Source organism: Bubalus kerabau, chromosome 7, assembly GCF_029407905.1.
Source record: "Bubalus kerabau isolate K-KA32 ecotype Philippines breed swamp buffalo chromosome 7, PCC_UOA_SB_1v2, whole genome shotgun sequence".
NCBI classification, from domain to species: domain Eukaryota; kingdom Metazoa; phylum Chordata; class Mammalia; order Artiodactyla; family Bovidae; genus Bubalus; species Bubalus kerabau.
The window spans coordinates 61,842,083-61,914,171 of record NC_073630.1 but is presented as its reverse complement, the minus strand read 5'-3'; the positions used below and the strand labels follow the sequence as shown (position 1 = coordinate 61,914,171).

Here is a 72,089-nt window from a genome sequence, read left to right as displayed (position 1 = left end):
TAGGCAGTCTCTCAGTCTCTTAACTTCTATAGATAGTGCCCAGGGATGGGGAAGCTACATCATGAAAATTTCTGACTGTCAACATCAGGGTGTTAACTGGTTGCTTTCCCTTTAACACCAATTAAGTGTTCACTTGGATGTTTTAACTTAGGAACCTCTGAAACTTTACTGTTTTAGTGTCATCAAGGTAGTATTTAGCAATTTTGATGCTTTAAGAACCTGGCTCTATTTATGTCTAAAAAGCTTTACAGTGCCTTTTAAAATGTTCTCAATGAAACACTTGAGATTATATCAGCACTACGTATGTCATCCCCATGAATATCCTTGGAGTCTCACCGTGAATAATGTGATTAACAAGCATAATGTGTGGCCACCTGGCGCATCAGGTGCTTCATCAGCCTGACTCCTCAGCTAACTTCCTGGGAGGCACTGCTGTAAACATCCTCCAAGATGGCCCCCCTCTTGCCTAAGAATTTTCACTGGCAAAGGAGATGAGACTGAGAGGTCCTTCCGACTTTCAAGCCCTATGATGAAGGAACACTAAGGATTTAACATTTTTATTTCGCATAGATCTTTTTGTTTGTAATGCACAGAGGTAAATGTACCCTTTGAGAGAAGACCTTGGGAGGCAACCGAATCAGTCTTTCTGGCTAGTCAATCCCTCTCCTTCTCCAGCCACACAGGAAGAGGTGGTGGTTGCTGGGGGGGTGGGATGGGGTGGGGGGAGGAAGAGCATCACAATAACCACCACCATTTTCTCTAACCTCTGGGCTCACTCTGACCTCCCAGCGTCCTGATGCAGGAGAAGGCAAACCTGAATCCCTAGTCAAAATCTGTCAAAAGAGGTTTTGCTTAGCAAATGAAGATAGATACTCCAACCTCTCCCTAACTCCTTAGAACCTAAGGATAATGTAAACTATGAAGCTGGTCACATTTATAGGGGGCCAGATCCTGGTAGAAAGCAAAGAGGAACTGAAGAGCCTCTTGATGAGGGTGGAAGATGAGAGTGAAAAAGCTGGCTTGGAGCTCAACATTCAAAAAACTAAGATTATGGCATGCAGTCCCATCACTTCATGGCAAATAGAAGAGGAAAAAGTGGAAGCAGTGACAGGTTTTATTTTCTTGGGCACCAAAATCACTGTGGACAGTAACTGCGGCCATGAAATTAAAAGACACTTTCTGCTTGGAAGGAAAGCGATGACAAACCTAGACAGAGTATTAAAAAGCAGAGACTTTGCCAACAAAGGTCCATCTAGTCAAAGCTATGGTTTTTCCAGTAGTCAGGTATGGATGTGAGAGTTGGACCATAAAGAAGACTGAGTGCCCAAGAATTGGTGCTTTCCAATTGTGGTACTGGAGAAGACTCTTGGGAGTTCCTTGGATTGTACAGAGATCAAACCAGTCAGTACTAAAGGAAATCAACCCTGAATATTCCTTGGACGGACTGATGATGAAGCTCCAATAATTGGGCCACCTAATGTAAAGAGCCAACTCGTTGAAAAAGACCTTGATGCTGGGAAAGATTGAGGGAAGGAGGAAAAGGGGGAGACAGAGGATGAGATGGTTGGATGTCATCACTGACTCAATGGACATTTTGGGACATAGTGAAAGTGAAAGTCACTTAGTCATGTTCGACTCTTTGTGACCCCATGGACTATACTATACAGTTCATGGAATTCTCCAGGCCAGAATACTGGAGTGGGTAGCCTTTCCCTTCTTCAGGGGATCTTCCCAACTCAGGAATTGAACCCAGGTCTCCTGCATCACAGGCGGATTCTTTACCCGCTGGGCCACAATGAAAAGGTCAGTTTTCATTCCAATCCCAAAGAAAAGCAATGCCTAAGAATGTTCTATCTACTATGCAATTGCACACATCTCACACGCTAGCAAAGTAATGCTCAAAATTCTCCAAGCAAGGCTTTAACAGTACATGAATCATGAACTTCCAGATGTTTAAGCTGGATTTAGAAAAGGCAGAGGAACCAGAGATCAAACTGCCAACATCCATTGGATCATAGAAAAGGTAAGAGAACCAGAAAAACATCTACTTCTGCTTTATTGATTATAACAAAGCCTTTGACTGTATAGATCACAACAAACTGTGGAAAATTCTTCAAGAGATGGGAATACCAGACCACCTTTCCTGCCTCCTGAGAAATCTATATGCAGGTCAAGAAGCAACATTTAGAACTGGACATGGAACAATGGACTGGTTCCAAATTGGGAAAGGACTCTGTCATATAAATAAGCTCTATATTATCACTCTGCTTATTTAACTTATATGCAGAGTCAGTCATGCAAAATGCTGGGTTGGATGAAGCACAAACTGGAATCAAGATTGCTGGGAGAAATATAAAAAACCTCAGATAAGCAGATGACACCACCCTTTTGACAGAAAGCAAAGAAGAACTAAAGAGCCTCTTAATGAAAGTAAAAGAGGGAGTGAAAAAGCTGGCTTAAAACTCAACATTCAAAACACTAAGATCATGGCATTTGGTCCCATCACTTCATGGCAAACAGATGGGGAAACAATGGAAACAGTGACAGACTTTATTTTGGGGGGCTCCAAAATTGCTGCAGATGGTGACTGCAGCCATGAAATTAAAAGACTCCTTGGAAGAAAAGATATGACCAACCTAGAAAGCATATTAAAAAGTGGAGACATAACTTGCCAACAAAGGTCCATCTAGTCAAAGTTAATGGTTTTTCCAGTAATCATATGAATGTTAGAGTTGGACTATAAAGAAAGCTGAGCACTGAAGAACTGATGCTTTTGACCTGTGGTGTCAGAGAAGACTCTTGAGAAGCCCTTGAAATGCAAGATCAAACCAGTCCATCCTAAAAGAAATCAGTCCTGAATATTCCTTGGAAGGACTGATGCTGACACTAAAACTCCAATACTTTGCTACCTGATGTGAAGAGCTGACTCGTTGGAAAAGACTCTGATGCTGGGCAAGTTTGAAGGCAGGAGGAGAAGGGGATGACAGAGGATGACATGGTTGGATGGCATCACTGACTCAATAGACATGAATTTAAGCAAGCTCTTGGAGTTGATGATGGACAGGGAAGCCTGGTGTGCTGCAGTCCATGGGGTCACAAAGAGTCAGACACAACTCAGCAACTGAACACCAACAACAAATCCTATATGCTGCCATGACAATGTCTGGTTAGAGTTTGGTTCACCAACCTCCTTTATGGAACATTTCCCCATAGTTCCACCTACTCCCATTCCTATCTTCTACAAAATTCTTCTCACTTTGAATTTAAGGTCAAAAGCTTAGGCTCCCATTATGATATATTTCATCAAAATGAAAGCAACAACAGCAGCAAAATGTTCAAACGAGCAGCAATAGGTAGTAAGAGTAAGATCACTTCTGGAACAGAGAAGTCAAAGTCACGAAGTTCGCCTTTTTTGCATCATCTGACACAAATTTTCTACTCTTACCCTACCAAAGAACTCTAGTGAGAGTATAACCTTCCATATTTAAAGTTAGTGTTCACTAAGCACTCACTATGTGTCCAGTGTCTACTGGGTTCTCTACCCTCTTTTCCTCTATCGAGTCTCACAGTATCCCTCTGGAGCCTATAAAAAGCATGTTTTATTGGGTTTGCTACTGTATAGATGAGAAAACAGAGGTGTAAGGTGATTGGGGATCTTGCTAAGAGTCGCCATGGCTGATCCTGGCTCCCCAGATCTGTGAGACTCCAGGTCTATCCAAGTTCACACCCTTCATTTCTACCAGGTGGCACTGAAGTCTCATGAAGTGATACTTTCCATTGAGGGTCATGGAGGTTAAAGTCAGCAAACTGAGAGAAGAAGCTGATGAAGAGTTTGATTTGCAATTCCGATTTTTGTTTCTTGGTTCTTTCTTTCCCCCTTCAACCCAGATGTCTTAACAAAACCAGCTGTGTAATTTTGCCCAGTGCAAAATGAAAATGTGGGCTTCTTCAAAAGTTATGAAAAATTTCAAAATGGTGCCCATGAAGCTGGCTCTTCGTCTAGCCCTGATTAAAGTTGGCTATTTCTAGTATTCTGTCTCTAGGACTCTCAAAACCCCATTTGGGAGTACTTTCAGAAGAGTGGCTCCAGGAAGTAGACATCTAGATGGAGATGGAGATATTGCTGAGTGAGCGTTGGTAGTATTTTTTTCTTATGTCCCAGGTCAGTGAAGCTTATTCATGTTGCCACCATTACTTTGGCAGCAAAGTGATGTTATACACCTTTTAAATCTAAACACTTAAATGTAGTTTTTATTTGTTAATGTGTATATCACCTTGCTGACAAAGATCCATATAGTCATATCTATGGTTTTTCCAGTAGTCCTGTATGGATGTGAGAGTTGGATCATAAAGAAGGCTGTGCACTGAAGAGTTGATGCTTTTGAATTGTGGTGCTAGAAAAAATTCCCGAGAGTCCCTTGTAGAGCAAGGAGATCAAATCAGTCAATCCTAAAGGAAATCAACACTGAATATTCATTGGAAGAACTGATGCTGAAGCTAAAACTCCAATACTTTGGCCACTTGATACCAAAAGCCAACTCACTGAAAAACACTGTTGCTGGGGAAGATTGAGGGCAGGAGGAGAAGTGGACAGCAGAGGATGAGATGGTTGGATGGCATCATCAACTCAATGGACCTGAGTCTGACCAAACTCCAGGAGATACTGAAGGACAGGGAAACTAGCATGCTGCAGTTATGGGGTGAACAAAATAGTTGACAATAGCTAGGTCAATGGATTCTATAGATGAAATGGTCCAAACTGATGTCTCCCCATTTAGTAAAAACAAACAAACAAAAACCACATCCATTTATTTTATTTAGTTCATGCAAAACAGCTTTGCTTGAGTGAAGAAGGAACATATCTGAGGCACCACCCTAGCTCTGAGTCCTCCTGCATGGCCCAGAAGGTGGCTTAAGTCATGGAGAGGCATTTTCACAAGCAAAGCCCTAAGCAAGAGCCAGGTTCACCTAAGGAAAGACCTTTTTTGCCAAGACTGGACCTGGAAAGGGTGTGGCTCCACCAGGTAAGTTGAGCTTCAGGACAGCCTCTAGGCCCAGAAAGCAGCTGGGCCAGCATCTCCCTGGGCTGGGCAAACTGGTCAGGGGAGGTTACGGAAGGCCTGAAGAAACACGCAGGAAGACGGATGCCACACATCATCAGGGTGGAGACCCCTAAGGGACTCAGGAAACCAGGGCAGGACCTGGGTGGGGTCAAAGCCGCAGGTGATGATCTGTGGGCCTGCAGCTATTAATACTGTTTCATACTGAGGAAGCATTAGAGTGCCAAGCACAGTTCTCTAAGCACTTGAAATGCATTAACAAACTTGGCGGTTCTCAAACTTGAGCATATAGCTGTTAAGACAGATTGCTGAGTTCACTTTCAGGGTTTCTGATTCGGCAGCTCTCTTTGTCTCTTTTTTCTTCCTAAAGCCTCTCCTTTATCCATATCCTATTTTGGGTCCCTCCCTCTCTGCAATCTCTTCCCTGTCCATGCCAACTCTGAGTTATTTCTCCTCTGAGCCCTTCTATCTCCAAGCATATTGGTTAAGGGAACATCCCAGATCTGGGTTTGAATCCTGGATCTACCACTTTACCAGCTCCTTGGCTGTGCCTGTGCGTGCTCAGTCATGTCTGACTCTTTGTGACCCTATGGACTGTAAACCGCCGGGTTCCTCTGTCCATGGAATTTTCCAGGCAAGAATACTTGAGTGACTTGCCATTTCCTTCTCTGGGGGATCTTCCTGACCCAGGGATCAAACCTGAGTCTCTTGCATCTCCTGCATTGGCAGGCTGATTCTTTACCAGCTGAGCCACTGGAGAAGCCCTTGAGAACAAGTTATTTTATGGCTTCACTTCCAAAATATAAACTCAAAGATAAAATTATTAAGAATTTCAAGACAGCAACTGGTGAGCATTAAACACCAGGCAAGAGGCCCTTCTGAGCAAGGGGCCCTGAGCAATTGTATGGGTCAAACACCCCTGAAACTGACCCTGGTTGCAAAGGAGAGAACTTACCGCAGCTCAGAGCCAGTGAAGACAGTCTGGGTGTGAGTGGGAGGATCAGGGAGCAGGTTCTGATAGAGATTTGGGCTCCCACTAGATTGGAAAGACTTGTCAACAATCTAATTATCATAGGAGAGAAATGCTCTGAATATTTAATTTTAGCATTCAGCCCAGGTAGGTAGGATAAAGGAACAAAAGCTGAAAGTTGGCCCTGTGAGTTGTGCTACCGCTCTGAGCTTAGGTACGCATGATTTAGCAAAATATACTCGGTAAGCTCATCCAATTTTAGTCTTCTGGGAAACTATTTTTCTCTTTCCTTTTTTAGTTTCATTAGTAAAAATTTCTTGAGCGAACTGCCCATCTTGATTTGGCTGAGCAAAGAGAGCAAGGAATTTTTCCACATTGAGCTGGACAGACAGGGCTTCAGTGCCTCTCTGGAGGCCAAATGCCGGGGGAGGCTGGGACTGACTCAGCCTAGAAGAGGGGACCAGCATGACTGGACAGGTGGTGTGGCATCCCAGAGACTGGGGACATATTCCACTGTGGGTGTTGCTCCCGCTGACCTGGTGACCATCACAGAATGACAATGATTTGCAGCCTTCTCAAGCAGGCTACACATGGGAGAGTATTTTCCCTCCCAGGAGTCATTCTGAGTCTATGCACACACTCACTGATGATCCTGAAGGGCAGTGTGGTAGAGCAGAAAGAACGTGGACTATCAAAGGAGTCAGACCTAGACCAGAATCACGGCTTTGCTGCTTTTCAATTTCTCCCTCCTTTCTTTCCATCCTTCCTCTCTTTTTGCTTCTTCCCTTTGCTTGCTTTCCCTCTCCTTCCTCCCCTCATTCCATCAATTCACTCACCAAACATTGATTGAGTTGTTATGCTGGTCTGTGCCAAGTGCTGAGGATACAGTGGTGAGTGACCAAGGCAGACACACAATCCCTTCTCTGATGGGACCTGTAGTGGAGAGGCTGTTGAACAGTTATTATAAGGGATGTGTGTGTGTAATTGACAGGCCACCAACCCAGGGTGGTGCGAGGATTTAGCAATGGGGTTTGACCAGGGCAAGGATCATGGGCAAGGTACTCAATGCTTCATTGTCCTCTGCTCTAAATAGTGATAATTAATGGGTGTAAAGTGTCCAGCACCAGGCTTGGTCCACAAAGACATTATGACAACTCAAGCCAGCTTTGGGATTCTTCTTGGAGAACTGTTACCACAAGGAGTTTCAAGCCCCATTCATGGTCATTTCTTAGGGCATTGTCCTACTTATCTTTCCACCCTGGTGCTGCCTCTCTGGGTCCAGGGTTCCCCAGAAGGCAGAGACAGCAATTACCCTCTTTCAATCTATGGAGCATCTACAACAACGCCCAGTACATGGTAATGGCTCAGTAAATGTTGCTGGATGAAAAGGAGCTGAAAAATGAAAATGAGTCCCAGAGAAAATACACCAGGCAATCTACAGAATGAGAACATTTTACAGAAAGAAATTAGAACCCATACAGCTGTTCTGATACTATCTTTATGACCTCTAGGGAGAATAAAAACCAACACATATCACACACTTTCTCTCATCGTTTCCTCTGCTATCAGGCAGGGAGCATTAATAAAAGAAAGAATATTTAGTTGGGATTTTACTCCAAGGGATCCTTCTTAATTAAGTGGTAAGGCATTAATTAAAAATCTAATTAATCATCATAAGCTGTCACTGCCATGCTTGACAGTCAGGTGCAGGCTTTCTGACAGACATAAAGTTATAGTAGCTCTGAGCTGTATGTAAAAGAAATATTCACTCACCCTCCAAATGGTGGAGAGTCACCGAGCAGGCCATCCTTCTGTAAGCCTCTTACAGGCTAATATACAGAGATGGACTTAACATGGAGACAGTGAGGCTTAATCTTTGGGCCCCTCATTTTCATAGATCTTATCCAGGTCATGGTATGGGACCTCAGTGTATGTTTCGTTATATATTAACACACACACACACACACACATATATATGTATATCAGATCAGATCAGATCAGATCAGTCGCTCAGTCGTGTCCGACTCTTAACAACCCCATGAATCGCAGCATGCCAGGCCTCCCTGTCCATCACCAACTCCCAGAATTCACTGACACTCACGTCCATCGAGTCAGTGAAGCCATCCAGCCATCTCATCCTCTGTTGTCCCCTTCTCCTCTTGCCCTCAATCCCTCCCAGCATCAGAGTCTTTTCCAATGAGTCAACTCTTGGCATGAGGTGGCCAAAGTACTGGAGTTTCAGCTTTAGCATCATTCCTTCCAAAGAAATCCCAGGGCTAATCTCCTTCAGAATGGACTGGTTGGATCTCCTTGCAGTCCAAGGGACTCTCAAGAGTCTTCTCCAACACCACAGTTCAAAAGCATCAATTCTTCAGCACTCAGCCTTCTTCGCAGTCCAACTCTCACATCCATACATGACCACTGGAAAAACCATAGCCTTGATACATACATACATACATAGATTTTGGGGGCGGGGGGACAAAATTTGCAATGGTAAGATATTTTTATACTCTCTTTCTTAAAGAGGGTGCCTTTAAGGTTCAAGTCAATAGATTTAGATTTCTGCTACTAATAACATGTCTCCTAGAAAAGGTCTAGGGGGTAAGATGAAGCCCAGGTGGAATGACATTAATAATGAAGATGGTGTTGATGATGATAATGTAGGTTGTGACTGTACAGAGAGGAACTGGAAAGAAGGGCAGTGCAGAGCCCAGAGAACTTGTGGAAAATTGTTTTGGATCAAAATGAACAGCAAAGGCCTCATCAAAGTATCTAAAAGTCAACTGACCAAGGTTAGAAGGCATAACTTAACCTGATCTAAACCCAGGGTTCATGGAGGGGCTCCTAGGGCTCCATGGGCACCTTGAGTCTGAAAGTCATTCAGTCATGTCTGACTTTTTGCAACCCCATGAAGTATACAGTCCATGGAATTCTCCAGGCCAGAATACTGAGTGGGTAGCCATTCCTTTCTCCAGGGGATCTTTCCAACCCAGGGATAGAACCTAGGTCTCCCTCATTGCAGGTAGATTCTTTACCAGCTGACCCACCAGGGAAGCCCCCGAACTGTGTGCAAATTATCTCTATATGTGCATTTTTTCCTAGTAACAGCAATTCTATTCACAAAGATGGGAAAGTCTGAAATGGACATAATTGACAATGGATTTTGTAAGATTATACTATTCTACAGAATAGTACATATAATGGTTGGAGGAAATAAAATTTATAATAAAAATAGTGTGTTGAATAATCTTGGTTCTGTCTTCTCTGTATCATGTTTGAGTCCATGTTCTGAGGCAGGTGCAGGAAGACAGGCTGGATGGAGGCTACCTCCAGCTTTGTGGGTAAGGGGTTGAGATGGGGAGCTGCAGTCCTAGAACCAACCTAGGGGTCAGTCTCCCAGGCTACCTCCATATGAGGGTCAAAAGGCTCATGGCCCACCAGAGAGGAGGCCAGAGAAGGGTGGGGGGACAAAGAGAAAGCTGTCTCCCAGGGGTCTTGTGGTATGAGCTGATTGAGAGTTCTAAGATTCGGGATGCTGACCAAGTCTTCTTTATGTCATGATCTCTTCCTATGCATAAAGGTTAGAGCCAAGGGTTCAAATAGTAAACTGAGAGAAAGATTTAAAAAAAAATAATTCTTGATAACAAGATGGTACCTACCACCTAGAGATTCATCTTTACTAGAGGTTGAAACCAGAGTCTGGGGTCCAATGAGGAAAGAACTCAGGAAGGGTCCTTATAAGCCTGATCAGGAACAGGAGTAGGCTTGATCTTAGGCACAGAGGATGAAATTAGGAACAAGCTAGGAGAAGACTCTTGAGAGTCCCTTGGGCTGCAAGGAGACCAAACCAGTCAATCCTAAAGGAAACCAACCCTGAGCATTCACTGGAAGGACTGATGCTGAAGCTGAAGCTCCAATACTTTGGCCGCCTGATGTGAAGAACTGACTCATTGGAAAAGACCCTGTTGCTGGGAATGATTGAAGGAAAAAGGAGAAGAGGGCAGCAGAGGAGGAGATGGTTGGATGGCATCACCAGTTCAATGGACGTGAATTTGGGCAAACTCCAGGAAATGGTGAGGGACAGGGAGGCCTGACGTGCTACAGTCCATGGGGTTGCAAAGAGTGAGACACAACTGAGCAAATGAACTGAACAATAGCAATCAGGAGCTATGGCAAAGCCAAAATCACAAGATAAAACCCAGACTGAGAAACGGGCTAGGAAGAGGACTCCTTGGACTCCAAGGCAAGAGCCAGAGAGTTCATGGTTTATGGGGTCAGGGAGTGGCACTGGATCAGAGCCAAGTGTGTAGCCAGAAACCAGGTGCCTATCTGTAGTTCCCACCTACACACCCATTCGAGCCAGGTGCAGCTGTGTCCCTGCCAGCACCTGCAAGGCTGAGGCTGGCTGAGCCCAGGGTCTGGTCCCACTCCAGCTGGAAGGATGTGAGGGACTTCCTGCCTAGGGCAAACATTTGGCTCTCAACCAATTTCTCCTGGCTATTCTTCCCTTGTCTCTGTCTGCCCAGTCCTGCCAGCTCTCTGACCCTTCATTGCCCCCGACGCCTGGTCCTAGAATTCTCCCAACTCAAGCCAACCCAAGCCCCAATGTTTTGTCCCAGCTTTTTTGGTTCCAGCCTTTTGCACTCTTTCTGGGATCCTTCAATCCCATCCTTGCACATACAGCAGGAAATAAGGCTAGTCTCCAATGCTTTCACTCAGGATAAGGGGTGGGGATACCTGAGGAGAAAGAGAATAAGGTAAAGGCTGTGGCTTAGGTAATGCTGGTAAGAGAAATTGTCCCTTTATCCCCCAAGAGTGTCATTAACATGTTAATTAAAAATCCGAGAAGCCAAAGGGGTGGAGGAACCTATCAGGTGGATGCATTTTGTCACTCCTGGCCCCCAGGGAAAGAATAAGGGACGGTCAGAAATTCTTTATAATGTTCTGAGAGCACCTATCACAAAAGTCATTCACTCAGGATCTATGTTATATGTCTCTGAGGAAAGAGTTACTGCTTATAGAAGCAGAGTCTATCCTCTTTCTGCAGCACGGGGACTATGTGCTCAATCTGGGCAAGGGTTAACCATTGCAGGAGATTATATCGAGCTTGGGTTTAACTTTTAAACAAGATGCTAGGGGACATGTCTTAACTTCATGCTGCATTGTAAATTTAGAGTTTGGGTGTGGAAGCTCTGCTCCCTGCTGTATAATCTACACAGGTGTGCAGAGGACTTCAAAGCCAGTTCTAGAAGGAGGCTGTTGAGAATTACCTTTGGGGGAAAAAAAGAAAGAAATCTCACAGAGCAGATGACAAGAGAAGTGAACTAAACCCTCCTGTAGTAATTGCCTTTGCATTAATTTACAAATTTCAAAATCTTTTGTGCTTTTGCTCAAGAATGGGGACTTCCCCATTCCAAAGAATGATTTCAGATTTGATAACCTCTATTCTTTTCTGAAAGTGACTCAAATTGAAAGTTTGCCCAGGGAAATTTTGCCAATGAGGACACATACTCTCAGTCCAGCCTAGTACATGCTACCTTCTCAGACATTGTTTCTTGCCATTATACTAACCATGAGCTATAATATTACAGTGGAGAACATATGTTATATGTGGTCACTTAGCCTTTGCTGCTCTCCTTTAAAATCAATTAAATTAATGAGTCAGTCAGTCAGTTCAGTCACTCAGTCATGTCCGACTCTTTGCGACCCTATGAATCGCAGCACACCAGGCCTCCCTGTCCATCACCAACTCCCAGAGTTCACTCAGACTCATGTCCATCGAGTCGGTGATCCAGCATCAGAGTCTTTTGAAATGAGTCAACTCTTCACATGAGGTGGATGGATGGACACATGAGGTGGATGGATGGACATGAGTCCAGCCATCTCACCCTCTGTCCTCCCCTTATCCTCCTGCCCCCAGTCCTTCCCAGCATCAGAGTCTTTTCCAATGAGTCAACTCTTCACATGAGGTGGCCAAAGAACTGGAGTTTCAGCTTATCATCATTCCTTCCAAAGAAATCCCAGGGCTGATCTCCCTTAGAATGGATTGGTTGGATCTCCTTGCAGTCCAAGGGACTCTCAAGAGTCTTCTCCAACACCACAGTTCAAAAGCATCAATTCTTCAGCGCTCAGCTTTCTTCACAGTCCAACTCTCACATCCATACATGACCACAGGAAAAACCATAGACCTTCGTTGGCAAAGTAATGTCTCTGCTTTTCAATATGCTATCTAGATTGGTCATAACTTTCCTTCCAAGGAGTAAGCATCTTTTAATTTCATGGCTGCAGTCACCATCTGCAGTGATTTTGGAGCCCCCCAAAATAAAATCTGACACTGTTTCCACTGTTTCCCCATCTATTTCCCATGAAATGATGGGACTGGATGCCATGATCTTTGTCTTCTGAACGTTGAGCTTTAAGCCCACTTTTTCACTCTCCACTTTCACTTTCATCAAGAGGCTTTTAGTTCCTCTTCACTTTCTGCCATAAGGGTGGTGTCATCTGCATATCTGAGCTTATTGATATTTCTCCTGGAAATCTTGATTCCAGCTTGTGCTTCTTTCAGCCCAGCGTTTCTCATGATGTACTCTGCATATAAGTTAAAAAAACAGGGTGACAATATACAGCCTTGACATACTCCTTTTCCTATTTGGAACCAGTCTGTTGTTCCATGTCCAGTTCTAACTGTTGTTTCCTGACCTGCATACAGGTTTCTCAAGAGGCAGGTCAGGTGGTCTGGTATTCCCATCTCTTTCAGAATTTTCCACAGTTTTATTGTGATCCACACAGTCAAAGGCTTTGGTATAGTCAATAAAGCAGATATACATGTTTTTCTGGAACTCTCTTGCTTTTTCCATGATCTAGCAGATGTTGGCAATTTGATCTCTGGTTCCTTTGCCTTTTCTAAAACCAGCTTGAACATCAGGAAGTTCACGGTTCACATATTGCTGAAGCCTGGCTTGGAGAATTTTGAGCATTACTTTACTAGCGTGTGAGATGAGTGCAATTGTGTGGTAGTTTGAGCATTCTTTGGCATTGCCTTTCTTTGGGATTGGAATGAAAACTGACCTTTTCCAGACCTGTGGCCACTGCTGAGTTTTCCAAATTTGCTGGCATATTGAGTGCAGCACTTTCACAGCATCATCTTTCAGAATCTGAAATAGCTCAACTGGAATTCCTTCACCTCCACTAGCTTTGTTCGTAGTGATGCTTTCTAAGGCCCACTTAACTTCACATTCCAGGATGTCTGGCCCTAGGTGAGTGATCACACCATCGTCATTATCTTGGTTGTGAAGATCTTTTTTGTACAGTTCTTCTGTGTATTCCTGCCACCTCTTCTTAATATCTACTGCTTCTGTTAGGTCCATACCATTTCTGTCCTTTATCGAGCCCATCTTTGCACGAAATGTTCCCTTGGTATCTCTAATTTTCTTGAAGAGATCTCTAGTTTTTCCCATTCTGTTGTTTTCCTCTATTTCTTTGCATTGGTCGCTGAGGAAGGCTTTCTTATCTCTTCTTGCTATTCTTTGGAACTCTGCATTCAGATGCTTATATGTTTCCTTTTCTCCTTTGCTTTTCGCTTCTCTTCTTTTCACAGCTATTTGTAAAGCCTCTTCAGGCAGCCATTTTGCTTTTTTGCATTTCTTTTCCATAGGGATTGTCTTGAAAAGGCAAAATGATAGGATACTGAAAGAGGAATTCCCCAGGTCAGTAGGGGCCCAATATGCTACTGGAGATCAGTGGAGAAATAACTCCAGGAAGAATGAAGGGATGGAGCCAAAGCAAAAACAATACCCAGTTGTGGATGTGACTGGTGATAGAAGCAAGGTCTGATGCTGTAAAGAGCAATATTGCATAGGAACCTGGAATGTCAGGTCCATGAATCAAGGCAAATTGGAAGTGGTCAAACAGGAGATGGCAAGAGTGAACATCGACATTCTAGGAATCAGCGAACTAAAATGGACTGGAATGGGTGAATTTAACTCAGATGACCATTATATCTACTACTGTGGGCAGGAATCCCTTAGAAGAAATGGAGTAGCCATCATGGTCAACCAAAGAGTCCGAAATGCAGTACTTGGATGCAATCTCAAAAATGACAGAATGATCTCTGTTCATTTCCAAGGAAAACCATTCAATATCACAGTAATCCAAGTCTATGCCCCAACCAGTAATGCTGAAGAAGCTGAAGTAGAATGGTTCTATGAAGACCTACAAGACCTTTTAGAACTAACATCCAAAAAAGATGTCCTTTTCATTATAGGGGACTGGCATGCAAAAGTAGGAAGTCAAGAAACACCTGGAGTAACAGGCAAATTTGGCCTTGGAATATGGAATGAAGCAGAGCAAAGACTAATAGAGTTTTGCCAAGAAAATGCACTGGTCATAGCAAACACCCTCTTCCAACAACACAAGAGAAGACTCTACACATGGACATCACCAGATGATCAACACCAAAATCAGATTGATTATATTCTTTGCAGCCAAAGATGGAGAAGGTCTATACAGTCAGCAAAAACAAGACCAGGAGCTGACTGTGGCTCAGATCATGAACTCCTTATTGCCAAATTCAGACTTAAATTGAAGAAAGTAGGGAAAGCCACTAGACCATTCAGGTATACCTAAATCAAATCCCTTATGATTATACAGTGGAAGTGAGAAATAGATTTAAGGGACTAGATCTGATAGACAGAGTGCCTGATGAACTATGGAATGAGGTTCGTGACACTGTACAGGAGACAGGGATCAAGACCATCCCCAGGGAAAAGAAATTAATGAGTAGAGCATCCTTTTTTAAAAAATGAGATGATTTTGCTGAATACTGTTCAATAGGGTATGTACACTTGGAGGTGTATTTTTCAGTAATAATGTTAAGGCTTGATTGCAGTTATTGTATAAAAAGAATTCCTCCTTCTAAATGTCAATACTTGAGTCCTACTAAAAGCTAAGGGGGAATTTATGCATTCAGCCTAAAGCATATTTTACTTCTTGGTATTTTTGATGATTTGTGGCCAATGAATCATGAAAATGAAATCTTAAAACCTCAAGAAACCACCAGAAACCAAGCTAGGCAATTAGCATATTTCACAGTAATTATTCCCATCCCACTCCAAAATGAAAATGTTTTGTTTTCCCCAATTTGTCTGCTTTTTTCAATTATTGACACTTGGGGCATTTTCAGATGAAATTGCCCATTCTACCGAGGGCAGGATCACTGACACTGGAGTTTGGAAAATTCTGTTTTGATCAGTTAATCTCTTTCTTTCTCCGAGAACAGGAAAGATAGTCATTTTTCTCATTTCATAGAGGTTTCTTACCATTTTTTTCTTGGAAAGATGACTTCTACTAGATTGTTTCATAACTATAACATATAGGACTTAAAAAAACATTTAACGTCTAACAACTTTCCGGTGGAAGGCTCCACCAAGTTTAGTCATTCACTTTCTAGGCAAAGACTATTCAATGCATATAGCTATTTGTCGTCATTACGTTCTAGCTCACCCCATAGCTGGACTACCAACACCCTATTTAATATTTTCCACCACTTATTCTTAGCAATTTTACTTATTCTTGCTAATTATTCCTAATTTCTTTTAATTGGAGGGCCTTTTAATTTTTCAGTTTCTTATGGCAGACTCTTAGTTTTCTTTCTGTGTCAATTCTCCCCTTCTTCCTGATAATAGCACCTACTTCCATTAGAGCAAAATAGTGTTCCACCCTCTTTTCCTTTCCCCAAAGAAGAATTACATTTCCCAATCTCCCTTGCAGCTAGTTGCAACCATGTGACTAAGTTCTCACTAATGGATATAGCATTCGTGTTGAGCGTGCGTTGTATTTGCTTCCGTATAAGAACACTTGTTCACCTACCACTTCTTCTTCAACATAGGCTGGGACCTGGATGTGGCACTGATGAGCCAACTGTAACCATACATAAAGACAACATCCTAGCTGACAGGAAGACCTTGAAAGTGAAAGAAACCTTAGTGCTTGAATAAGCCACACACCTCTCCTGGACCATCTGCCTGTGGTCTTACCTGCCTCGACTCTTACACGAGAGAAAAATAGATATCTCTTATTTGAATGTGCGTATCTCGAAGTCTCTGTTACAGTAGCATAGCTGATACCCTAACCCTGACTAATATATTTTTTAAACAAAAGAGAAGGTGCTCCCACTGTGCTCTGTGCTACTCAGATCTTACTTGGAGTGTAAGTGAATCACATTATAAGAGCATAAATACAAAGCCTAGGTTTTTCAGATAAAATCAACAGGAATGGTGAGGGAGTCATAGAAGAAGAAACTGGAAGAGAAGTCTCAGAGTACAAGTGCTATTTTTAGTCAGCCAAAGGGCTAGCATGCAGAATGATTCCCCTCATTCTGTATGGTTTCAGTGGGTAGAAGGAGGACTCAAGGTGAAAACAGATTTTGCTTGAGACAAAGAGCATTCCTGGCTGTCAGCTCTGCATAGAAATGAAAAGGGCTACCCTGGAAGCATTGAGCTCCCTGCCCGTGGAGACATCTTAATGGAGCATGGCCAGCCATTTGGCTGGATTTCATAATGACTGTGTGTCATTATGACGTAATGACGTAAGTCATCTCAAATTCTCAGAATAACACTAAAAAATATACATATTTTACCTCCATAGGTTAGAAAGCGAGTCTAAGTCTCAGGCAGGTTAAAACTTACCAAAGGTCACAGAGCTAGTTAGTAGCACAGTGCATTTTCTTTCCACCAATCACTATTAAAGTTGACTTACAAAATGGCTTAAAGGATTTTTTCCCAAACCTGACATTCTATAAGTTCTCTGGAAAACTGTCTTTCCAGAATTTGTGCTTAAATTCTGAGGACTCGGAGCCAGACATCTCCTAAAGGTCAATGTGCCTAATCTCCTATGTTTTAACCCAGTTGACAACTTACTTCAAGTCTTCCATTTTTAGGCAGAGATTGCCAGTCAGTCACCAACCTTTTTTTCCTTCTTTTTTGGCACACAATGAAAAGGCATTTTTCAGTTTCCCTTGCAGTGGAATGTGAGCAAAAATGAGGTGGGCCACTCCCAGAGCTGGCCCGCAAAAACCTCTCATATACTTTTTTCTGCTGCTGCTGGATATGGGCACGTGGAGTGACCTTGAAAGCTGAATGCTGAAGTTGGAGAACTTCTGCCTTAGTGTTAAACAGAGCCTCCTGGCAAGCTGAAGCTGCTTTGGACTGTGTGATGAGGGAGGCATAAGCTTACTGTGTTTGGGCCATCTTGGTCTTTAGAGTCTATTGGTAATAGCAGTTAGCCTATGTCTGTACTGCAGGCTTCCCTGATAGCTCAGTTGGTAAAGAATCCACCTGCAATGCAGGAGATCCTGGTTCAATTACTGGTTCGGGAAGATCCCCTGGAGAAGGGATAGGCTACCCACTCCAGTATTCTTGGGCTTCCCTGGTGGCTCAGGTAATAAAGAATCAACCTGCAATGCAGGAGACCTGGGTTCATTCCCTAGGTTGGGAAGATCCCCTGGAGAAAGGAAAGGCTACTCACTCCATGGAGAATTCCATGGACTGTATAGTATAGTCCATGGGGTCACAAAGAGTCGGACATGCCTGAGCAACTTTCTCCTCTGTAATACTCTTCATTTTCAGCCACTAAATTTCAAGAATTGTTAACTCAGTCATAGGACTATGCCCAAGGTCATGGTGTTTATCAGCAACTCTACTAGGCTAATCCTTTTGACACTGCAGATATTCCACACTTTCTGACTTAAAAAAAAAGTAGAACTTTCATATAGACTGAGTCACTTCAGTCATGTCCAAATCTTTGCAACCTCATGGACTGTAGCCTGCCAGGCTCTGCTGTCCAGGGTATTATCCCAGCAAGAACACTGGAGTGGATTGCCATTTCCTTCTCCAGAAGATCTTCCTGACCCAGGGATTGAACCTGTATCCCGTACTCTTGGCAGTCAGATTCTTTTACCGCTTGGACCACCTGGGAAGCCCAAACTTTAATACGCTGCTGCTGCTGCTGCTGCTGCTAAGTCTATTCAGTCGTGTCCGACTCTGTGCGACCCCATGGACTGCAGCCTACCAGGCTCCTCCGCCCATGGGATTTTCCAGGCAAGAGTACTGGAGTGGGGTGCCATCGCCTTCTCTGAAACTTTAATATAGTTCAACCTAAAATAAGAGAAGATAATCTGATGCCTTCTACCTCTCACTGTTTTGATCCCCCACACAACCCAGCTCAGCTGATAAAGAGGGATCACCTTCTTTATAGAACAGTGCCAAGGAAGCTTCAAATACAGACTACCCTTGATAAAGGTTTGCCGCATGTTTGCTAAATGGAGTCCTATGGTCCAGTCCACTGGTTTATGCTACTAGATTCTTTCCTTTTCCTTTCTTTCTCTCCCTTCCTTCCTTCACAATCAATTTGAAAACCAATTGGACAGTTTCTTAGAAAGTTAAATATCCACCTACTCAATGATTCAGCCATCTTATTGCTGCATATACAACAGAAATAAAAGCATATATCCATACAGAGACTGGTACAAACATGTTTCTGGTACCTCTGTGTATAATAGTCAAATAGATAAGAGAACTCAAAGATTCATCAATAGGTGAATGGATAAACAAGTTGCAGTATGCTCGTACAATGGCAAATTTCTCAGTCATAAAAAGAAATGCATTAGTGATACACACATCATGGGTGAATTTCAATACAATTGAGTTAATGAAGCCAGACAAAAAGAATGTACCTACAGAATGATTCTATTTGCATAAAATTCCAGAAAGTGTGAACGAATCTGTAGTGATTGAAAGCAGATCTTTCTATCTGACAGAGGTCAGAGAGGGGTGGGAGTGAGAGATTACAACGTTGCACCAAAAAACCCTTGGGGGTGATTAATACATTCAGCATCTCAATTGTGGTGATGAGTTCATAAGTATATATACTTTAAATATAGGCAGTCAATTGTATGTCAATTATACCTTAGTGAAGTTAAAAAAATTTAACTAGAGCTGGATATGGCAAAAAATGGATATTGAGTGATGAAATTTTGGAAACACAGCCCAAGATTATTATTTGTTGCTTTTTTTTTTTTTTGCCCATCCTTCCTATCTTGTTCTTTTGTTCAGGCCCTTCCTTCTCTTCTCTCCATGGAACAGTTTGTGTAAGATCACCATGTATAAGTTGTCTATGGCGTCAATATAATAAAGGACTTTCTGACATTTTCTGTTCTCAAAATATGCAAGGGAATGAGTATTTCATAAAATAGGGAAATATCTATCTCTGGGATTCCCCAGCATAGACTAAATGAATACTTGACAGGGACATAGTAGCATCAGACATGATGCTGGGCCAAACAGTGGCTTCAATCTGGTTTTTTTTTTTTTTTTTTTTTAATATATGTAAGTCATAAAACTTTTCCTACAAATGAATAAAATCTTAGGTGGAAGACAAATATTAGAGAAGATGAAGAAGCATTTCTTAAAAACAAATTTGAGTTCTCAGAGCCCTGCCTGCTTGGCCCCGTTTTTTACCTACCGTTGTAGCATCTTCTTGAGTGGATGACTCTTGTTTGTTCCATCTCTTAAGTCCTATGAACATTTAGTTTCAGTGAGAGTAACTGAGGGCCGTGAATGAAAAGTTTTTAGCCAAACTACCCTAATTAGAGCAAAGGGTTGAAGTGAGGGTCTAACCACATCTTAGTCATCTGAGAAAGTGTCACCACTTGTAATAGAGGAGGTACATTCTTTTCAAATGAATTATAACACTGATAAATTTTTTTTTCCCAGAGGGAGTGTCATATAGCTACTATTTATCCAGATGTACCAGTCCTTTTTCCTCTTTGCTTTCTGAGAAAAAAACAGTGGTTCAAATAATGGTTTAGGTTAATAACAGTTTGGTCATTTTTGCTACTCTTTATTTAGACCATGCAATTTTTTCCCCCTTTAACTCTGAACATGCCAATTGTGTTTGAATACATTTGAGCCAATAAGAGAAAGAAAGCTCTTTTTTCATACTCATAAGAATGATACAAAGTAATCATAGTATTCCCTGGTTTGCTGTGCTCAGTTTCTCAGTCGTGTCTGACTCTTTGCCACCCCATGGACTGTAGCTCACCAGGCTCCTCTGTCCATGGAATTTTTCAGGCAAGAATACTGGAGAGGGTTGCCACTTCCTATTCCAGGGTCAAACCTGCATCTCTTGCGTGTCCTGCGTTGGCAGGTGGATTCTTTACCACTGTACCACCCGAGAAGCACTTACTAAGTGCCAAGCACTGCACAATAGTTAATTTTTATGTGTCACCTTGGCTACGTACCTAGATATTTGGTTATACATGATTCTGGATGTTTCTGTGAGTTTGTTTTTAACATTTCAATTATCAATATTTCCTTGAAACAGTCTACTCCTCATACAGCTAAGTCAAAGTCTATTAGTTTAGGAAATTGGATTGTCCCAAACAATTATACGTTGATTACAAACTTAATATTAATCTTTTCCAAGTATATCCATTTAAATGTTTTATACACCTTAAAAAGCAGAAACATAATAATATTGTTATAATGATTATAAGAACACCATGGACACAAATTTATTTCTATACTATCTATGTCATCATTCTGTCCCCATTTCTGCTCTTTTTTTCTAATACTTATTGTGGTTCTTTTTAAAAAATGGATATATAGTCAATGTATGACATTATGTTAGTATCAAAATATGCTACATAATGATCTGACATTTGCATACATTGTGAAATGATCATCACAATGTATCTAGTAACCATCTGTCCCCATATAAAGCAATGCAATATTATCAACCATATTTCTTATGTTATATATTATATCCCTACGACTCATTTATCATATAAATAAAAGTTTGTACCTCTAAATTCCCTTAACCTATTTTGCCAGTCTCCCACACCCCTTCCTTCTGGTAACCACTCACTTATTCTTTGTATCTGTGAATGAGTTTTCATTTTGTATTGTTTGTTTATTTATTTGTTTTGTATTTTAGATTCCACAGGTAAGTATTATCATATAGTATTTGTCTTTCTCTGTTGGACTTATTTCACTTAGTGTAATACCCTCTAGATCCAACCGTGTTGTCACAAATAACATAATTTCATTTATTATGGCTAAGTGACATTCCACTGTACATATATATGTATATACACAAACACACATCTATGTACATATGCCATACACCACCATTATGAAGGCTCACATACACCACATATTCTTCCATTCATCTATCAATGGACACTTAGGTTGTTTTCATATTTAGGCTATTGCAAATAATGCTGCAATGAACATGGGAATTCATATATCTTTTAAAATTACTGTTTTCATTTTCTTCAAGTAAATATTAAGAAGTGAAATTGCTCAATCATATGACAGTCTTATTTTTAATTTTTTGAGGAATCTCCATACTGTTTTCCACAGTGGCTGCACTACTTCACATTCCTGTCAACAATACATAAGGATTCCCTTTATTCCACATTCTCACCAACACTTGTATTTTTATTGTCTTTTTGATGATCAGATCAGATCAGTCGCTCAGTTGTGTCTGACTCTTTGCGACCCAATGAATCGCAGCACGCCAGGCCTCCCTGTCCATCACCAACTCCCAGAGTTCACTCAGACTCACGTCCATCGAGTCAGTGATGCCATCCAGCCATCTCATCCTCTGTCGTCCCCTTCTCCTCCTGCCCCCAATCCCTCCTAGCATCAGAGTCTTTTCCAATGAGTCAACTCTTTGTGTGAGGTGGCCAAAGTACTGGAGTTTCAGCTTTAGCATCATTCCTTCCAAAGAAATCCCAGGGCTGATCTCCTTCAGAATGGACTGGTTGGATCTCCTTGCAGTCCAAGGGACTCTCAAGAGTCTTCTCCAACACCACAGTTCAAAAGCATCAATTCTTCGGCGCTCAGCCTTCTTCACAGTCCAACTCTCACATCCATACATGACCACAGGAAAAACCATAGCCTTGACTAGACGAACCTTTGTTGGCAAAGTAATGTCTCTGCTTTTGAATATGCTTTTTGATGATAGCCATTCTGATAGGTGTTAGATGGTGTCACACTGTGGTTTTAATTTACATTTCACTAATGGTTAGTGACATTGAGTATCTTTTCATGCATCTGTTGGCCATCTATATGTCTTCTATGAAAGATGTCTATTCATAGTCATGTCCTCTGCCAATTTTTTAATCAGGTTTTTTTTTGGGGGGGGGGAGATGCTGAATTGTATAAGTTCTTTGCATATCTTAGATATCAACCCCTTGTGAAATATACCATTTGCAAATATCTTCTCCTATTCAGTAGGATACCTTTTTGTTTCATAGTTTCTTTCACTGTGCAAAAGCTTTTTAGTTTGATGAAGTCACATTTGTTGATTTTTACTTTTGTTTTTCTTGCCTGATGAAACAGATCCAAAAATATACTGCTAAAACTGATGTCAAAGAGTGCACCGCCTACATTTTCTTCTAGGAATTGTGGTTTCAAGTCTTATGTTAAAGCTTTTAATCCATTTTGAGTTTTGCTTGTTTGTATATGGTGTGAGAAAGCAGTCCCATTTGATTCTTCTGCCTCTAACTGTTGAGTGTTCCCAATACCACATATTAAAGAGGTTGTCTTTTCCACATTGTATATTCTTACCACCTTTGTTGCAAGTTAATTGACCATATAAGTGCGGGTTTATTTCTGGCTCCCTATTCTATCTCATTGATCTATGTATATGTTTTTGTGCCAGTAAGATACTGTTTTGATTACTGTAGCTTTGATGAATAGTGTGAAATCAGAGTGTGATACCGCTAGCTTTGTTCTTCTTCTTCATTTTCTCTTTTTTAAATTGGAGGATAATTGCTTTACAATGTTATGATAGTCCCTGCCACACATCAACATCAATCAGTCATAATTAAATATATATTCCTTCCCTCTTATGCCTGCCCCCCTCTCCATTTCACCCCTCTGGGTCATCACAGAATGCTAGGCTGGGCTCCCTGTGTTATGCAGCAGTTCCCACTAGTTACCTATTTTACATATGATAATGTAGTATGGCAATGCTACTCCCTCAGTTTGTCTTACCCTCTCCTTCCCTTGTTGTGCCCAGCAGACCATTCTCTATATCTTTGTTTCCATTTCTTCTCAGTAAATAACATCAGTGGGCCTTCCTTGGTGGCTTAGATGGTAAAGAATCTGCCAACAATGCAGGAGATTTGGGTTTGATCCATGGGTTAGAAAGATCCCCTGGAGAAGGCAATGGCTACCCACTCCAGTATTCTTGCTGGAGAATTCCATGGACAGAGGAGCCTGGAGGGCTATAGTCCATGGGGTCACAAAGAGTCGGATATGACTGAGAGACTAACACTTTCAGTACTTTTTTAGATTCCATATACATGTAATAATATGTGATATTTGTTTTTCTCTTTCTGACTAACTTCACTCTGTATAATAGGATAAAGAAGTTGTGGTACACATATACAATGGAATATTGTTCAGCTATAAAAAGGAATGAATTTGGGTCAATTGTAGTGAGGTGGGTGAATCTAGCTATGTTCTTCTTTCTCAAAATTTCTTTGACTATTTGGGGTCCTTTTGTGTTTTCATACAAATTTAGAATTATTCTTTCTATTTCTATGAAAATGCCATTGATATTTTGTTAGGGATTGCATTGAATCTGTAGATTGCCTTGCGTAGTATGGTCATTTTAACAATATTAATTCTTTTAATATATAAATATGAATTTGTTTGTGTTTTCAATTTATTTCACCAAAGTCTTACAGTTTTTTGAGTATAAGTCTTTCATTTCTTCTGGTTAGATTTATTCCTAGGTATTTTATTCTTTGTGATGCAATTGGAAATAGAATTTTTTTAATTTCTCTTTCTGATAGTTTCATATGGGAAGGCTGGTACCAGACTTTGAATCCATCTGGGGTTCTCAGAGGCCTGTTGTGAAGACTGATGTCATGAGAGCAGAATAGCAAATCTCACTTCCTTTTGCTGGTAACTGCTCCAGAATATACATAATCCATTGTAGAGAACAAATGCATTTTCCAACTCCAAGGACTAAATTTTACAAAACTAGAGAAAGCATAGACTTCTGTTTTTGTATCATTTGAAATCACTTAATTAATGTATAAAACCAAATTACTAAAGAATAAAGTGTGTGTAAAGAGGATACTTTTATATTCTGGAGGAAAAAGAAACCTGAAGAGAGGAGAAATTCAGAGTTTGAGCAATTGTTCCCACTCCCCATCTTGTGCGTGTGTGTGTTTTTTAAACAACATTTTAGATAAAGTGCAGACTTCTACAGTTGAACTTAAACAAAAAGTTAAGGCAACAGGAAATCAATGGGAATCACATCTTAATGATGTGATCCAAGAATAATCTGAGAATCCATAAGGGACTCATTCTGTATTGGATTTCTGAGAGTCGGCAGAAAGGACCCGAGCTTGTAACCCAGTGACTGATGCCTGCCATCACCAGCAGGTCCATTCCTTTCCTCCCTTGGAGGCTGAGACAAATTTTGCCTCATTCAACAAGCTCTCAATCATTTTCATGAAGTCAAGACTTCAAATGGGGCATGATTATAACTCTAATAGCTTTTCCAGGTAGAACTGATTCAAATGATGTGGGATCTTGGCAGAAGCTTAATTACTTCAGGGTAATGATGTGAATCTCAGTGAGGGGCCAGTTTGGGCATTGCTGGCTATTATATGCAATAATTAACACGACTAAGTGTGCTGCTTTAGAAACTCTTTAACCCCCCTCTTTGTACTAATATTTGGAGCTGGTCTTCTGAAACTATTGTTGAGCAATGTTTCCTTCTCCTCATTTCCCTTTGTAGGGCAGGATACTTTCCTGAGAATACAAGTATCTCTATGCACTGATAAAAAAAGATTTTCTGAAAATATTTTTTCAGAGATAAATCCGAGGAAGGACTTCTTTGTTCTCTTCATCATCTTTCTCTTGTCTCCTTTCCATGTTTATTTGTTTTTGCTGCCTTTTCCATTTCTGTGTGATTCTATGCCTCTTCAAAGATGAATTTAAGTTTTTGAGCACTGATGTAAAGACTTTAGCCAATGATAATAACAACTTATGTCTAGGCTGATGACCTACTGTGCCAAGAATTGCTGTAAGTGCTTTACTTGTCTTATTTTATCTCATCAAAATAACTATATGATTTTCATCTTGCAGATAAAAATATAAAAGTCCACATGGATTAGGCATCTTGCCCATAATAGTAGAGCTAGTAAGTAACAGCACAGGAGTTGAATCTAGGTGGTCAGTGACCCCACAGTGGGAGCTTTCCCATACTAACTTCTACTGAATCTGGTAGTTGTGAAAAGCACATATCTTTCTCAAAATAAGTCATTCCTGAAAATGGATATCCTGCAACTTGCACATGTTGGGGTTTATTATGTGCCAGGTCTACCTTGAAGGCTCAGGGAACAAGATCTGCCTCCAGCCCTCAAGAAGTCATGTCCTTCTGGAAGCAATTATAGGAGTGGGAGGTAACTCTATGGTGGGAAATCCCTGAAAATATCTTTTAAAATGATGTTAATGTGGTCAGTAATAGGGATTTGATATGTGTCTGAAAATCCAGGCAATTCCAGCTACTAGATTGCTTCCTGCAAAAGTATGAAGATGAGCCATGGGCTATTACATAGATGATAGCTTCACTCTTATCTCCCATGTATATCCTGTGGTCAGATGAAAAACTTGTGAGTTCTAGAATCCATGGACCTGGCTTGACATTTTTGCTGAGTTCTTTACTTGCTGTGTGACCTTAAACAATTTACTCAGACTCTCTGAACTTCTGTGTCCTCACCTATAGAAACAGTTGATAACAGATTTTACCTTCTCTGCTTTAATTTTTAGACAGCTAACTTTTTCTATTCTGTTTTAAAAATTGTTTTTGGCTGGGCTCCATCTTTATTGCTGCATGTAACCTTTCTCTAGTTGTGGCAAGCAGGGGCTCCTCTTTAGATGTGGTGCACAGGATTTCTCATAGTGGTGGCTTCTTGTCGTGGAGCACAGGCTCTGGAGCAGGCTCAGTAGTTGTGGCTCATGGGCTCAGTTGCTCCTAGGCATGTAGGATCTTCCAGGACCAGGGATCTAACCTGCATCCAATGCACTGGCAGGCACACTCCTCACCATTGGAGCACCAGGGAAGTCCTAGTAAACTTTTTCTTAGAGAGAAAGAGTAAATGTTTTAGGTTTTGCTGGCCATGCAGTCTCCACCACAGCTACTCAGTTCCACCAGTGTAGTACAAAGCTTGCCATACACAAAATGTAAATGATGGATGTGGCTCTGTTTCTGTAATGCTTTATAAGAACTGCTGCTGCTGCTAAGTCACTTCAGTCGTGTCCGACTCTGTGCGACCCCATAGACGGCAGCCCACCAGGCTCCACCGTCCCTGGGATTCTCCAGGCAAGAACACGGGAGTGGGTTGCCATTTCCTTCTCCAATGCATGAAAGTGAAAAGTGAAAATCAAGTTGCTCAGTCATGTCCAACTCTTCTCGACCCCATGGACTGCAGCCTACCAGGCTCTTCCACCCATGGGATTTTCCAGGCAAGAGTACTGGAATGCTAAATTTGGCTCACAGGTTATAGCTTGCCAATCCTGGGATCACAGCACTAAATGAGATGTTGAAAGGATAAAACAAAAACAAAAACAAAAAAACACCCAACACATAAGAGTTTTTGGTATACCCCACTCCAGCACTCTTGCCTGGAAAATCCCATGGACGGAGGAGCCTGGTGGGCTGCAGTCCATGGGGTCGCTAAGAGTTGGACACGACTGAGAGACGTCCTTTTCACTTTTCACTTTCCTGCATTGGAGAGGGAAATGGCAACCCACTCCGGTGTTCTTTCCCGGAGAATCCCAGGGACGGTGGAGCCTGGTGGGCTGCCGTCTATGGGGTCGCACAGAGTCAGACACGACTGAAGCGACTTAGCAGTAGCAGCAGCAGCAGGTATTTAATAACTGTTCATTTTCCTTCCTTCTTGCAATTTATTCCAATAGATCACAAAGCTTCAAGCAATCATTGGATCTTTCTCTTGAGGTGCTCATAGGCCACTTGGAGCAACGAGACACAAGTCGCTCAGTCGTATCCCACTCTTTGCGACCCTGTGGATTATAGCCTACCAGGCTCCTCTGTCCATGGGATTCTTCAGGCAAGAATACTGGAGTGGGTTGCCATTTCCTTCTCCAGGGGATCTTCCCGACCCAGGGATTGAACCCAGGTCTCCCACATTGCAGGCAGACGCTTTAACCTCTGAGCCACCGGGGAAGCTCTATAGAAATATATACAGCAATACAATTTTGCAGGTGCCAGTTGTGAGGGCAACAGAATAGCCATCAAGTTATAGGAATTGACTGGTACAGCTACCATAAGAGAAATGGTCACTGTTAAGCAAGGAAAGAAGAAAGAACTTCCAGGTAGGAAGGGGAATGCTCTAAATATTTTCAGAGGAAGCTGAGTGGAATTGTTTGTCTGGGGAAGACAGGTGCATACGAGAAGAGTGAGTGGAAGCCAAGTTTAAGTAGGGAGATGGGGGGCTGAATGTTGGGTTCAGGAGCTTGCATCTTAATTCCATAGATGTCAATCAATGGTAGTTGAAGAGAACATAGAAGGCACTCAACAGATATTTGTTGAGTGAATGAATCCATTGGAAGTGAATTTACATGATGGTTGGGCAGAAAATGGCAAACAAAAGATCAGAGGATAAGGATTCAGACCAAGCTGATGACAATGAGAATTGGCCAGAAAGGATGTATGGAAAAGACACTAAGAAGGAAGAACTGACATGACCTGATGACTGAACTGCAAGCAAGAGAGAGGACTAGATAGTGGTGATGTCAAGTAAAGTCAGGTGGCCAGGAGAACTAAGTTACCATGATAGAATAAAGGGTAGCAGCGAGACTGCTTTTTGGAGGAAAAGTCACAAATTAGTCTTCAGTACTTGAATTTAGCATCCCTGAGGAACATCCATGTGGAAATGTTTTGTACAATACGATGGGCTCAAGAAAGAAATTGAATCAGGAAGCAGAGATTTAGACATCAGCCTCATAAAGTGATGGCTCGTGAGAATGGATGGACTCGACTCTGGATGAGATCTAAAGGTCAAAATAGGGCCCTGGTGTAGGGACCAAGTCAGAGACAAGGGCTTTCTTCAGAAATTTAAAGTCATCCCTCTAGTTCATTGTGAATTGTATTGCAATAAAAGCACAGAGAGATTGCAAAGTCTCACAGCACTTTTTAAAACCTAAAAACAAAGATCAGGAAAAGAATTAGATAAACCTTGAGATTCTGATGTCCAGAAACTACTCCCATGCAATCCTGAGGAAAAGACACTTTATGCGCTTCTGAACTCTTAAAAGTTCTGATACGTTAAGACTAGAATAATTTCTTTGAGTTCATTTAATAGAAGACATGAAATTTTGTCACCAATAATGATGATAAAACAACTCTAAGAATCTCAACATTTCTCCAATATGCACTTAATCCAATCATTACTTAGCAAAGCTACTTTCAGATAGAGTTCTGGATAGGTTGCTCTGTTAAAAGAATACAATTTTATGTTGAATCTTCAACAGTTCTCAGGAGATCTCATGTCTGTTTCTCTTGTCTTGCAACTTATGCTATGAGGAGGGGATTCCCCTTGACTAGAAAGAGTCGTGATCCAAAGAGCAAGAGAAAAGGATCCTTCTAGAATAGAGTTGTTGTTATATTTTCTCCAATAAAATCATAAAGTGTCACCTAGAGACATTGCACCCAACTTTGTTAGGACACCAACTTTTTATTAAATCAGTAAGTTATGGAGAAACATGTCACCATCGGAAACGGTTTTTGAAGCTGTTTATTTTCCTCTTTCTATTTACCTACTTCTTGAAGCCAATGAACTACATTGTATTTATGTCATTGCTGGGTCAAAGCACATATTTCAACAAAGGAATCACAGAATTTTAAAATCTGTGATTTTAAAATCTTTTAGCTCCCAGAGCTTGCCAAGTTTAAACTTCTAATTTTTCAAAGAGTGAAAACTTAGACCCAGAGGGACTGAATGCCTAAAGATGACTCAGTCAGGAAGCTGTGGAGCCAGGTCTGGAACCAGGAGTCCTGGCTCCCAGCCTGTTATTTTAAGTGCATCTTTCCATAGATTCACTGTGGGCATGGGTGATTCTCATTCGATAGTGGGAATTTATAAAAAAGCATTTAAGCCACAGCCACTTTAAAGATGGAGGATTTATAATGGGAATGTATCCACTAGGCCCACGTTTTAACAACACCTTCTTTCGAAGGATTGGGACAGCATCTGAAAGCTCTGTTTACAGACCTGGTTACTTCAGAGGGAAAAGCAGAAATCTAAAGAAGTCATGCATAATCCATTTGCCTGGGAACACGAAGGGGACCTGAGAGCCAGCCCTGAAACCTTCGTATTTAAAGCAGTTGTCCGCAGACATAATGCCCTTAGCTTGATCAAAGGGCCGGGCCACACAATCCCAGGAACAGGAAGGCTGACAAGGGGGGAGGGTCCCTTTGTCCTGGAGGACTGAAGGCCTGGAATCCGGATGCCTAAGCAGGCAGGGCTGTGGGCCCGTGCAGGGAGGGGCTGAGGCCCAACCTGTCCCCCAGATTCCTCCCCCTGCCCTCTGCTGACACCAAGAAGTCCCGTGGTCTCAGAGCCCTGCCCTCTCTCCCCGTCTCCTCTCACTCTTCTTCAGCATGTCAGTGAAAAGAATTCCCCCAGCCCAAAGGCTTTGCTTGAACGATTGCCCTTTCCTTCTGCAATCAGAAAAGGTAAGCGCCCCAGTTTAACTCTTTCATAGGTCTTTCTCCCAGCACGTGGTTTCCTAACCAAATATTTCACGTATCGTTCGGGTCACATTCTTGACCTTGTTGTTTCAGGTGCCTGATAATTCTGGGCTAATAACAGCCCAGGCCGCACACTGGCGGCCACTCTCCCTTTCCTCCCCGGTCCCTGGACAGCTTTCCTGGGCCCATTTTTGTGCTGGCTTCTTCCTGGTGAATTGCTCTCCCCCTGCAGCCTCTCTTTATAAACGTGCCTGCACTGAAGGCTTACACCTCAGATTCCTGCCCCTGGTGCCTTTGGCCTGTTCATTATTTAATTTTTCTTTCAGACCCCTGCCTGTCTGGTAATGTCTGCATGCTGTGATTGTTTTCATTTTTCCAAGCCTCCAAACACCCATCGTGGACAGCCTTGAGGAGAAGCTTTTAAGGTGTAACACTTCCCCTGCGCCTGCGCAGATGGACACACAGAAGCACATTAGGAAGATGTGCTTCAGACCCACCCACATTCTTCGAAGCACAGAATTTCAGCGATGAAAGGGCTTTAGGCACTGCTCTTTGACCTTATCAGCAACACCACCTTCATACCCGCTCTCCTGTTTTGCAAGTTGTTGGGAAGGGCCTTTATTTTTCTCCAGTTACTCAAACATATACACAGAAAGTAACTTCTGGTTACTTAGTGAGGGCCCCAAACCTGGTGGTTTGGGGTCCTTCTAAGAAGAGGGACTTGGGACACAGGCATGTGCAGAGGAAAACCATGAGAAGACACGGAGAAGAGAAGATGGACGTCTGCAAGCCAAGGTGGGAGACTTCAGATGAAACCAACCCTGCAGACACCTTAATCTCAGATTTCTGGCCTCCTGGTCTGTGAGAAAATAAATTTCCTTTGTTTAAGCCACCCGGACTGTGGTACTTTGTTATAGCAGCCCTAGAAAGTGAACACAAGCTTTAATATTCAAATGGTGTTAATTCTATATGGACAATGAAATTAATCAAAGAGCACTTTCTGGGCAGGAAGTGGTTCTTCTGTCTCTGTATGGGTTTTTAGGTATGGAATTCTCATTTGTTGACAAGCAGTAGATATTCAGCATGTGTTTATTGGGTACCTAGCACATGCCTGGCAGTGGGCAGAGACTCAGAAGTCAGTGACTCTGTCTAGATTCTAGATGAGGTTAGCATCTCACTCTGGCAATGGATGTGTGTTGATGTGGAGTCCCAAAGACACCTCCTCCCTAGGGCCTAATGGGTGCATCGTAACAAGGTTTTTCTTCTTTGGTTGCTAGACTGTTTGCTAAAGTATTGCTGTTATTCAGTCGCTAAGTTGTGTCCAACTCTTTGAGACACCATGGACTGCACGCCAGGCCTCCCTGTCCCTCACCATCTCCTGGAGTTCACCCAAGTTGATGTCCATTGAATCGGTGATGCCATCCAACCGTCTCCTCCTCTGCTGCCCTCTTCTCCTTCTGCCTTCAATCCTTCCCAGGATCGGGGTCTTTTCCAATGAGTTGGCTCTTTGAATCAGGTGGCCAAAGTATGGGAGCTCTAGCTTTAGCATCCGTCCTTCCAATGAGTATTCAGGGTTGACTTCCCTTAGGGTTGACTGGTTTGATCTCCTTACCATCCTAAAGTATTAAGTGCAACTATATAAAATTGTTGTTGTTTTTTAGCATAGGTTAAAAAGCCCTACTAAATATGAGTTTGCTAGATTGCATCCTGAAACAGAAAAAAGAGACTAGTGAAAAAAATTATGAAATCCAAATAAAATAGTTTGGTTAGTAGTAATGTACTAATATTAATTTTGTAGTATGCCAAGTGTGCCATGTTTATGTAATCTGTTAACATTAGGGGAAACAGTGGGTATATACAGAATGCTTTCAGACAATTTTTGTAGCTTTTCTATAAATTTTTTTCCAAAATAGAAGTTCATTTAAAAAATATTTGAATATTAACCATTTTACATAATTTAATAAAGTCTAGAGGCCTTGAATATAAAGTAGATTGCTGATTCAATCTCTTAATTATACAGTAATGAGATTTATGTTTGAAATTTAAGTTTTACCTATAGTTGTTTAAAAATGATTGACTAAGTATTTGTACCCTGGATGCCTGGTCAGTCTAGGTAAGAGAAGTACATAAGCTGACCTTCAAAGACAGAGAGCCCAATGGCCACTACCGAGGGACTGTGTTGAGCAAGACCTGCTGTTCAGCTTCTCTGTCCTCCCTGATTGCCTGAGAAAAAAGCCAATTTCTTGAGGACTCTATGCTACTGGAATGACTGAGTCTCTCTGCTCTACTTGGCAGTCAGTGGGCACCCAACATGGCCTCATTCAAAAAGAGAATATCACTTTCAACTCCCTTCTTCAGCTGAGATCCTGTTTTTATTCCCCATCAGGTCATGAGAAGATAGAGGATTATGCTATACCCCTTTATGGGAAGTCTAGATTCTCCTTTAGAGGAAAAAAGAAAATTTATCCTTAATTTATCCAGACCAATACCACATGAAATACTTGTTTTGTTCAGCTGGCAAGCATTTAAAATTTTTATGAATTATTTACTACACTTTTAAATTAGGAAGCCTCACAAAAGTATCTGGATATTAGGCTTTTCTTGAACCATCACAAATTCTAGCAACAGAGACCTGTATTCCTACATGGGAAAGATTGGCTGGAGCCAAGGAACCACTGTGCCCTTTCAGGGGCAATATGCCCTCCATTTCCCATAATCCCACACAGCTCTTTCTATTCATATATGCTACTTGTTCCATGGCTTCAAGCATTTGAGCTTACAACCTAGATCAGTGTTTTTCAAACTACAGATTATGACCCCTTTGTGAGTCATGAAATCAGTATAATAGATAGCCAACACTAAATGAAGGAAAAGGGGAAGGAAGGGAACGAGAAAGAAGAGGAAGAGGAAGAAATAGAAGCTATCAGAATTTACCACCTGCAGTAAGGGTTTGTTGTATTGGATGAAATTTTGTTTCTATGGTTTTTTTTGTTGCTTGCACATAGATTATATTAGAAAATGTATTTCTCCCTATGAGTTGCAATAACATGTTTGAAAGCCAAGACTAATGAAAATTTAAATAATTCAACTTTTTGGTTAAACAGTTAGTTTGCTATATTAGTGTACTCTTTGTGTAACAAAGTTTTTCCTTAAATTACCTGAATACATCAGGAGTGGGGCTTTATTTGTTATATAATCATAACTACAGAATTCAAACCAACATGATAATATCAGTTCAGTTCAGTTGATGAGTCATGTCTGACTCTTTGTGACCCCATGGACTGCAGTATGCCAGGCTTCCCTGTCTATCACCAACTCCCAGAGCTTGCTCAAATTCATGTCCATCGAGTTGATGATGCCATCCAACCATCTCATCCTCTGTCATCCCCTTCTCCTCTTGCCTTCAATCTTGCCCAGCATCAGGGTCTTTTCCAATGAGTCAGTTCTTTGCATCAGGTGGCCAAAGTGTTGGAACTTCAGCTTCAGCATCAGTCCTTCCAATGAATATTCAAGACTGGTTTCCTTTAGGACTGACTGGTTGGATCTCCTTGCAGTCCATGGGACTCTCAAGAGTCTTCTCCAACACCACAGTTCAAAAGCATTAATTCTTCAGCACTCAGCTTTCTTTATAGTCCAACTCTCACATTCATACATGACTACTAGAAAAACCGTAGCTTTGACTAGATGGACCTTTGTTGGCAAAGTAATGTCTCTGCTTTTTAATATGCTGTCTAGGTTGTTCATAGCTTTTCTTCAAGGAGCAAGCGTCTTTTAATTTCATGGCTACAGTCACCATCTGCAGTGATTTTGGAGCCCAAGAAAATAAAGTCTGTCACTGTTTCCATTGTTTCCCCATCTATTTGCTGTGAAGTGATGGGACCAGATGCCGTGACCTTAGTTTTTGAATGTTGAGTTTTATAACATGGATCCCTATGAATGCTTGTAAAAGATCTGTAATAAAGGAGTAAAGCATCTAGTTGAAATGGAAGAAGAGATCAATCTTCTTGGTATTTTAAGACTTAATGATCTAAGACCTATGATCCGCTAGATTGCATAGTTGCATGTTAGATCATATTAAATAATAATTGGACTTATTTACATAGATTTTGGGGGCTCCCCAGGTGGCACTAGTGGTAAAGAACCTGCCTGCTAATGCAGGAGACATAATACAGGTTCAATCCCTGGGTCAAGAGTATCCCCTGGAGGAGGCATGGCAACACACTCCAGTATTCTTGCCTGGAAAATTCCATAGACAGAAGAGCCTGGCGGGCTACAGTCCGTGCAGTTGCAAAGAGTCAGACATGACTGAAGCAACTTAGCACACACAACGATTTTTAGAGCAACTACTTTAGACCAGATCAGCACCATACAATAGAACTTCTGTCAGTGGAAAATTCTGTATCTGCCTTATACACTCGAGAAACAGCTAGCCACACATGGGTCTTTATTATTCAAAATGTACCAGTGTGACTGATGACCTGGATTTTTAATTTTAATCAACTTAAATTTAAGTAGCCACATGTGTGTGTTGGACAGCGTAGCTCTAGACTTTAGAATGTGTATCTTGAAAGAAGGTTGGCTCTTTTTCATTTTCCACACTAGAATGTCCATTGGCCTGATAGAATCTAATTCAGGCATTGAACCCTAAAGAGCAAGGCAGGCTGCCACTCAATATGCTCAGAAAAGTTTACTTTTTTGGGTCCAGATCATTGCTAGAAACAAATTTATCCAGCTTTTACATGTGAACCCTCTAAGTTCTTTTATTGTTGTTGTTCTTTTTTATTTATTTTTAATTGGACTATAATTGCTTTTAATGTTATATTAGTTTCTGCTGTACGGCAATGTGAATCAGCTATATGTATACATATATTCCCTCCCTCCTGAGCCTGCCACCCTGCCATCAGGTTCTTATCCCCACTGATTTGTGCTTTTTCAGATTAAAAATTGCTTGAAGAAGATTATGTGATTTTTTAACTATACAGACAAAAATATAATAACTATTATTTAATAATTGCAATAGTAATAATATAAGTAATAAATAGTAACAACAGTAGCAGCCACTTATTAAGTGCTTACTGTGTACTTGGTGGAGAAGGCAATGGCACCCCACTCCAGTACTCTTGCCTGGAAAAATCCCATGGACGGAGGAGCCTGGTAGGCTGCAGTTCTTGGTACTGTGAGAAGCACTTATCCCACTTATTCACATTAATTTCATGAGGGTGCATTATCCTATATGAAGAAACTGATGCTTGTGAAGGTTATGTAATTTACAAGGTCACACAAGTACGAGTGAATGAGGCATAACATGACTCTGGTTCTGTCTGCTACAAACCGCTTACTGTAACCACTGTGCTATCCCAGAGGATGCTGATAAACTGTGTTTTTCATCAGAACATTATTTCCTTGATAATAGCTGAGATAAATTATTAATGGCAGTGCTAGACCAGGGCCTACCTCTTATGATTTCAAGGCATGTGCTCTCCACTGCATTCCCCTTATCATAGAAGCTGCTTTGGCCATACTGCAGGAATTGGCCTATATGTTGCACTGAGACAAGCATTTTTTAAATTTGGAAACCCATTTCCTCTTTAATACTAAAAATTACATCTTACTCTATTGGTCTGAAGAGGTCTTTCCTGGTGTCTCAGACAGTAGAGTCTGCCTGCAATGTGGGAGACCCAGGTTCAATCCCTGGGTTGGGAAGATCCTCTGGAAAAGGGAATGGTAAACCCACTCCAGCAGTCTTGCCTGGAGAATTCCATGGACAGAAGAGCCTGGTGAGCTACAGTCCATGGGGTCTCAAAGAGCCAGACACAACTGAGCTATTAACATACACATACATTGGTATAAAGACAAATATATTAATAGTCTATGTTAAACCATTTTCTTCTACCTGAAAGTCTTTTTCTTTGTGATTTTAAAAGAAATGGAAACATTTTATGAGCCCTGTGGTAGGTAGAATAATAACCCCCTCAAAGATGTCCATACCCTAATCTCAGAACCTGAGGATTATGTCACTTTTTTGTGAATATGTTACTTTTTTTTTTTTTAATTTTATTTTATTTTTAAACTTTACATAATTGTATTAGTTTTGCCAAATATCAAAATGAATCCGTGAATATGTTACTTTTATGGCCAAAGGAACACTGCAGCCATGATTAAGTTAAGAATCTTGAGATGGAAAGATTATCTTGGACTACTTGAGTGGATTGTGTAGAACTCCAAGGGTCCTAAAAGGAGAGTCAGAGAAGGAAATGAGATGACAGAAGCAGCGTGTTAGAGGGACACAACTTGAGCGAGACTCAACCAGCTTTGAAGATGCAAAGATGGAAGGGGCCACCAGTGAAGTTAGGCAGGCAGCAGTGTCTGGCCCCATTGCTGTGTAACGCAGGAAAGACAGAGATCGGGAGAAAATTTTTCACACTTTCAAGAAATCGCAGGATTCAAAGTAATTGTGGAAGAGACTTCAAGCCCAACTAATGGGTGTCCCCCCCTTTTGTTTTTCCCTCAGAATGTCTGGAGACAATGAAACTGTTGGCTGGGATGGTTTACTTTCACCAGAGTTGGTGATTCTGATGCTCTGCAGAAACTATCAATACACGTGGGAGAGAATGAGTAGCATCTGGGAAAAGTGCCTGGACGAGGAGAGAAATAGAGACCAAGAAGGGAGAGGAGGCGGAAAGGGGCAAGCGCACTAACGGGCCTGAGGATGTCAACAGGGAGGGAGAGAGAGATGTTATAGAAAAGAGGAAGGGAGGAAGAAAGGGAAGGAAAGAAGCAAGCAGTCTGGGATTTGAAGGGACCCAGGAGGAAAGGTGGAGAAAGAAAAGAGACAAAAAGCAAAGCAACTAGTGAGGCTAAAACTGAACTTCCTTTCTTTCCATAGCTGACAATGAGTAGAGTTGAACTTCACAGGCCAGAAGCCATCTGCGACATCAGCCCCAGTCCCACAGCACTGCCACGGGCTGGGGGGCTGCACTCCCAGGTCAGGGCAGAACACAGCTGGAGAAACCGAGGAACTCCCATATGGTCAGAGGCTCTGCTCTCTTTACACAAAGCTGCTATTGACATCAAAGTGGCTCCCTGTGACCCGTGGTGTTCACTGTTCAAGCTCAGAGGCCTCTCTTTCAGTCTCAGGCCATCTTTGTAACTGTTTAAACCAGTCGTCTTTAGGGAAGTAGACCCTATGCCCAAATTTGTAATGATTTCTATGCTTTCCAGGGTGTGGGTTTTGTTTAGTTTACCGCCAATAGTCAGTTGGTTCTGGGTGATCTTTTCACCTCTTGGTGTCACTTAAAAAGAAGTTTTTAAAAAAGGAGACATTTCTTTATTTGTGTATATGTATGCATATGTTGAATATGGAAACATTTTGTGGGTACATACACATACACACGTATACACACCCACACCCTCACAAGGCTTCCATATACAGTTTCTAGGAAACCAAGAACAAGCATTGCAGGGTATTTCTGAATAATCCAGAGTCCCACTTTCATTTCTACTTTTATTATCTTAGAGAGCATGTCTTTCAATGAGATACATTTCTTAGCTCTCTAGACAATTTGCTGGGACCACACTTCGATAGGCCCCTCTTACGGTTTTTAATTTTACCCCTTTCAGTAGACTTTTGCACATATAATCATTCATTTCTGTAAGCTCTATCCCAGGAATTTTTTTTAAATCAATTTTGCCCGTGTGGCTTTTAATTGTCCTCCCAAATTGTGTCTGGTATGCCGACGTCCTCCCCACACCCCCAGGTTTAGGCTTTCGGCTTTCTCAGTTCATTCTTCCTCAGCTGACACTGGGTGGTCTCTCTGCCTTGTCTGGTCTTCAGGTATCACGAACAGCTCTGTTTTATGTTTTTCACACAGTTCACTTTTCCATCTGGGCTTAGGGACTGAGATATTATTCCTTGTTCTTCTTTCTTAATGGCTTGTAATTTTTCACAGAGGATGACATTTAAGCTTTGTCACCTTGGGTATCAAATCTGTGCATAGATAAACAAACAGGACAGCAGTTACATAACTTCTTCAATCTCATTTTATATATATATATATATATATATTTCTCCTATTTCTCTTGCCCTGAAGCTAGGGGACAGAAGAGTTGATGTATTTTAATCTTCTCTTAGACGATTTATTTAACAAGTGCTTATATTGTCCTTACCATATACCAGACACTAGGGCACAATGCTTTCCAAATATGAGCCAATTCCATCCCCAGGACAACCTCCTGAGGATAGTGCTGAGATTCTTCATGTTATGTAGTTGGGGAAATGGTAACACTAAGAAGTAAGCTGCTGCTGCTGCTGCTAAGTCACTTCAGTCGTGTCCAACTCTGTGTGACCCCATAGACAGCAGCCCACCAGGCTCCCCCATCCCTGGGATTCTCCAGGCAAGAACACTGGAGTGGGTTGCCATTTCCTTCTCCAACGCGTGAAAGTGAAGTTGCTCAGTCATGTCCGACTCTTGCGACCCCATGGACTGCAGCCCACCAGGCTCCTCCGTCCATGAGATTTTCCAAGCAAGAGTACTGGAGTGGGGTGCCATTGCCGTGTACAAAATCACATGTCTGATAAGCAGCAGGGTCCGGATTCAAATCCAGACATTCAGATACTGTATCCAGACTGTTAACCACGATATTATGGGGGGAAAATAGGGCATGAATTTCTTGCTTTAAGGCTTTCTGGTTAAGAATCCACTTGCCAATTCCCTGCAGGGGACATGGGTTTGATCCCTGATTGGGGAAGATTCCACATGCCTCAGAGCAACTAAGCCCATGAACCACAACTACTGAGGCTGTGCTCTGCAACAGGAGAAGCCTGCAAGGAGAAGCCTGTGCACCTCAGCTAGAGAGCAGCCCCACTTGCTGCAACTAGAGAAAGTTTGTCTGAAGCAACGAAGACCCGACGTAGCCAAACTAAATAAATCAATTAATTAATTAAAAAGAAAAGACTTTCTAATGAGTCAGTTCAGTGTTTCCAGGACTAACATCAATTTTTGACTCTTTACATTAGACACAAATGCTTTTCTTTCTTTTTTCAAAATACTTTAGGAAAATTATTACAGCTCGTAGCAAATAAATGCAGAGTCCTATAATTCTGTGCAGGTATTTTATTTGCATCTTTCCCTTTTGAAGTCAGATGGGCTGAGTTCATTGTTCTGGAAAGTCTGATGGCATCTGTGCCTCTTTTCACCATATTACTGCTCTCCCTTCCCTCTCATCGCTTTTCATAAGTTTTTTCATCAACACACAAGGCCTGATTTATGTTTTGAGAGCCACACCCTTTTCAACAAAGCATACACAGATGCCATATATAAATGAAAAGTGACCTTTACCCATGAAAAGAATTTTGATGAATTGCAGGAAGTAATATACTGTGAAGGGAAAATACTTGTTTGATCTTTTTCTTTCTTTTTTTTTTTTTTTAATGTAAATCACTTCCCATGAAGAACAATCTGAGTGTAATGAGGTTCTTTAAGTGGAGACTACAAAGACCCCCAGCATATTAGAGAATAATTTCATTTGTGCTGGTCTCTGACTTACTGCTACTAATGGGGTGTGCATATCAGGGAGGCAGGAAGAAGTTGAGGGCTGTTGAAGGAAATGATAAAAAGCATTTAGATTAGTCAATAACTATTTCTTGGTTACAAAACATGGGCTGGACTCTCCATAGCAATGTTTTCAGACTATGGACTGGGACCTATTAGTGGACTCTATGGTCAGTGTTAAAAGAAATTTTAAAAATTAAAAGAGAAGAATAGAAAATATCAGAATGCATGACACAGAAAAACAACATAGAGTTTTGTGAAACTTTTCTAAATGTGAGTGTATACAGAATGTCTATAATAAGCTGCAATGTAAACTGTCTCTCTTACTATGCATTACATTCAAAAAGTGTTTGAAAAATACTGCTCTGTAGAATGGAAGTAGCCAAAGGCTTTTTCGCTACCATCTGAGAACGTGCACTACAAGACAGAATGAACTTTCTTGATGTTCTAAAGGTGTTAGAGGAATTCTATACAGGTGTTTCTGCAGGGAGTATTAGGAGAGAGGAATTGTAATAGGAGTAAGTGGCTCTACTCTTCTGGTTAGTGAAGGTGCATTTCTGAGGTGAGGTCAAAGAAGGCCTCTGAAGAGGAGGTCAGAGTCTAAGGAGATAGGAAATGGTGGCTTTTCCAACCTCACAGGCTGGGAGAAGAAAACCCAAGTTGCAAATGGCTGATGAAGGTAGACTGTGGAAATCTTCTGGTAGGATCGAAGGAGCAGGATCCAGGAGAGAACAAGATGAGGAGAGTGGACCTATAATTGCAAACTACATGTGTATTGGCCAAAACTGAACCATAGAGGTTTGCTTAGACTAATCTGCTGTTTTTAAAATTAGGACGTTCTCACAAAGATTGGGATTTCCGGTTTCTCTAGAAAAGTAAGACCTTGCTCCCCTGAGTCTGTACTCATACGTGGGAGTAGTTGGCTGGTACTGATGAGCAGGGGCTCCCTGTGTGCTGTCCCACGGGATTGCCCCTAGTACATTCAGCTCTTAAATGGAAATTTAATTGAAAGTTCAGTTTCAAGTAGCCACATTTCAAGTGTTTGATAGCCACATGTAACTGATGTCTACCATATTGGTCAGTACAGGTATAGACCATTTTTATCATCACAAAATTTCTATTGGACAATGTTGCTGTTAGATCCTGTGTGCCCACTAGTCACTGCTTTCCCCTCCTTGGGGTAGCCCCACTCCTTTCTGCTGTCTGCCTCACCCTTCAGGCATTTCTATTTGCAACTTATGTTCAGTTCAGTTCAGTTGCTCAGTCGTGTCCGACTCTTTGCGACCCCATGAATCGCAACACGCCAGGCCTCCCTGTCCATCACCAACTCCCAGAGTTCACTCAAACTCATGTCCATTGAGTCAGTGATGCCATCCAGCCATCTCATCCTCTGTCGTCCCCTTCTCCTCTTGACCCCAATGCCTCCCAGCATCAGAGTCTTTTCCAATGAGTCAACTCTTCACATGAGGTGGCCAAAGTACTGGAGTTTCAGCTTTAGCATCATTCCTTCCAAAGAATACCCAGGGTTGATCTCCTTTAGAATGGACTGGTTGGATCTCCTTGCAGTCCAAGGGACTCTCAAGAGTCTTCTCCAACACCACAGTTCAAAAGCATCAATTGTTTGGTGCTCAACTTTCTTCACAGTCCAACTCTCACATCCATACATGACCACTGGAAAAACCATAGCCTTGACTAGACAGACCTTTGTTGGCAAAGTAATGTCTCTGCTTTACAATATGCTATCTATGTTGGTCATAACTTTCCTTCCAAGGAATAAGTGTCTTTTAATTTCATGGCTGCAGTCACCATCTGCAGTGATTTTGGAGCCCAAAAAAATAAAGTCTGACACTGTTTCCACTGTTTCCCCATCTATTTCCCATGAAGTGATGGGACCGGATGCCATGATCTTAGTTTTCTGAATGTTGAGCTTTAAGCCAACTTTTTCACTCTCGTCTTTCACTTTCATCAAGAGGCTTTTGAGTTCCTCTTCACTTTCTGCCATATGGGTGGTGTTAGGTTGGCTAAAAAACTCTGTCAGTAAATTGTGGGAATTGAAACCTATCCTAGTTGATCACTGACTCACTGAAGTATCTTGAATTGAGTGTGTGTGTGAGTGTGTGTGTGTGTTCTTTGCAAAGGAAGGAGTAACATGAAAATAACAGAGACTGTGTTTATGTAAATAGCATCTTATAAAGTTACTTGTACAGAAGAGTGGGTTTCAGTTAGAGTTCTTCATTAGAGGGAAAAACTGTAGAAAAATAAAACTGATTTTCTGTCATCTGCAGCTGTGAATATACAATGGGGTGGTCAGGGCAGAACCAAAAGGATCAAACCTGGTGAGAGTAACTAACAATAAAGCAATGAAGAACTTGCCAGATAAAAATTAGCATCCCATTACAATGTGGGTGGGTAGAGTACCTTCTGACTCTCTCCAAATATCACAGGACTCAAGGGAGACCTGATAATGACTGAGTTTATCTGATCAACATAGAAGGCCTGCTGAGGTAAATCAGACCTGAGAGAATTGTTCGGCTTTTGTCATGTTTGGCTGACAATTCTAAACTTACCATCTCAGCTTAAATATCCATATTATTTATGCAGGTACAGTCATTAAATATTCACCTTTGAGGTCAGTAACACACACACACACAGACATACAAACACACATATCCTTTAATTTCCAATGCTGTTCCCAAGAACATAAGAGGGCAGAGGGCTTCTAGAGTCATTATATGTTAACAAGTTAGGGGTTGTATTTTAGCAAATTTCAGCTATTTCTTCTATCTTGATTGCCTTATCTTAAGCTCTTTTCCTGTGGAAGTGGGTGGAAAAGAGGAGAGAACCCTGTAATTCTTTGGGCAGTGAGAAAATTTTGTTTTTCAACCTGCATTTGTTCACTGGCATCACTACCTACATTTTCCCAGGTTCGCATATGAGAATAATTATTCCTCACTTCAGGAAATCCATTTTTAAAAAGTCCATTTGACTTCAAAGGATCCAGCACCCTTACTAGGGTCAGCTCAGCCGAGGAGACAGCTGGCAGGAACCCTCGCCCCGGGGCGAAACTGGACTTTCCTGGCTCCTTATCTCTTGGAACTTGTGCTGGAGTCCTGGGAAGTCAGGGCTGTGCTCACCCAGTATAGGAGTGTCTGTCCCTAAGGGCTGAAAGTCCTTTCCTGGAGTCAAGACCAACTGCTTCAAACCCCCAGTGCCTTTTACAGGGGCAGTAAAAGGGCCCAGCACAGGGTCAGGGCAACTGCCATCCTGCCCGGATATGTGACCTTAGGTGAGTCTTTTAGCATCTATGAGTTTCTGTTTACTCAGGTGTATGCAAGCATTCAACTGAATCAGTCTCCCTTTTGATAAATATAAAAATCTCATGTCCTTATTGGATCTACATCACGGTCACTGCAAAATCAAACTTTCTCCTAAAGCATCAATAGAATTAGGATCAATGTTATACTTTGGTGAATAAAACAGAAAATGTTCACATTTGCACATGTGGTAAGAGTTAACTCTACTTAAGGGCCCCACACAGCACTTCTTAAATCATACTGGGCAGAAGACTCATTTGGAGAGGCTCATTTCAAATGCAGACTCCTGAGACTTCCCTGGTGATCCAGTGGTTAAGACTCTGAAGTTTCACTACAGGGGACATGAGTTCAATCCCTAGTCGGGGAACTAGGGCCAAAATATAAATAAATTTTTAAAAATGCAAATTCATGAGATTCTATAGCAGGTTTGGGGAGATGCTAGGAATCACATGAACAATCACACCAGGTGATTCAGTGTCCAGAGGGGATATTTAGAGGAATCTTGGCACTGGCTCTAAGTTTCCAGATATAGAGAAACCATGTCAGTCATGTTCAGCACAGAATTCCAGTGCACCCCGTGCCTTGTGGGGAACTCAGTGTTAGCCATATGCCTTGTTAATTTAATCCCTCTAATACTTTTTGGTAACATCCAAGAAGAACATGTCAAGTTTCTTTTCAGAGCAGTTATTTTTACCTGATTTGTTCACAGTTGTAGGTTCAGCAGGGAAGATATGCCTGGCACATTGAAGTCTCTTAGTAAACATTTATTTAGAGACTAGATGGCTCTCTATTACACAATGATTAGAATTGCTCTTCATTTTCCAATTATGAAATTATATGTTAGGAAATGCCTGCTGCCTCCAGAGGGTAACTGTGGCCTCCCCCATCACCCAAACCCAGTGAGAATTTACAACCCAATTTTCTCCCCATCGAGGTGGAGGGATTTAAGAGCAGCATCTCAGTGATGCTCCTGAAGCCCCAGCTCAGCCTTCCTTCCTGAAGAGGCCATAGCATGGGAACACTGCATCAACCCCCTCCACTCCCCTCTCCCGCCCATCATCACTAACCTCCAGCAGCCTTCCCCAAAGCACACAGCTGCACCTGACCTCACACTGCAGCACTGTAATCAATGATGCTCATAAACTGCCCGAGGAAGGACACCCCAGCATAATGAGCAGTCCCCCTGCCACCACTCCTGTGTGGCCAGCCACCACTCTATCATCAACACCTGTTGGCCCACCTGCCCACCCCCACTCTCCAAAGGAGCAGTTCTGGCTCCTGCATCTGTGTTCTTAGCAACAAGCACAGTGCCCAGTGAAGGATGAAGGAAGACCAAGGTGGGGACCACAGGAAGGTAGGAGAGCAGGAAGTGGGGGACTGCTTGCCCCTGGCAGGTTCAGAGGACACTTCCTCAGAGTGATCCTCCTGCCCTGAACTAAACTTGTCCACTCCTATTATTTTCCCAGCTCATCCCATTCTTTTCTATCACTGCACAGTTAGCAACTGTCAATGGCATCCCACTCCAGTACTCTTGCCTGGAAAATCCCATGGATGGAGGAGCCTCGTAGGCTGCAGTCCATGGGGTCTTGAAGAGTCGAACATGACTGAGCGACTTCACTTTCACTTTTCACTTTCATGCATTGCAGAAGGAAATGGCAACCCACTCCAGTGTTCTTGCCTGGAGAATCCCAGGGACGGGGGAGCCTGGTGGGCTGCCATCTATGGGGTCGCCCAGAGTCGGACACAACTGAAGCGACTTAGCAGCAGCAGCAGCAACTGTACATTTACTAGATTCCCTTCTTATTTATTGTCTTTCCAACTAGATTGTAAAATCCATGGGGCAAACCCATGTCTATTCTATGCTCTACTCAGAATCTAAAAAAAAATAAAAACAAACAAACAAACAAAAAAGCTTGTAGGTATCCAAAACATATATATTGAATGAAGGGGACAATACACCTAGTAATTTCCTGAAGCTACTCTGTTCGATCCCTGCTCCAGGCAGGAAGTCTTGCTTCCTTCAGTTAGTCTTCCCCTCCACTCCTACCCTAGTTCCCCCAACAATGAGCAAACTTCCACACCAGAATGTGGGAGTGACAACTCTGATTGGTTATTTCCATGGTGTAGGAGTGACAGTTTTGATTGGTTATTTGCTGGGGACACCTATCAATTGATACAAATAGTTTGCTGGTTGACACAGGGTCTTTAAAAATGACACGGTACTCCTGTATCAATAGAGATGATCTTACCTTGAAATTCATTTTTAAATGAATAAATCATAATAATAGCTCTCATTTCTGAACATTTACTCTGTGCCAAGTGCATAATGATATCCACTATTTATGGAGCATATGTGCCGAGCATTTGAAATATATCACTTCATTGAAGCCTTACAAAACCAAAGACAGGTGCTATTATTGTCTTCATATTATAGCTAAGAGCTTGGATAAGTTAAGTCTTTTGCCCAGGGTCACAAAAGTAGTAAATGATCAAGAAAGACCATCTCTCTCTCTTGCTGTCAGACTTCCAAATCTATGATCCATCTTCTGCTCTTTGCTCTGAAATCTGCTTTGAGGAAGAGGAAGAGGTCTACTCATCCCTAGTGGATATGATGAGCAGAGGACATGAGGGAGGGACCAGGTAAGGAAAGGAAGAGAAGGCAGATTCCTACTTGGGCAGGAACTGTACTCTCCCCTTCATGAAAAAAAGGAAAGCTTCAGATCAGTTGAGGGACTCATTCCAATGAGCCAGGGTGGTAGGAGAAGTTTATGTTATATTTATTTTTTTAAAGATTATTTGTGTGTGTGTGTGTTTATACCATTTTAAAAGTCTGTATTGAATTTGTTACAATATTGTTTCTGTTTAGTGTTTTGGTGTTTTGGCCTCAAGAGATGTGGGATCTTAGGTGCCTGACTAGGGATTGAACTTGCACCCCCTGCATTGGAAGGTGAAGTTTTAACCACTGGACTACCAGAGAAGTCCAAGGAGAAGTTCAAAGGTACAGATCCAGTCTTTCTGAGGCTCTGCTTTCACTTTAGGTTTGCCCAAACGTGAACCCTGTTGCCTAACTCCAGTATCAGACGCCTTAGGGACAACAGTGGGCCCAAGTCTTCTTGTGCTTCATCCATCCTTAACAGGAGCACCCTACAGCATTGTGGCTGGGTAAGCGACTCTGCTTAGCAAGTGAACAAGAAATAGTACAATTCTGTCATGTCTTCTCCTAAAGTCTTCACTGTGTCTCAGGGAAAGTGGCTGTTTCCAAGCATGTCCCAGAACACACAGCCTCAGCAATGCTTTTGTTTATCAGAAACTGTGGAGGTGAGGCACCAGTGATAGTTATGTGTTTGACTTTGCAGTTATACTTGAAGCATTAAAATAAGGAAATTTTACATATCTTTTTCTCCTTCCCATCTTCCTACCCTCCAAACTTACTTCTTTCTTCCCGTACTTACTCCCATTCTTCCTTCCTTCCTTCTTTCCTTTTTTTTTTTTTTAAAAAAAGAAAACATCAAAAGTTAGATGTCGTTTGAAGACTAATGTTGAACTGTCTTGACCTATTGAAAATAGTCATTATGAAATTATGGATTCAACTATGCATTGATGAAACTTTTGACGACTATTTTTGTTGAACATAATTCTAGTTGCATTGATTTCTTACCAGGTGTTTTGGCTTAGTGTCTAAGATAGAGTTCTGATGGTCTCTCAGAACTGTTCTAGAAAGTTTTGTTTTAGTCAGCTGGGTTGCTCTAATGGAATATCATAGATTGAGTAGCTTATAAACAACAAATAGTTGTTCCTCACAGTTCCAGAGGCTGAGAAGTCCAGGGGTCTGGCTGATTCAGTATCTGATGAGGAATCACTTTCTGGTTCATAAACAGCTGTCTTTTCCTTGTGTTCTTACCTGGCAGAGCGGCAAGGGAGCTCGCCTCGGTCTCTATTATAAGGGCACTAGTCTCATTCATGAGGGTCCTACCCTCATGGCCTAATCACCTCCCAAAGGCCCCACCTCCAAATACCATCACTTTGGGAAGTAAATTTTAAGGTATGAACTTCCAGAGAGACAAAAACTTTCAGTGTACGACAAGTTCCTTCTCAATGGTTTAACTTTTTACTGTCCCTGGTGGCTCAGACGGTAAAGAATCCACCTGCAATGCAGGAGACCAGGGTTCTACCCATGGGTTGGAAAGATGCCCTGGAGAAGGGAATGGTTACCCACTCCAATATTCTTGCCTGGACAATATCATGGACAGAAGAGCTTGGCATACAATCCATTGGGTTGCAAAACAACTAACTTAACTGTTTCTTAAGAAAGTCCAATTTTCAGATTGAAAGTCTTACTCTACTGCTCAAATTCCAGAGAAAACTCAAACTGTGTAAGAGAAACAGCAGGAAAAGCAGGCCACCTGGATCTGTGAATCTCAAGCTATTTCTGCAGGCCCCATCCCCTACTCCATCCCCCAAGCCCAGATTTTTTACTACTACGTCGCCAAAAGTATAGGCAATCAGTCAGTGAGTTCTCTGTCTTATAGGCTTAACCTGGGAGCCTGAGACCACCTGACCTTTAATTAGCAGCTATCAAGGGAAATAAAAAGGGAAATAAATATTAATAATATCTATTTTATAAAACATTCAATTTTGTTCACATGAATACTAATCAAAGCCTGCATAAAATTGTAGCACATCATGTTTGAGGAAAAGATGTGAGTTATAATAGATCCTATTTCCATAATTCTAACATGCTGTAATTTCCATCTGATGAAATGTAGCTATGAAATTAAAAGTGCCATTTTATGTGTGAAAGTTCTAAACCTGGACTAAAAGTGGAGGAAGATATTTTTTAGAGTTTTGAAAAAGACTATAGAAAAATGATGGAAATATGAAGTGTTCTCTTGAAATTTATTAACAATTTAGGAGAAATAGTAAGAAAAGCAGTCAAAACTTTATATGATTGCTATGAGGGGGATAAAAGTCTTTAAAAATGTTATATTCCCAGCCCCTAGAACAGGGTCTGGCAAATAGTAGAGCCTCCATATTTTTTTTTTAATGAATTTTTGAGTGCAAATTGGGGAAGAAGGCAGGAGGAAAAGGCAGAACAGTCTAAGAACCATATTTCATGAGAACACCATTTTTCAAGAGGGAGGTGGTGTAAGGATCTGAGGGGGTATGATAGTTGGACCACAAAGGCAAGGTGTCTGTAGTAGTTTCTCAGGCTGTCATCACAAAGTATCGTAAACTAGATGACTTTAAGAAAACCCAGAAATTTATTGCCTCATAATTATGGAGCTTAGAAATCTAAAATCGAGGTGTCAGCAGAGTTGTGCTACATTTAAAACCTAAACAGCCATCTTTCCAGGCCTCATTCTAGCTTTAGGATGTTTAGATAGGCTCACAGTTTTATGGCTTTATCCTTCTTATATGCCACAGATCTAGAATTGCTCTTTATATTATGTGGCCTAATAATACGTTTTTGTTTTGCAAGAATAGCACAAAGGACTTTTTTTCCTGACCCATCTGAAAGTGAGCTGCCGACATAATGCCCCATCACCTTTGATATTTGAGTACAATTTTCCTCTACACAAAGACATGAATCACAGCACAACCATAAAAATCAGAAAATTAACATTGACACCACTACCACCTAATCCTCAGACCCACTCTAGTTCCACCAACAATCTCAAAGGGGTCCTGCAAACAAAAGGAAATGATTTATGCTCACATGCTACGTTGAATTGTCATGTCTCTTCTGTCATCTTCAGTGCAAAAAAAATTTCTTAGTCTTTCCTTAACTTTCATGACCTTAATACTTTTAAACAAGGCTCACCGGCCACATCCCGCCTGGTCACTCAGTTTTAGAAAGAATATTTTACCGGAACACAGTTACATACGTTCATTTACATATTGCCTAAGGCTGATTTGGGGCTACAACAGCAGAGCTGAGTAGTTGTGACAGAGACCATATGGCCTGCAAAACCTAAAATATTTACTTCCAGGCCCTCTATGGAAAATCTTTTTTGACCCTTGTATGAGACAGTACTAGAAGGGAAGAAAAAGAAATGAAAAGAATAAATATCAGAAAGGAAGAACACTAGTTTTAGTGTATTTTATTGCTTTCATGGAAAATCCTAGGGAGTCTATAGAATAACTGCTAGAACTAATAATTGAATTTAGCAAAGCTGCAGAATATAAGGTAGGTACAAAAAAAACCAGTCTTGCTACTCTATGTAAGCAACAATTGGTAGACAATATTTTTAATTTCATTAAAATATTGTCAGGAAACATGCTTAGAAGTAAATTAAAATGTGCACTCCTTCTACATCAAAAAAGAAAAAAAAAATGCTGAGAGAAATTAAAGACTTAAATGGAAGTGAAAAGTGCAAGTCACTTAGTTGTCCTATTCTTTGCAACCCCATGGACTGGGGCTTGCCAGGGTCCTCTGTCCATGGAATTCTCCAGGCAAGAATGCTGGAGCAGGTAGCCATTCCCTTCTCTAGAGGATCTTCCCAAACCAGGGACTGAACACAGGTCTCCTGCGCTGCAGGCAGGTGAGCCACCTGGAAAGCCCAAAGACCTAAAGAAAAAGAGAGAAGTACTATATTCATATACTTAAGACTCAAGATTGATGAGATGTTAATACTACCCAAATTGACTATAGATTCAATGCCATCCCACTGAAAGTTCCAGCAGTATACTTTTAGAAATCAACAAGCCTATTCTAAAACTTATCTGAAAATTCAAAGAATCTAGAGTAGTCAAAATTATTTTGAAAGAGGAAAACCAAGTTAAGTGACTCATACATATGACTTCAAGATTATGATTTCAAGATTGTAACCAGCATTCAAATAGCCCCCAATCATCCCTGCTTGCTGATATTATCCTTGGGTGGTCCCTTCCCAGGTGATATCAGGTTGGTCTGTGTGGCCAAGAGTCTATGACAGAGTGATGATATGTTGGTTCCCAGATTAAGTTATGAAAGATATTGTGATCTCTCTCTCTTTCATTTCCTTCCCTCTCTTATTCTCTCTTTGACCACTTGTTCTGAGAGAAACCAGTCGGTCGTGAGCAGTCCTATGGACAGCCCCACATGGTGAGGAACTGAAGCTCATGGCCACCAGCCAGCAAGGACCTGAGGCCTCTGTCAGCAGCCGCATTAGTGAACTTGGAAATAAACTCTGCAGGCCCTACTCAGTCTTTCTGTGACTGCAGTTCTGGCCAATAGCTTGACTACAAGCTCATGAGAGATTCCGAGATGGAACTGCTCAGTTTAGGTGCCCTCCCATTCCCAAGTGTCAGAAATGGTGTGAAATAATTATTGTCTGTTGCTTTATGCTGCTAAATTTGGAGATAATGGTTATGCAGCAATAGAAGACAAATGCAAAGACTTAGATTTAACTTATAGTAATCAAGACAGTGTGGTATTGACATAAGGATTGAAAATAGATCAATGGAACACAATAGAATTCAGAAATAGACCCACACATAAAGTCAATTGATTTTTGACCAAGGGACCAATATAATTCAAAGAGGGCAGTCTCTCCAAAGAATGGTGTTAGTAGACTCTTTGACATACCAACCACCAAAAATAATTCAAGGTAGGACACAGAGAATACCTTGGGGTAGGCAAAGATTTCTTAGACAGGCTGATGAATGAATACAGATGTGGGATATACATATGAATATATTATTTGGTAATGAGAAAGAAGAAAATTCTGTCATTTTGATGATACGAGTGGATCCTGAAGACATAATGTTAAATGAAATAAGTCAGACAGAAAAAGACAAACATCCTACAATATCACTTATATGTGAAATTTTAAAAAGCCGAATTTATAGGAGCAGAGAGTAGATTAGTGGTTACCAAGAACTGGGACTGGAAGAAATGGGGAGATCCTGATCAAAGGGTACAAACTCCCATCTATAAGATGAGTAAGTTCTATGGATTTAATGTACATCGGGGGGACTATAGTTAACTCTGTGTGTGTGTGTGTGTGTGTGTGTGTGTGTGTGTATTTTCCTCCACATCTTAGTTCGCCTACCAGGGATTGAACCCAGGTCCTCAGCAGTAAGCACAGAGTTTTAACCACTGGACCACTGGGGAATTTCCAACAATGTTTTATTATATGCTGGAAAGTTGCTAAAAGAGTAGATCTCAAATATTCTTTCCACAGAAAAGAAATGGTAATTATGTGAGGTGATGGAGGTGTTAACTAACTCTATTGTGGTAAACACTTCAAAATATATGTGTATAAAATCATCACATTATTTATCTTAAACTTACACAATATGAGGTCAATTATATCTCAATAAAACTAAGGGGAAAACCACATATGTCCACAAAGACTTGTACAAGAATGTTTATAACAACTTTGTCATAAATGGTAAAAACCTGGTAACAAGCCAACTGTCCCTAAACAATTGAAGGGTAAACACATTATCATATATTTATACAAAGAAATACTACTCAGCAGTGCAAAGAAGCATGTTAGTGATACATCCAACAAAAGTGAATGGATTTCAAAAACAGTATGCTGCATCAAAGAAAGCTAGACACAAAAGAGTACATTCCTGATAACGCCATTTATATAAAGATCTACAGGTAAAACTAAGCTGCAGTGATGGAAATCAGAACAGCAATGGGCTCTCCATGAGAGGTAACTGATGGAAGGGAACTGGAGAAAACTTCCTGGGGGATAAAAATGTTCTGTATGTTAATCAGGGTACATATATTTGTCAAAAACTCACTCAGCTTTATACTTAGAATCTGAGCATTTTATTATATGTAAATAACCGTGTAAGAAGATGAATTTGAATGCTTTGACAGGGCAGGCACTTTATAGGTCCTGGCTATTTATAGCACTGCAAACATGCTAGTTGGTTTACATCAGTCCTGAGAGAGACCTAGAAAATGGGAGGAGTGTTGAATTGAGTCTTAAGAAGGAAAGGAGAGAATGGAGAAGGGAGCCATTCAAATGGAAAATAAACACAAACCAAAGATGTTGAATATTCACTTGGCCTTGGGTCTTACATTGCCTTGGACTATTTCCCCCTTTTCTCTTTAAGATGAGATTTCAAACTCTTCAAGGGTGGTGATGCGTCTTATAAGCCTTTGCATTTCTTATAACTCTAGCACTATTTTCTGCAGAGAGATAGAATTTGGTAATACCATAGAAAGAGAGACAGGCAGCGAGCTGTGATTTCAAATATTTTTCAATGAGTTTTTGCGTGTGTTTCCTGGAAAGGTTGACTAACAAATTACATGAGAACCAGGACTGTTCTGTGTTTCCCAGTCGGGCTTGGTGTCTGGCACATGGAATAATGTATTTTCATTGATTAACTGAAGTGTACACTAGAGAGAAAAGTAAATGAGCTTCTCTCAAAGGCCTATTGTCTCTCCTCCCTGACCATCCCCCACAATCTCTCAGCAGTGGAAATCTTTAAGTATGCTTTTTGGTGTTTTACAGCCGTTTGCATTTAAACTGGGCGTGTCTCTATCCCATTTTATTAGCTATTTCTCATACCAGCCCTGTGAGGTTAGCGCTCTTATCTGCATGTTACAGGCAAGGGCACTGAGAGGTGAAGCCATTTGCCCAGGTCAGGATCCACAATGAGCTGCTGGGAGGGGTGGGATTTGAGTGCACTGGTTCCCTTTCCAGCCAGCTTTGCTGGTCCAAAGAGTGTGTGGCTTCCAACAAGATAATAAAATGTGGATTTTCTATACCAGACTTTGAAAACCATTTTAAAGACATTTATTCCAAGAAGAAAGAGATAGGATTGTAAATCTTTAGCCTGATTCCTTTTCCTGAGAATCTTTTAGCTACTGCCTGGCTGCCTGGGCTTCCCCGATGGCTCAGAGGTAAGAATCTGCCTGCAATGCAGGAGGCACAGGTGATGTGGGTTTGATCCTTAGGTGGGGAAGATCCCCTGGAGGAGGAAATGGCAACCCCGCCAGTATTCTTGCAGGGAAATGCCATGGACAGAGGAGCCTGGAGAGCTACAGTCCATGGGGTCTCAAAGAATCAGACATGAATGAGCAACTAAGCACGCACACGAGGGCTGCCTAGGTTCAAGTTCTTTGAAATGACTCACTCTATCTAGAGATTCAGCACCTTTAGTTCCTGCTCTAAACTGTTTATTTTACTTATATACAGAGTACATCATCAAAAACACTGGATTGGATGAAGCACAAACTGGAATCAAGATTGCCAGGAGAAATATCAATAACCTCAGATATGCAGATAACACCACCCTTATGTCAAGATTGCTGGGAGAAATATCAATAACCTCAGATATGCAGATGACACCACCCTTATGGCAGAAAGTGAAGAGGAACTCAAAAGCCTCTTGATGAAAGTGAAAGAGAAGGGTGAAAAAGTTGGCTTAAAGCTCAACATTCAGAAAATGAAGATCATGGCATCTGGTCCCATCACTTCATGGGAAATAGATGGGGAAACAGTGGAAACAGTGTCAGACTTTATTTTTTGGGGCTCCAAAATCACTGCAGATGGTGACTGCAGCCATGAAATTAGAAGACGCTTACTCCTTGGAAGGAAAGTTATGCCCAACCTAGATAGCATATTGAAAAGCAGAGACATTACTTTGCCAACAAAGGTCCGTCTAGTCGAGGCTCTGGTTTTTCCAGTGATCATGTACGGATGTGAGAGTTGGACTGTGAAGAAGGCTGAGCACCAAAGAATTGATGCTTTTGAACTGTGGTGCTGGAGAAGACTCTTGAGAGTCCCTTGGACTACAAGGAGATCCAAGCAGTCCATTCTGAAGGAGATCAGCCCTGGGATTTCTTTGGAAGGAATGATGCTAAAGCTGAAACTCCAGTACTTTGGCCACCTCATGTGAAGAGTTGACTCATTGGAAAAGACTCTGATGCTGGGAGGGATTGGGGGCAAGAGGAGAAGGGGGCGACAGAGGATGAGATGGCTGGATGGCATCACTGACTCGATGGACATGAGTTTGAGTGAACTCTGGGAGTTGGTGATGGACAGGGAGGCCTGGCGTGCTGTGATTCATGGGGTCGCAAAGAGTCGGACATGACTGAGCGACTGATCTGATCTGATCTATGGCAGAAAGCAAAGAAGAACTAAAGAGCCTCTTGATGAAAGCGAAAGAGGAGAGTGAAAAAGTTGGCTTGAAACTCAACACTCAGAAAACGAAGATCATGACATCTGGTCCCATCACTTTATGGCAAATAGATGGGGAAACAATAGAAACAGTGACAGACTTTATTTTTGGGGTCTCCAAAATCACTGTGGATAGTGACTGCAGCCATGAAATTAAAAGATGCTTGCTCCTTGGAAGAAAAGCTATGACCAACCTAGACAGCATGTTAAAAAACAGAGACATTACTTTGCCAACAAAGGTCCATCTAGTCGACCTATGGTTTTTCCATTAGTCATGTATGGATGTGAGAGTTGGCCTACAAAGAAAGCTGAGCACCGAAGAATTTATGCTTTTGAACTATGGTGTTGAAGAAGACTCTTGAGAGTTCCTTGACTGCAAGGAGATCCAACCAGTCTATCCTAAAGGAAATCAGTCCTGAATGTTCATTGGAAAGATTGATGCTGAAGCTGAAACTCCAATACTTTGGCCACCTGACGCCAAGAACTGACTCATTGGAAAAGACCCTGATGCTGCAAAAGATTGAAGGCGGGAGGAGAAGGTAAAGACAGAGAATGAGATGGCTGGATGGCATCACCGACTCAATGGACTTGAATTTGAGTAAACTCCAGGAGCTGGCTATGGACAGGGAGCCCTGGCGTACTGCAGTCCACGAGGTCACAAAGAGTCAGACACGACTGAGCGACTGAAATGAACTGAACTGAACTGAGTTCCTGCTCAGATCCTCCATCTCCAGAAGTCCCCCTCCCTTTAGCAACCTCCCAGTAGAGCCCATCCAGATAGTATAACCTTAAACAATATTTTAATTGGAGTAAATTTTATAAAGTTGGAAGGGAATTTAGGGCTTATTTAATCAGGAAATATTTAATGTGGTTTGTTCAGTTCAGTTCAGTCACTCAGTCGTGTCTAACTCTTTGCAACTCCATGGACTGCAGCATGCCAGTCTTTCCTGTCCATCACCAACTCCTGGAACTTGCTCAAACTCATGTCCATCACGTTGGTGATGCCATCCAGCCATCTCATCCTCTATCATCCCCTCTCCTCCTGCTTTCAATCTTTCCCAGCATCAGAGTCTTTTCCAGTGAGTTAGTTCTTAACATCAGGTGGCCAAAGAACTGGAGCTTCAGCTCTAGCATCAGTCCTTCCAGTGAATATTCAGGATTAATTTCCTTTGTAATTGACTGGTTTGATCTCCTTTCAATCCAAGGAACTCTCAAGAGCCTTCTCCAATACCACAGTCCAAAAGCATCAATTCTTTGGCACTTAGCTTTCTTTATGGTCCAACTCTCACATCCATACATGACTACTGGAAAAACCATAGCTTTGACTAGACAGACCTTTGTTGGCAAAGTAACGTCTCTGCTTTTTAACATGCTGTCTTGGTAGGTTATAGCTTTTCTTCCAAGGAGCAAGCATCTTTTAATTTCATGGCTGCAGTCACCATCTGCAGTGATTTTGGAGCCCCAAAAAATAAAGTCTGACACTGTTTCCACTGTTTCCCCATCTATTTCCCATGAAGTGATGGGACCAGATGCCATGATCTTCGTTTTCTGAATGTTGAATTTTAAGCCAACTTTTTCACTCTTCTCTTTCACTTTCATCAAGAGGCTCTTTAGTTCTTCTTCGCTTTCTGCCTAAGGGTGGTGTCATCTGCATATCAAACTTCCATAAATCTAAAACATATGTAAAATTGTGAATCAGGATCCGTATAACTTTTTCCCCCCCTTAGATGATCAATCTTTCAGATAATTCTCGTTAAAAGTGGTCATGTCCCTAATGGACAGGAAAATTGAAGCAAAGTGAGTTTGAAGAACCTGCCTTAATTTTACACAGCCAGACAACTGCATCCAGACTCTGAATTCTCCAGGAAGACAGCAGAACTGACTTCTCGTGCTTCCTGGAACATGCATTTCATTTGAAGAATTAACACCCACAGGCTCTTTGACTTAGATACTTAGTTCTAAGAAACTGGTTTACCCCAAATGGCATCCTTCATTAAGGTAAAACCACCAGTCTTTTCCTTCAGCTGTATAAATCAGCTCTCTTGGAGGACAGTCAGCAGAGGGATGCAGGATTTCTGTGTCCTTTTCCTGAATGGAAGATGGAACATCAGCATTTCCAGAATTCCCGGTTCTGATAACTCGGCCCAAGATGATTAGCGATCCGATTATTTCGTCACTTGCTGACTCCCTTCAGACACTGGATTCAATTAAGACAAATGGTTTTCAACCTAGTTTCACTTTAGATTTCCCCCAGGGGAAATTTTTCAAAATCCCCCTGCCCATGGCCAGCCTGCACCCTAGACCAATTAAATCCAACCCTCCAAAGAAAGGACTCAATCTAGAGTATTTTTTTAAGATTGGGATGTGTAGCTAAAGTTGAAAACCACTAATAAAAGCAAGAGAAAAAACTGTACTGCTTAGACTCCTATTATGTACCAGGGTTTTACATACACTAGCCCTTTTTCTCCTTCCAACTCAGAGAGGCTCTATAACTTTTCTAAAAATCACAGCTGGAAAGTGGCAAAGCATAGCTTTAAATCCAGGTCCTTGTAATTCCTGGATTTAAAGCTATACTTTCATTGTAGGAACATATGGCTTCCTGAAAGCTATCTATAAAACACAGATTCAGTGATGATCAAAGGAGTCACCATCAAGCACCTGGTACATAGGAGATGGGCCTGAATAATCTCTATTTCTCCATTTCTCTGCCTATTCATTTATCTAGAATGTTCCTCCTGGCCATGCTATGACATGACGCCAAGACTTTAGGTTAGGGAACTTTGGGTTAACCTCAGCGACTACATAGTCATTATGCCTTCTTTAAATACTAACCATTAGTTTCAGTTCAGTTGCTCAGTCGTGTCTGACTCTTTGCAACCCCATAAATCGCAGCACGCCAGGCCTCCCTGTCCATCACCAACTCCCAGAGTTCACTCAAACTCACGTCCATTGAGTCGGTGATGCCATCCAGCCATCTCATCCTCTGTCGTCCTCTTCTCCTCCTGCCCTCAATCCCTTCCAGCATCAGAGTCTTTTCCAATGAGTCAACTCTTCACATGAGGTGGCCAAAGTACTGGAGTTTCAGCTTTAGCATCAGTTCTTCCAAAGAACACCCAGGGTTGATCTCCTTTAGAATGGACTGGTTGGATCTCCTTGCAGTCCAAGGGACTCTCAAGAGTCTTCTCCAACACCACAGTTCAAAAGCATCAATTCTTTGGCACTCAGCCTTCTTCACAGTCCAACTCTCACATCCATACATGACCACTGGAAAAACCAGAGCCTTGACTAGAAGGACCTTTGTTGGCAAAGTAATGTCTCTGCTTTTCAATATGCTATCTAGGCTGGGCATAACTTTCCTTCCAAGGAGTAAGCGTCTTCTAATTTCATGGCTGCAGTCACCATCTGCAGTGATTTTGGAGCCCCCAAAAATAAAGTCTGACACTGTTTCCACTGTTTCGCCATCTATTTGCCATGAAGTGATGGGACCAGATGCCATGATCTTCATTTTCTGAATGTTGAGCTTTAAGCCAACTTTTTCACCCTCCTCTTTCACTTTCATCAAGACGCTTTTGAGTTCCTCTTCACTTTCTGCCATAAGGGTGGTGTCATCTGCATATCTGAGGTTATTGATATTTCTCCTGGCAATCTTGATTCCGGCTTGTGCTTCTTCCAGGCCAGCATTTCTCATGATGTACTCTGCATAGAAGTTAAATAAGCAGGGTGACAGTATACAGCCTTGATGTACTCCTTTTCCTATTTGGAACCAGTCTGTTGTTCCACGTCCAGTTTTAACTGTTGCTTCCTGACCTGCATATAGGTTTCTCAAGAGGCAGGTCAAGTGGGCTGGTATGCCCATTGGGATCCACACAGTCAAAGGCTTTGGCATAGTCAATAAAGCAGAAATAGATATTTTTCTGGAACTCTCTTGCTTTTTTGATGATTCAACCAGTGTTGGCAATTTGATCTCTGGTTCCTCTGCCTTTTCTAAAACCAGCTTGAACATCAGGAAGTTCACGGTTCACGTATTGCTGAAGCCTGGCTTGGAGAATTTTGAGCATTACTTTACAGCATGTGAGATGAGTGCAATTGTGCGGTAATTTGAACATTCTTTGGCATTGCCTTTCTTTGGGATTGGAATGAAACCTGACCTTTTCCAGTCCTGTGGCCACTGCTGAGTTTTCCAAATTTGCTGGCATATTGAGTGCAGCACTTTCACAGAATCATTTTTCAGGATTTGAAATAGCTCCACTGGAACTCCATCACCTCCACTAGCTTTGTTTGTAGTGATGCTTCCTGAGGCCCACTTGACTTCACATTCCAGGATGTCTGGCTCTAGGTGAGTGATCACACCATTGTGATTATCTGGGTCATGAAGATCTTTTTTGCATAGTTTTCTGTGTATTCTTGCCACCTCTTCTTAATATCTTCTGCTTCTGTTAGGTCCATACCATTTCTGTCCTTTATCGAGCCCATCTTTGCATGAAATGTTCCCTTGGTATCTCTAATTTTCTTGAAGAGATCTCTAGTCTTTCCTATTCTGTTGTTTTCCTCTATTTCTTTGCTTTGATCGCTGAGGAAGGCTTTCTTATCTTTTCTTGCTATTCTTTGGAACTCTGCATTCAGATGCTTATATGTTTCCTTTTCTCCTTTGCTTTTCGCTTCTCTTCTTTTCACAGCTATTTGTAAGGCCTCCCCAGACAGCCATTTTGCTTTTTTGCATTTCTTTTCCATGGGGATGGTCTTGATCCCTGTCTCCTGTACAATGTCACAAACCTCAGTCCATAGTTCATCAGGCACTCTATCAGATCTAGTCCCTTAAATCTATTTCTCACTTCCACTGTATAATCATAAGGGATTTGATTTAGGTCGTACCTGAATGGTCTAGCGGTTTTCCCTACTTTTTTCTATTTAAGTCTGAATTTGGCAATAAGGAGCTCATGATCTGAGCCACAGTCAGCTCCTGGTCTTGTTTTTGCTGACTGTATAGAGCTTCTCCATCTTTGGCTGCAAAGAATATAATCAATCTGATTTCAGTGTTGACCATCTGGTGATGTCCATGTGTAGAGTCTTCTCTTGTGTTGTTGGAAGAGGGTGTTTGCTATGACCAGTGCATTTTCTTGGCAAAACTCTATTAGTCTTTGCCCTGCTTCATTCCGTATTCCAAGGCCAAATTGCCTGTTACTCCAGGTGTTTCTTGACTTCCTACTTTGCATTCCAGTCCCCCATAATGAAAAGGACATCTTTTTTGGGTGTTAGTTCTCAAAGGTCTTGTAGGTCTTCATAGAACCGTTCAACTTCAGCTTCTTCAGCGTTACCGGTTGGAGCATAGACTTGGATTACTGTGATATTGAATGGTTTTCCTTGGAAATGAACAGAGATCATTCTGTCATTTTTGAGATTGCATCCAAGTACTGCATTTTGGACTCTTTTGTTGACCATGATGGCTACTCCATTTCTTCTAAGGGATTCCTGCCCACAGTAGTAGATATAATGGTCATCTGAGTTAAATTCACCCATTCCAGTCCATTTTAGTTCGCTGATTCCTAGAATGTCGATGTTCACTCTTGCCATCTCCTGTTTGACCACTTCCAATTTGTCTTGATTCATGGATCTAACATTTCATGAATGTTCCTATGCAATATTGCTCTTTACAGCATTGGACCTTGCTTCTATCACCAATCACATTTGGTGGAACTGGGTATTGTTTTTGCTTTTGCTCCATCCCTTCATTCTTTCTGGAGTTATCTCTCCACTGATCTCCAGTAGCATAATGTAACACTAACCATGTTACTTTGTAATTTCATTGTATGGGATGTTAGGTTTTAGGCCACTTAAATTGATGGAATATATATAAAAATATGTCTTTTTACCCATTGCAATCATGTTATAGATGTTTTAATGCTCTGCAGTCAGACACGACTGAGTGCCTTCACTTTCACTTTTCACTTTCATGCACTGGAGAAGAAGAAGGCAACTGACTCCAGTGTTTTTGCCTGGAAAAATCCTGGGGACGAGGGAGCCTGGTGGGCTGCCGTCTATGGGGTCACACAGAGTTGGACACAACTGAAGCAGCTTAGCAGCAGCAGCAGTCATTACTTCTATCTTGTCATTATAGAATGGGATAATTCTCCATTTAACTCATGGAAAGTTAAAAAAACTAAGATGAAGACATCTGATTCCATCACGGAAAATAGAAGGGGGAAAAGTGGAAGCAGAGACAAATTTTATTTTCTTGGGTCCCAAAATCACTACAAATGGTGCCTGCAGCCATAAAATTAAAAGACACTTGCTCTGTGGAAGGAACTATGGCAAACCTAGACAACGTATTAAAAAGCAGAGACATCACTTTGCTGACAAAGGTCCGTATAGTCAAAAATATGGTTTTTCTCGTAGTCATGCATGGATGTGAGAGTTGGACCATAAAGAAGTCTGAGAGCCAAAGAATCGATGTTTTGGACCTGTGGTGCTGGAGAAGACACTTGAGAGTCCCTCAGACTGCAAGGAGATCAAACCAGTCAATCCTAAAGGAAATCAACCCTGCATGTTCATTGGAAGGATTATTGCTGAAGCTGACTGAGCTCCAATACTTTGGACACCTGATGTGAAGAGCAGACTCACTGGAAAAGACCCTGATACTAGGGAAGATTGAAGGCAAAAGAGTAGGGGGTGGCAAAAGATGAGATGGTTAGATAGCATCCCTGACTCAATGGATGTGAATTTGAGCAAACTTGAAGAGATAGTGAAGGACAGGGAAGCCTGGTATGCTGCAGTCCATGGGGTTGAAAAGGGTTGGACATGACTTAGTGACTGAACAACACCAACAACAATGTTGGCCTTAGCAGCACTGCCCACTCACGAAGTTGAAACCTGGGGTAACCAGATCATCTATCCATTCATCACTGTCTTCATAAGACTAGAACAGAGGCCTGTGCCCTAGTAATTCTGAAGTTTCCCCTTTCTTCTAGTCTATTTATGAGACTTGCAAATCATTAAAAAATGTTTTTCTGACTTGGTGACATTCATTCAAACAGGATATGAATGGGAGCAGGAGCTTTAAGACAAGATGCCTCCTTCATTGCGTGCTTGCTCCATTGTGTACGACTCTTTGTGACCCCATGGACTGCAGCCCAGCATGCTCCTCTGTCCATGGAATTTTCCAGGCAAGAATAATGGGGTGGGTTACCATTTCCTATTCCAGGGGATCTTCCTGACCCAGGGATTGAACTCATGTCTCTGACATCTCCTGCATTGGCAGATAGATCCTTTACAAACCCCACCACCTTGGAGGCCTCTTTGGAGTGGAACAAATGTTGGCACCTTCCAAGGAGAAAAGGAAATGACATTGTTCAGAATGCCTCCATCTGCTGACAGGTACTGAAGCGTTTGACTGAAGCAATAATAGTAATGACAGCTAATGTTTACTGCAGCCTCTGAGTCCAGGCATTGTCTGAAATGCATGTTGGTGAGAGAGAGAGCTGGGATTCAAACCCAGGCAGTCTGAATCCAGAATCTGGTTTCTAACTTCATGGTTATGTTTTGGGAGCCACCAGTGGGCTGCAGGGATGCTCAAGAGGAAGTGGGGTCCCATGTCAACGTCAGAGGAAGAGGAATGAGACATGGAGCTGGCCATCACCATGCTTTTATCCTTCCTTTGTCTTCCTTTTCTTCCCAATTACTGTTTACCAAGTTGAAGAAAATAAGGAAAACCACTAGACCATTCAGGTATGACCTGAATCACATCCCTTAGGATTATACAGTGGAAGTGACAAATAGATTCAAGGGATTAGATCTGATAGACAGGGATCCTGAAGAACTATGGATGGAGGTTCATGACGTTGTATAGGAGGCAGTGATCAAGGCCATCCCCAAGAAAAAGAAGAGCAAAAAGGCAAAATGGTTGTCTGAGGAGGCCTTACAAACAGCTATGAAAAGAAGAGAAGCTAAAGGCAATGGAGAAAAGGAAAGATATACCCATTTGAATGCAGAGTTCCAAAGAATAGCAAGGAGAGATAAGAAAACCTTCCTCAGTGATCAATGCAAAGAAATAGAGGAAAATAATAGAATGGGAAAGACTAGAGATTTCTTCAAGATAATTAAAGATACCAAGGGAACATTTCATGCAAAGATGGGCACAATAAAGGACAGAAATGGTATGGACCTAACAGAAGCAAAAGATATTAAGAAGAGGTGGCAAGAATACACAGAAGAACTATACAAAAAAGATCTTCATGACCCAGATAACCATGATGGTGTGATCACTAACCTATAGTCAGACATGTTGGGATGTGAAGTCAAGTGGGCCATAGGAAGCATCATTATGAACAAAGCTAGTGGAGGTGATGGAATTTCAGTTGGGCTATTTCAGATCCTAAACAATGATGCTCTGAAAGTGCTGCACTCAATATGCCAGCAAATTTGGAAAACTCAGCAGTGGCCACAGGACTGGAAAAGTTCAGGTTTCATTCCAATCCCAAAGAAAGGCAATGCCAAAGAATGTTCAAATTACCGCACAATTGCACTCATCTCACATGCTGTAAAGTAATGCTCAAAATTCTCCAAGCCAGGCTCCAACAGTACATGAACCATGAACTTCCAGATGTTCAAGCTGGATTTAGAAAAGGCAGAGGAACCAGAGATCAAATTGCCAACACTGGTTGGATCATCGAAAAAGCAAGAGAGTTCCAGAAAAACATCTACTTCTGCTTATTGACTATGCCAAATCCTTTGACTGTGTGGATCACAAAAAGCTGCAGAAAATTCTGAAAGAGATGGAAATATCAGACCACCTAACCTGCCTCCTGAGAAATCTGTATGCAGGTCAGGAAGCAACAGTTAGAACTGGACATGGAACAACAGACTGGTTCCAAATTGGGAAAGGCTGTATATTGTCACCCTATTTATTTAACTTATATGCAGAGTACATCATGTGAAAAGCCAGGCTGGATGAAGCAGAAGCTGGAATCAAGATTGCCAGGAGAAATATCAATAACCTCAGATATGCAGATGATACCACCCTTATGGCAGAAAGCAAAGAACTAAAGATCCTCTTGATGAAAGTGAAAGAGGAGAGTGAAAAAGTGGGCTTAAAACTCAACATTCAGAAAACTAAGATCATGGCATCCGGTCCCATCACCTCATGGGAAATAGATGGGGAAACAAAGGAAACAGTAAGAGACTTTATTTTCTTGGGCTCCAAAATCACTGCAGATGGAGACTGCAGCCATGAATTAAAAGATGCTTGCTCCTTGGAAGAAAAGCTATGACCAAGCTAGACAGCATATTAAAAAGCAGAGACATTACTTTGCTGAACAAAGGTCTGTTTAGTCAAAGCTATTGTTTTTCCAGTAGTCATGTATGGATGTGAGAGTGGACAGTAAAGAAAGCTGAGAGCCGAAGAATTGATGCTTTTGAACTGTGACACTGGAAGACTCTTGAGAGTCCTTTGGACTGCAAGGAGATCCAACCAGTCAGTTCTAAAGGAAATCAGTCCTGAATATTCATTGGAAGGACTGATGCTGAAGCTGAAACTCCAGTACTTTGGCCACTTAATGCTAAAAACTGACTCACTGGAAAAGACCCTGATGCTGGGAAAGATTGAAAGCAGGAGAAGAAGGGGATGACAGAAAGTGAGATGGCTGGATGGTATCACCAACTTGATGGACATAAGTTTGAGCAAGCTCTGGGAGTTGGTGATGGACAGGGAGTCCTGGCGTGCCTCAATCCATGGGGTTGCAAAGAGTCAGACATGACTGAATGACTAAACTGAACTGAATCTCCTTCTGAGACAAGGAACCACAGGAGTCAGACATAGGCTTCATTGAGGAAAAGAAGGGAGGGACCACATTTTCATCTCTTTTTCTCACTTTATTCTCTTATTCACCAAGCCTGCAGTGAATGCCAGCTATGTGTTTGACACTGTTTTCAGTTCTTTGTCCATAACTTGAATAAGATGAGTCATTTGCCTGAGGTCCACTTCTCTGAAGGAGTGAGCACTGGACATTACCGAAAACGTCTCAAGCTGATGAAAAACAGTTCCAGGTGTCTCAGTTTTGGATCTTTGTCATCATTGTCAAGGATTTTTATTAGAGATTCTTGGTAGAGCATAAAAATCTAAGTAAACCACAATTAAGTTCTCATCATAGAAAGTAAAGTTGGGGGCCTTAGACCTGAAGGTTTCCTTCCTAAGAAGCCTCTCTGTGCATTTATTAATTTCTGTCAATGCTGGTCTGGCTCCTTGTCTGAATATTGCACTAATCTATTGGTCTTTGTCTTAATGATGCTAGCACTAGATGCTATTGCAAAGAAGCTCTAATGTATCAATAGCTTAACATCATCAACTTATAGTTCACCTTTCTATAATTATGGAGCCAAGGCAATTCCAGGTCAGGAGGGGTTGGGTAGGATGGAGGCTCTGCTCAAACACAAACTGGCAAGGGACTCTTTCTCAAAATAGGAATTCTGAGGATGACTTGCTCATTGGCACTAATTTGGCAAAAGAGGAGGCAGCAGGAAAGAATGTGTGTGAGAGGTTCTTATGGGCCAGGCCTGGAAATTGTACTCATCAGTTTCATTAGCAGGAACTCACTCCTATGGCCATAGCTTAGCACAGGGAGTCTGGGAAATGTGCCCAGGTGTGTTCCCAAGGAGTAGAAATTAGGCGTTTTCCCCTCTTTCTTTTTCTTTTATTTATTTATTTATTGCTTTGTTTCTATAGTTTGCTGTCATTTTACACCAAATAGTTTGAGGGCTGAGTTGCCAATGAATAAAATGATAATGAGAAGAATCTGGAGCGATCCATGTCTGGTACTACTTCTAAGTGTGAAAACAATAGTATCTCATTTTCATTGAACATTTTTTATATACCAGGTTGTTCTCAGCCCTTCACTTTGTGGTTGCATTTCATCATATACCAGCCTTGCACATGGGTTTTAAAGTTTTACCACCAGTTTTAAGGGATTTCCAGGTGGCTCTAGGGGTAAAGAACCTATCTGCCAATGCTGGAGACTTAAGAGACGTGGGTTTAATCCTTGGGTCAGGAAGATCCCCTGGAGGAGGGCATGGCAACCCACTCCAGTATTCTTGCCTGGAGAATCCTATGGACAGAGGACCCTGGCTGGCTATCGTCCTTGGGGTCACAAAGAGTCAGACACGACTAAAGCGACTGAGCACACATGTACATGGTTGTTAAGTTGCAGGGTAGTATTGTTCTGCTCTTCTGAAGATAATACAGAGCCAACCTGCCCCATTCTCCACCCTCCTTTCCCTTGTCATGTGTCTCAGAGGTTGGTTTTCTTGCATGATTCATCCAGGATTTCTTGTCCTTTGGCTTCCGGTCAGATTCAGTTAAAGTGTGTCCCCAGCAGAAGATGAGAGTTGGGTGTAGAGTTGCGTCCCCCCTGCTCTGAGCTTTGGCAATGCCTGGGCTTCTCTATCAGTGAGTAGGGCTCTTGTCAGGTAGCCACTCTCCCCCAGCTACAGATATCACCAGATCCCCATAAGAGCTTTTCTTTCTGCCCTTTCAGACCTGGGGTGACTGTGACTTCCAGCCGTTGATAATCTCTTGGTACTTGATCAGCCCCTGTTGCTATTGTTCAGTCACTAAGCCATGTCTGACTCTTTGAGACCCCACGAACTGCAGCACGCCAGGCCAGGTTTCCTTATCCTTCACCATCTCCCAGAACTTGCTCGAACTCGTGTCCATTGAGTCAGTGATGCCATCCAACCATCTCATCCCTTGTTGCCCCCTTCTCGTCTTGCCTTCAATCTTTCCCAGCATCAGTCTTTACCAATGAGTCAGTTCTTTGCATCAGGTGGCCAAAGTATTGGATCTTCAGCTTCAGCATTAGTCCTTCCAATGAATATTCAGGGTTGATTTCCTTTAGGATTGACTGGTTTGATCTCCTTGCTGTCCAAGCGACTCTCAAGAGTCTTCTCCAGTCCCTTAACCCTCCCCACATCCCTGTAAACAATTCTCCCCAGTTATCCCTTATAGAGCGCCACCTCTTTCCTACTGGTTTCTGGCTGATCCAGCTAGCACTTGAGAGCTTACACAGTGCCACTACCCCACTATCTATTACAGTAGCTGCTTTGGAGTCAAGAAGCCCTAGTTATGAAACCCACTTTGATCTCTTACTAGTTATATGATTTTAAGCAAGTTATTCAATCTCTCTGAGCTGTAGTTTACTTACTCACAAAATCAAAGATAATGGATTAGGGAGAATTAAAAATTATATGCAAACTAGCCCCATGTTCTGCGCATAACTGGTGATTAATAGAATTAGAAATGGCAGATACAGTCATGAAAGTATGTCAAACTTAATTATTAAATTAAAATAAATTAGTCTATAAACAGTCTATTAAACTGACAGACGGCTTTTTTAAAGATGATAATCCCCAGTATTGACAGTGATATAGGGGAAAGGCACACACTACAAGTGAAATAATAAAATTTAGGGAAGCATTTCTGAAGGGCATTTTATCTATAGGTATATAGAGCTTTGCCAAGAAAATGCACTGGTCATAACAAACACCCTCTTCCAACAAAACAAGAGAAGACTCTATACATGGACATCACCAGATGGTCAACACTGAAATCAGATTGATTATATTCTTTGCAGCCAAATATGGAGAAGCTCTATACAGTCAGCAAAAAACAAGACCAGGAGCTGACTGTGGCTCAGACCATGAACTCCTTATTGCCAAATTCAGACTTAAATTGAAGAAAGTAGGGAAAACCACTAGACCATTCAGGTACGACCTAAATCAAATCCCTTATGATTATACAGTGGAAGTGAGAAATAGATTTAAGGGCCTAGATCTGATACAGTGCCTGATGAACTATGGAATGAGGTTCGTGACATTGTATAGGAGACAGGGATCAAGACCATCCCCATGGAAAAGAAATGCAAAAAAGCAAAATGGCTGTCTGGGGAGGCCTTACAAATAGCTGTGAAAAGAAGAGAAGCGAAAAGCAAAGGAGAAAAGGAAAGATGTAAACATCTGAATGCAGAGTTCCAAAGAATAGCAAGAAGAGATAAGAAAGCCTTCCTCAGCAATCAATGCAAAGAAATAGAGGAAAACAACAGAATGGGAAAGACTAGAGATCTCTTCAAGAAAATTAGAGATACCAAGGGAACATTTCATGCAAAGATGGGCTCGATAAAGGACAGAAATGGTATGGACCTAACAGAAGCAGAAGATATTAAGAAGAGATGGCAAGAATACACAGAAGAACTATACAAAAAAGATCTCCATGACCCAGATAATCACGATGGTGTGATCACTGACCTAGAGCCAGACATCCTGGAATGTGAAGTCAAGTGGGCCTTAGAAAGCGTCACTACGAACAAAGCTAGTGGAGTTGATGGAATTCCAGTGGAGCTATTCCAAATCCTGAAAGATGATTCTGTGAAAGTGCTGCACTCAATATGCCAGCAAATTTGGAAAACTCAGCAGTGGCCACAGAACTGGAAAAGGTCAGTTTTCATCCCAATCCCAAAGAAAGGCAATGCCAAAGAATGCTCAAACTACCGCACAATTACACTCATCTCACACGCTAGTAAAGTAATGCTCAAAATTCTCCAAGCCAGGCTTCAGCAATACATGAACCGTGAACTTCCTGATGTTGGTTTTAGAAAAGGCAGAGGAACCAGAGATCAAATTGCCAACATCTGCCGGATCATGGAAAAAGCAAGAGAGTTCCAGAAAAACATCTATTTCTGCTTTATTGACTATGCCAAAGCCTTTGACTGTGTGGATCACAATAAACTGTGGGAAATTCTGAAAGAGATGGGAATACCAGACCACCTGATCTGCCTCTTGAGAAACCTGTATGCAGGTCAGGAAGCAACAGTTAGAACTGGACATGGAACAGCAGACTGGTTCCAAACAGGAAAACGAGTTCGTCAAGGCTGTATATTGTCACCCTGTTTATTTAACTTATATGCAGAGTACATCATGAGAAATGCTGGACTGGAAGAAGCAAGCTGGAATCAAGATTGCCGGGAGAAATGTCAATAACCTCAGATATGCAGATGACACCACCCTTATGGCAGAAAGTGAAGGGGAACTAAAAAGCCTCTTGATGAAAGTGAAAGTGGAGAGTGAAAAAGTTGGCTTAAAGCTCAACATTCAGAAAACGAAGATCATGGTATCCGGTCCCATCACTTCATGGGAAATAGATGGGGAATCAGTGTCAGACTTTATTTTTCTGGGCTCCAAAATCACTACAGATGGTGACTGCAGCCATGAAATTAAAAGATGCTTACTCCTTGGAAGGAAAATTATGACCAACCTAGATAGCATATTCAAAAGCAGAGACATTACTTTGCCAACAAAGGTTCGTCTAGTCAAGGCTATGGTTTTTCCTGTGGTCATGTATGGATGTGAGTGTTGGACTGTGAAGAAGGCTGAGCGCCGAAGAATTGATGTTTTTGAACTGTGGTGTTGGAGAATACTCTTGAGAGTCCCTTGGACTGCAAGGAGATCCAACCAGTCCATCCTGAAGAAGATCAGCCCTGGGATTTCTTTGGAAGGAATGATGCTAAAGCTGAAACTCCAGTACTTTGGCCACCTCATGCGAAGAGTTGACTCATTGGAAAAGACTCTGATGCTGGGAGGGACTGGGGGCAAGAGGAGAAGGGGACGACAGAGGATGAGATGGCTGGATTGCATCACTGACTCGATGAATGTGAGTCTGGGTGAACTCCGGGAGTTAGTGATGGACAGGGAGGCCTGGCTTGCTGTGATTCATGGGGTCGCAAAGAGTCGGACACGACTGAGCAGCTGATCTGATCTGATCTGATCTAAAGCTTAAAAACTGTACATTGTTATTGATTCAGCAATTCACATCAGTTTAGGGAATTTACCCTACAGAAATAATCCTAAGAGAAAACATCAGAAAGAGATGCATCTACAAACGTGTTCCCACTATCATTATTTGCACCAGTTAAAAATTGGAAATAACAAATGTTCAACAATACGGAATTGATTAAGTAAACTTTGGAACATTTATACAGTAACAAGTAAATTAACATAGGAAGATGGCCATAGCACATAGGAAGGAAAAGAATCAATCACAAAGAAGTATTTGTAGAGCATTATTCTATATTTTTTAAAAAAACTATAAGAGGAAAAGTTGAAGAACTGGACAGAAATGGTATGGACCTAACAGAAGCAGAAGATATTAAGAAGAGATGGCAAGAATACACAGAAGAACTGTACAAAAAAGATCTCCACGACCTAGATAATCACGATGATGTGATCACTGACCTAGAGCCAGACATCCTGGAATGTGAAGTCAAGTGGGCCTTAGAAAGCATCACTACGAACAAAGCTAGTGGAGGTGATGGAATTCCAGTTGAGCTATTTCAAATCCTGAAAGATGATTCTGTGAAAGTGCTGCACTCAATATGCCAGCAAATTTGGAAAACTCAGCAGTGGCCACAGGTCTGGAAAAGGTCAGTTTTCATTCCAATCCCAAAGAAAGGCAATGCCAAAGAATGCTCAAACTACCGCACAATTACACTCATCTCACACGCTAGTAAAATAATGCTCAAAATTCTCCAAGCCAGGCTTCAGCAATACGTGAACCATGAACTTCCTGATGTTCAAGCTGGTTTTAGAAAAGGCAGAGGAACCAGAGATCAAATTGCCAACATCCGCCGGATCATGGAAAAAGCAAGAGAGTTCCAGAAAAACATCTATTTCTGCTTTATTGACTATGCCAAAGCCTTTGACTGTGTGGATCACAATAAACTGTGGGAAATTCTGAAAGAGATGGGAATACCAGACCACCTGATCTGCCTCTTGAGAAATTTGTATGCAGGTCAGGAAGCAACAGTTAGAACTGGACATGGAACAGCAGACTGGTTCCAAACAGGAAAACGAGTTCGTCAAGGCTGTATATTGTCACCCTGTTTATTTAACTTATATGCAGAGTACATCATGAGAAATGCTGGGCTGGAAGAAACACAAACTGGAATCAAGATTGCCAGGAGAAATATCAATAACCTCAGATATGCAGATGACACCACCCTTATGGTAGAAAATGAAGAGGAACTAAAAAGCCTCTTGATGAAAGTGAAAGTGGAGAGTGAAAAAGTTGGCTTAAAGCTCAACATTCAGAAAATGAAGATCATGGCATCCGTTCCCACCACTTCATGGGAAATAGACGGGGAAACAGTGAAAACAGTGTCAGACTTTATTTTTCTGGGCTCCAAAATCACTACAGATGGTGACTGCAGCCATGCAATTAAAAGACGCTTACTCCTTGGAAGGAAAGTTATGACCAACCTAGATAGCATATTCAAAAGCAGAGACATTACTTTGCCAACAAAGGTTCGTCTAGTCAAGGCTATGGTTTTTCCTGTGGTCATGTATGGATGTGAGAGTTGGACTGTGAAGAAGGCTGAGTGCCGAAGAATTGATGTTTTTTACTGTGGTGTTGGAGAAGATTCTAGAGAGTCCCTTGGACTGCAAGGAGATCCAACCAGTCCATTCTGAAGGAGATCAGCCCTGTGATTTCTTTGGAAGGAATGATGCTAAAGCTGAAACTCCAGTACTTTGGCCACCTCATGCAAAGAGTTGACTCATTGGAAAAGACTCTGATGCTGGGAGGGATTGGGGACAGGAGGAGAAGGGGACGACAGAGGATGAGATGGCTGGATGGCATCACTGACTCGATGGACGTGAGTTGGAGTGAACTCTGGGAGTTGGTGATGGACAGGGAGGCCTGGCATGCTGCGATTCATGGGGTCGAAAAGAGTCAGACACGACTGAGCGACTGATCTGATCTGATCTGATCTGATGTATTGGAATACAAATTTTGGTTATTTCTGGATGGTAGGAATAGAGTAGATATTTTCCTCTGTTCTTTTTTTTCCCCTGGATTTTCTGACTTTCCTACAAGGAACATGATACAGAACATTGTATGGAACATTGTGTAGATAGGATTGCTCTTGGCTACAAGTAACAAAAAGCCAAACTCAGGGGTTCAGTGGCTCAAGACAGTGAGGACAAAAGTCTGAAATTTTTACAGTTTTTCCTTCATGATCTTGATGTGTCCACAGCCCCTCCAGTCATCACATGTGTTTTCAGGGTACAAAGTGGGACCAGAAGGACTGGTGCCTTTCTCAGGAAAACAAGAGCTTTCCCAGGGACTCCAGGACAGACTTACGTCCCACTGGCCAGACTGGTGCCACATGACTACGGCTAGCTGGAAAGCTGAAGAGAGAAGGGAGGTGGGAAATGGAGGTGAGTCAGCCCCTTTGCAACATCTGCCACAAACATAGATTGCTTTTGTCATAAAAAATAAAGGTTATTAAAACATTTCAAACAAAAAAAAAATTTTTGCGGGGGGGGTTACCTTAATGTCTCCTCTGCCACTCTCCCATCCACTCTGGCTGCAATAGCTAGAAAATCATATTCACTGAGCCAAAAGGGTGGGGAAGGATAAAGAAACTTGAGCAGAGGCTGCACCCTCTAGGTGGAGGGAGTGGAGATGGGCAGAGTGCCAGAGACCTGGGAAATCAGCCTGTTGCTTGTTCAGCCAGCTTCATCTAGGTGTCCCTGATCTGTGTGGCTACACAAAGCTTATCAACAGAGACTTTTGCAACGTCGATACTTTTGGCCCTGCTGTTATTTTGTAGTGTGCCAAGCTGGCTTTGGTAGTTCATCAAGCTTACTTTGGGCTCAGCAAGGCTTCCTAATGAGCATAAAGAACATGTTCATGACTCCTACTGAGAGACTGGACCCAGATTGCCTGGCTCTAGATCCTGGCTGTGCCACTTACCTGTTATGTGATCTTGGACCAGTTACTTAAGCAATCTGTGTTTTGCTTCTTCAACTGTTAAATGGGAATAATAATAGTGTGCATTTCATACGGTTGTTTTGTAAAGGTTAGATGAGTCAGTATTTGTCAAATGTCTACAATGTACCTATCACATGGTAAATGCTATAGAAGTATTTGTTTAAAAAATAAATGTAAGAAAGGCAGAAACAGCCATTGCTGTCTGGATCCTATTTGTTTGAAGTCACATCTTACATGACATAAATCTGAAACATCTAAAGCTACAAAGAAGGGCTGAATTTTCTTCCTGTTCCCTGCCAGCCACCCCACTTGGTCTCAGTAGGGAGCAGGGGAGGCAGAGGAGAACCCACAGGAAGCTAAGAGCTATGGAACACCTTCTGGGTGGTATAGCAAACAGTTCATTAAATCTTATGAGGCAGGTATATACTGTCTTCATTTTACAGGTGGGGAAACTGAG

General features: G+C 41.7%; 2 long non-coding RNA genes across 2 annotated transcripts in view; both read left to right on the top strand.

The window, feature by feature from the left end:
• The window catches only part of LOC129657215 (uncharacterized), a 5,429-nt gene extending 1,552 nt beyond the window's left edge, over positions 1 to 3,877 (top strand). Inside the window, exon 3 of the long non-coding RNA XR_008716613.1 lies at positions 3,744 to 3,877. This is a non-coding gene — a long non-coding RNA (uncharacterized LOC129657215). The remainder of the gene's footprint in view (positions 1 to 3,743) is intronic.
• A 25,679-nt stretch (positions 3,878 to 29,556) lies between these two features.
• Positions 29,557 to 30,721, top strand: LOC129657214 (uncharacterized). The gene is made up of 2 exons (XR_008716612.1): positions 29,557 to 29,814; positions 30,210 to 30,721. It is a non-coding gene; the product is annotated as an uncharacterized LOC129657214 (long non-coding RNA).
• Positions 30,722 to 72,089: the final 41,368 nt, after the last annotated feature.